Source organism: Juglans microcarpa x Juglans regia, chromosome 8D, assembly GCF_004785595.1.
Source record: "Juglans microcarpa x Juglans regia isolate MS1-56 chromosome 8D, Jm3101_v1.0, whole genome shotgun sequence".
NCBI lineage: Eukaryota > Viridiplantae > Streptophyta > Magnoliopsida > Fagales > Juglandaceae > Juglans > Juglans microcarpa x Juglans regia.
This window is the reverse complement of record NC_054608.1, coordinates 18,502,789-18,565,619: the sequence shown is the minus strand read 5'-3', so window position 1 is coordinate 18,565,619 and position 62,831 is coordinate 18,502,789. Positions and strand designations below refer to the sequence as shown.

The following is a 62,831-nucleotide window of genomic DNA, read 5'->3' as shown; positions in this document are numbered from 1 at the left end:
AACAACTAAAATCTATGATAAAACGACGTTGTTATGGTATAGGTGGGTTGTTTTAAAAAACCCCCAGCGATAAAACAACATGATTGGAGTTTTTTTTTGAATATATATATATATTATAGCGGGGCGGGGGAAAACCAAGGTGGGGTTGGGCTCAGTCTATCCCCGCCTCCGCTAGGGGGCCACATATGATAGGGGCCACTCGCCCCCCATATCTGGCGGCAGGGACTAGGCATCCTCTAGCCTCTGCTAGCCAGCAGAGAGGCAACACAATCAACTTGAGAGCATTATCGTCTCACCTGAGCCTGTTGCCGCCCCGCGACATCCTAAGGGACTTCACTCAGTTTTATGCGCTCCTGAATGACCAGAGGAGCTCCACTGTGATAATGTTCCATCTTGGTTTGGCCTCATGATATGCACATACCCACAAAATTATTTGACGCAAAAACCAACCGTTTTCCAATTCCAGTTTACACATAACGAGAGCACATTTATAGGAATATTAATGACAAGTAACAAATATAATGTAGACTAACATGCAACAGTTAATTAGTGGATGACATAGCAACAACGTCAAACATATGATAAAACCAAACACATTATTTAACATTAAACAATTTTCAACATCACAACCAACTACATGTTTCATTCCCACCGCTCCATAGGGCCCTCGACCACTTCAGAAATTCATAGCCATTGCATAAATAATTCGATCACAATTCACAGCTAGACTGCATAAAACTCAGTTTCACAATTTTTATAACTAAAATTATTTTAAATGCTAGTCTGAGAACCACTTACAATGTGGATAGGAAATTCCGGATGATCAAGGTGTGTTATCGTGGTTGTTCCTCTTGGATTGAGAGAGACAATGTGTGAAAGTGTTGCAAGAGAGAACGACTGCGGCATATCTAGGTGACTGAGTCGACGAAGGTGTGAATGGAGATGGCCTTAATCGATGTGCTGTGAAGGTGCATGGGTGATTTCTTATGGGGTGGCTTGATTTTGGGCGTGGTCGCGAAACACAGTGGAAGATCTATTAGCTGTGATACAATGGGGAAAAATCTGTGTTAGATTGGCGTGATTACTATAAGGAGGGAGGGCGGATCTAAGGGGTGGTGGTGGAAATCGGGATGGAAGAGAAACACCATAGATCTAGATGGATCTGGGTAAGAGGTCCGATTGTGGTGGTTCTCTGGGCCAAATGTCAGAAACAAACTGTGGGGGCAAAGACAATGGATGATTGGCTTAGGGTGAGGCATTTCGACTTGTTTTTCATGGATGGTGGGGAGTGGTGTTCAACCCAAGGGGGCTCAGTATGATGGAGGTGGGAAGGGTCTGGCCTCATCGTCAAACGACATGGAGGATGGCATCAAGGGAGAGACACTTAGCTGTGGCTTGTGGTGGTCGGAGTTGTGTAGAGCGATGCAACACGAAAGACGTGGGGTTGGGCATGACGACGAGTAGTAGACATGAAGAAGAAAGGGAACGACGGCTTGGTGGTGTGCATCGACGTAGTGGTGTCAGAGAGGTGAGGTAGAAGGCGGCGACATAGGAGAGGGTTTGAGGGTGAAGAGCAAGGAGGTGTTTAGCGCTGGTGGAGAGAGAGAGAGAGAAGGACAAAAGAAAGGAAAAAAAGCCCTAAGGATCAAAACAATGTGTTTAACACTTAGATGGGTTGTGCTTAAGGGTTTTGGGTTGGGCCTCACGTCCTCCCCTAATAAGAATTTCGTTCTCGAAATTTTCTTCAAGTGATTATAACTAATTCCCAAGGACTTATGACGTCGATAATCCCCACCTCCGTAGATTCTTCCATTATGACCACAATTGTTGGCCATGCAATCCAAAAATCTCAAGTTCCACCAAGGCATAACCTACAACGCCCTTGGATCTTAATGATTATTACGTCATAACCTTGATTTATGCTACCCATTGTTGGCGCCTAAACTTCAACTTCCAAGCCTCTATTGCACTCACTTGGGCACTTGCCAGTCCCTTCTAACCTCAACCTTTAATGGCCATAAATGTATACTACAACCTAATCAACCTTTATTGGAATGTATAGTCTCAAATTTTTAAATTCCTATGAGATCTCAGGTCACAATTAATTCCTCAAGATCATTACAAAAACTTACTCTCAATCATCATATTACTAAGTATCATGTTTCTGCTGCGCATTATGATAGCTCCCACAATCGGTCTAAAGATGAGATCTCTGAGATGTATCACCATCGAGTCTAATCCAGTCCTACACCTATTGGGAGAACTCTTACCACACTTTGATAGAATAGTAGGCTCATCTCCCAAAACAGGCTCTCACACTTACTTCCTAAATTGCTCGTTGCATCCTTAGTCATAATCAATACTCCTTGAAAATACATCCGCGATCGATGACAACACACTAGTACCAATCAACCTAACCACATTATGCTGCATAAAACAAAAATCTCCATATCAATGGGTAAGGCTTGGCGCTAAAAATGGGTGATCTAAAAGTGTCTACCCAGAAAATCCTTTCCATCAATTTACTTAGGAGTGATCTAAGCACTTAGAAACTCATGCACCCAGTCAAGCCTATGCCGTGGCTAAGGTTGAGTAGTCAAACTAAAGGGATCAATAGTCAAACAAGAAGTGGTGGAAGTTGGCTTTTACTCGAATGCATCCAATTAGTGAGAGAAAACAAATATAAAGGATGAAGTCACATTTAGGCTCCAAATGTGTGCTCCACCAAGTGACTTAAGTACTAGATTGATTCGCAACGAAAGTGGTAAAGTCATTACGAAGTAGTTGGTCCAAGATTGGTCATTACATTGAAAGGTTTTTTTTTTTAAATAAAATTTGAACAATTTTTCAAAAATTGCTCTAAACTACTTGTCAAAGCACTAAGTTGCCAAGAAAATTTCGTTAAGTTGGACAAAAAGGTTGCCTCCAAGTCCAAATTTAAAACATTTACAAAAAGATGGTTTTCCTTCATAACATATTCCCAAAAGAATTTCAAGAAGGATGACTTAGATAGTTTTGTTTTAGAACCATAACTTAAGACAAAGCTAAATCACGCCAATAGGACCATTGTGCAAGCATTCATGGAAGGATTTCTTTGAAGGTGTAATAAGTATGAATGTAAGAAGGTCTGAGTAATTGGGAAGAGTGAAGTTCATAACACTTAGAGCAAATTCCATGGGTAACGATACTGCATACGCGGCGAAGGAAGTTTCGATTATTTCGTCAACTCCTACACATGCCAGCAAATGTACTAACGATAAGCTCTAAGGCGATGGTATCCTCACACCTAGCCTTCATTTCGGATGTATCTATCAAATCAAAGGTCCATGCCTCCCATCTAAAATAAGCAATGTGCTCTGAAAGGTCTAAAACCATCTTTGCCAGTCGATAAAGAGCATTTATGCACCTATAAACTTTCACCCGACAACATATACTTATAAGCTTATCACCTTTATACAAACTAGCATCTATTCTAATGGTACTAAGCACAATATCAATTGCCGCTAAAGTCCATCAATTCATAACTGGAGTTTACCTCCGTTATAATTAGCCCACCCAATCATACTCTCAACCTAACTTGATCACATTCTACCCCATCACATGAAAATATCATTTCCAGTTCGCTAGACTTATATCCTTAGAACCAACAAGGATCATTTCCTAAAATTTGCATCATCCGAAACCTTAAACCTGATAGGAATTGTTTCCTAAAAATATGTCAACCCTATAATTTCAAACCTGATAGTAATCATTTTCCAAACCATGCACATTCTATTACTTTAAATAGGAAATAATCATTTTTGAAAGCCCGCATAATTGGTACCTTTAAGGCTCCGTTTGGATAGTGAAAATGTTTCGTTTCATCTCATCTTATCATTACAAATTTTCTAAATTTCTACACAAAATATAATAAACAATTCCACTTTTTCAAATCTAAAAATAATAATAATATTAAAAAATAATATTCTAATAATATTTTATTCAACTTTCATTTCAACTCACTATTCAAACAGCACCTAAATCTCACAAAGAAAAATTTGCTTAAAGTCTCTAAATCTACTTGAACAAAACTCACATCGTCATGATTGCAGACGCAATAACGTTAGACTAGATCAAACTTTCATGCTAAATCTGTAGAACCTAAAACCTCAAATATTTTTTGAAGTCATTCTTAAAATCTACAACTTTAAAACCTTAAATCAGATAAGAATAATTTTCTGAAGATTTCTAAATCGATAGCCTGAAATATAATAAAAGTGATCTCTCTAAGCTTGCAGATTCTAAAACCATTTTTTTTTTATAAAGAGATGAGGTCACATGTCCAAGAGTGTCCCCGGCCCACATTAATTTGAAAACATAATCTCACTTATGGTGGAGGAATACCATGGCAACATCCAAACTTCACAGGATTTACAAATATAACCCATCCCATGAGTCAAAAACCCAAAAACACAGAAAAATAACCAATACCCAAACTAAAGCAAAAGAATCTGTATAATGACTCACGAAAGACAGATCACCGTGAACCATTTCCTGCACCAACATGAAACCAACACCAGACATACGTAAATGCGCAACACCAACTCCAACGCCAATGTCAAACTCGAGCATTAACTCCAAATGTAAACTCCAGATGGAAATTCTGCCTCAATCGACCCAGTTGACCCTTTTCGACCTCTTTCTACAAGGCTCATTTCTATCTAATAAAAGGAATTCCCAAACGATCCATATGCAACAATCCTCGCAAACGAGGTTGTAAGATTTGTGCACCAATAAAATCTTTGATGACTCCATGCGAACCTTCTTTCGCCAAAAAATCCGCTGCCATATTTGCTTCTTGAAAGATATGCCTAAACCGTGCATTGAGCTCTAGAGCAAGCTCCTTGATCTCCTCCCAAAAATCCCACAGGAACCAAAGTCAACACAATCCAGATGCAAGCCAATTCATGATTACCATCGAATCCGATTCTACTATGACATCCCGTAGCTTTAACATTTTGCATAAGCGAAGACCATCAAGTAACGCTCGACATTCTGCAACAGTATTTGATGTAACGCCAAAGGAGTGTGCAAAACTTGCTATTACTCTACTAGTCGAATCTCGGATGATCCCTCCACCCACTGCATCTCCCAGATTATTGCACGCACCATCATCTACATTAAGCTTCATCCTCCCTGTCGGGACAAGTTCCATTTAATAGCCGTAGCTCTTTTCTTATGAATAGGAACAATCGGGATCTTTAAACTCTCGACCACCGACCTCTCATTCTTTCTCATATACTGAAAATTTTCCAGATTGCAAGAAGCATCAGTAAGTACAAACTTGACATTTCTAATAACATCTTCTATCTTAAACACCTCACTTTCCATTCTAGCTGCACACCTAGACTTCCATAAAGCCCAAGAAATAAAAATGGGAAGAGCTCCATGGATCCACCCAACTTGAGAGTGTGTCGTTGCTTGCTGCCACCAAAAAGACATCATACCCTCCGCAGTTTCGGATCAGTGGCAATCTTATTTGACAAAGGTTTGCCAAAAACTTCCATACCTTTTGAGCATTTGCCCCCTCACATAAAATATGATTCATTGTTTCCACTTGAGGCGTGGTACAACAATGGCATTTAGAGGCCAAAGGGATGTGCAGGCGTTGAATAGAATCATTAGTAGGCACAACTCCATGCTTCGCCCTCTAAACAAAGAATGACATTTTCTTGGGTATTTCAGCTTGCCAAAGCCACTTTTTCCATTCACAAACTTGTCCACGTTGCCTAGAAATATTCTAGGCAGATTTAGTGGTGAAGTCTCCATCCAAAGAATGCTTCCATATCAGCACATCCCTCCCCTGTCGAAGCCTCACACCAGATTCTGAAATTTTCTGCAATACCTCAGGCGTGACCAGGCTCTGAATTTGTTCAATTTTCGGCCCCCTTTCATCGATCACTTCATCAACTAACAAATTACAGCTACCTACCACCGTACAAAGATTTCTTAAGGGACCACACCCCACCCAATTATCCATCCAAAAATTTAACTGTCCATTCCTCACAAGCCATGAGAGTTTAGCATCACCTTTGGCATTACCGCTGTAATTCCCTTCCAGAGCCGAGATCCTTTGTTCTCCTGACTAACATTATAAATATGCACCCTCCCAAGGTACTTTTTCTGGAAAAATTCCGCCCACATAGAATCCCTCTTTAGTAATTTCCAACCAAATTTCAAAAGGAAAGAATCTTGCACCTCCATAAGATCTCTAATACCAAGACCTCCCTCCTCCACTGGCTTACACACACTCCTCCATGAAATCCATTTGCGCTTTCTAATCTCCATTGAAGAGCCCCAAAGGAAATTAGAAAAAATTCTTTTAAGATTTGCAAACACAGCTTTCGGCACCTTCAAAATAGATAACATGTGGATTGACATGCTGTTCAACACATGTTTAATAAGAATGATCTTCTTCCCAAAAGATAAAAGCTTACTTTTCCAACCCGCTAACTTTTTCTAAATTTTTGCCAACAAAAAAAATCAAATAATCTAATCTTCATCCACCCCAAATAAAGTGGAATTCCCAAATATAAACAAGGCCATGATCCCTCTTCAAAACCGAAAATCAGCTTGAGACTATTTCTCCTATCTGTAGAGATGGAAGAAGAGAAAAAAAATAGTAGACTTACTCGGGCTAATCAGCTGTCCTGACAAAGATTCATATCGGTGCAACGTTGACATGAGATTTCAGATGGACACCTTTCCACCATTCGCAAAAATCAGAATATCATTTGCGTACAACAAATGAGAAATAAGGGTACCCCCACTAGGATGGTAAGGTTTAATACGACCCACACTAAATTGTTGATGTAGCATGCGAGAGAGAATCTCATGCGATAAAATAAAAATGTAAGGTGATAGAGGATTACCTTGCCGTAGCCCACGCGATGCCTAAAAAAAACCTTTTGTGAAACCATTCTACATCACCGAATAATACAGAAAAGCAATCGCATTGTAAACTAGATTTCTCCAATTATCAGAGAAACCCAATCTACGTAAAACTTCTATAAGGAACCTCCAATTCACACGGTCGTATGTCTTGGCCATATGAATCATCATCATCACATTACCCCCTCGCACCTTTCGATTTATTCCCTGAGACAATTCCTGAGGCAAAGACATATTATAAAAAATGCTTCGTCCTGGGATAAATGCTGCTTGCTTTTTTGAAATAATTCTTTCAAGTATAGGTGCCAATCTCACAACCATAATCTTCGTCATAATTTTGTACACCACCGAACAAAGGCTAATAGGCCAAACTTGTCCAAATCCCATAGGTTCCTCCACCTTAGGAGTCAAGACCAAATTTGTCGCCCCATAAAAAGTAGAAAAAGGTTGTCCAGCAAAAAAATCCTTCGCCATCTCTACAAGATCATCTTTAATAATATCCCAAGCAAGAGAAAAGAAAGAAGCTGAATACCCATCAGGTCTTGGGTTCTTGTCCGTAGGAATTGACCAAAGAGCATGCTTTACTTCTTCAACATATGGCTTCGCACACAATAATTCATTCTCTGCCATTATAACAGACGGAATGAGCAAGTCCAATTCAGGGGTGTATAGTATGGCAGATGAGGGAAATAACCTCTGAAAAAATCCCATAGCCTCATCATGCACTTTGTCTGCTGAATCTAATACACTTCCATTATCAAGAGACATTTTCTCAATTTTTATGTTCTTCCTCTTCACTTTCAAAGCATCAAGAAAAAAACTTGTATTAGCAATCATCAAGAGCCTCCTCACCAACAGCAAGGTTGGAATCGCAGTGTACTCCTCGATCCGCCTCCACTTCTGCCCCCATGGCAGATCCAGCAACCTCGCCCTTAACAACGCCGCCATGAGGGCGTTTGGGTGAAGAACCGTCAATTTGGGAAGCCCTCATTTTCCCCCCATGCTGGGGAGTACGTCTCTTCACCAGAGGCATAACAGCCTTGAGTTTTCGACCCCTGACATGGGCCCGACGTGGTGTCACCTAGAATATGCCAATATTGGTGGTGGAGAGCAAGTCCTCCATCGCCAAAAACTCAACTCACAATGAATAAATTTATCAAATTTCATAAAACTCTTAAAATGAAGCTACAAAAAGTATTTAAACCTAAACCTAATTAAAACTTTAGCTAAAATAAAGCCCGTTTTACCCAAAATGCCCCTGGATGAACAGTGTCGCGGCTACAATAACGCTATAGTAACCTCTAGAAATCTTAGTTCAATAAAATAATAACTTTTCCAACATGCCTTTGCATAGGCCCCCCATAAGTCATTCTTATAATAAACTCAATTATTTTAAACTAATAAAATAAGTCATTTAAATGAATTAAATAAGTTGAAAGCATTCAAGTGTCCAAAGCCTTTAAGTCATGTTGTTACTCTCTTCCATAGCTTATCAAATGAATCAAAACTGGATCTTCATCCTTCAAGCCCATCTTGAATGTTGGGCACTTGTTAAACTCGTCCCAAGTGGATTGCATCAATTCTTGCATTGCCTCTTTGATCTTCTTGGCTCTTGACCTTGTAATTGGCCTATCTAAAACTTGCAAATGATCTTTAAGATTAGGTCCATGTTGGTGCCCATCACGTTGTCCTTAAACAACCAACGATTATCAAGAGACCCCCTTCAGATTAGGGTTTCAGCACATAATGAATACAAACAATCAAAATCAAAGCAAAAATACAAAGAGAGAGACATATCGATGGTGACTGAACCACGATGAAGACAATGCTTCGAGGAGGCAGAATTGACTTGCATACTGAGGAGTGAACGACAACAATGAAACGAGGAGGGAGGGGTTAGGGTTACGCTTCGATAGTCTAGAAGCTACAGGGGGAATGGGGAAGAAGGAAAAGGGTGAGACGTGTGACTTAGTGAAGAATGAAATGCACCATTTCATTTAGGGTTGTTTGAAGCTTAATCCCAAAATGCACCGTTTCAATAAAGGCATCTTCCCGCATTTTGTTGTTTCAATTTCGTCTACCGCCCACTGCATTGCGCATCGTTTTATTAACCCAGCCCCATGCCATGTCATCTTCGTGCGTAAGAGGTGCATGAAGTCGACTTCATGTAAAGTTTTTGTAAAAAATTATATTTTAACAATATTATATTTAATTTTTAACTTTTAATCCAATTCAACTCAACTCAACTCAACTAACTCATTATCTAAACCTCTTTATCTAAATCCTAAATAAATGATGAAGGGAAAACAAAAATCCTAAATAAATGACGAAGGAAAAATAAAAAATTTTAAACGAACTCGGGATAGAAAAAATGCAAGAAAAAGAAACGGAGAATAGAACTAGTGCACATGATCCGAGCACATGGGCACGTGTAAGTTCTTCAGCAATTTCACCCAGTTTCCGGTGCCATTTCCCAAAGCTCCCGCTCTCTCCAATCGCATCATCTCTGTAAAACCTTTCCGTCACTCTCTTGCTCTTTTTTCCCGTCTCTTCAATCTCCGATCCTTCAATTCCACCAGGATATAGATTTCTCCCGCTCCCTCACCCCTTTAAAAATCAATACAAACCGCATTGAATCTCGAAACTCAACTTCTTCGAGGTTCGATTGTTTGCAGGGTTCTTCTGATTTGATAATTGTGGATGAGAGAGAAGTAGGGGGACCAATTCTAATGAGTATGGAGATCGGGACAGATGCGGCGTTGTTCGACGCTGAAATTCTGCAGCTGCCGGAGGTGTCTCCTCTGACCCTCAAATCGAACCCGGCCTTCGTTGAGAAGCTCTTCGAGCTGTGGCTCTCGCTTCCCGACTCTAATCGGCAGGTATGTATGAGTAATGTTTTGATAATTTAATGTTTCGCTTGCATTGGTCGCTTGAAATACATAGCTTTAGGAATGTGGAATTTACTTTTCATTGCTTTACGAATGCAGTCTTTTATGTCTTGTTTATTAGAAGAAAAAAGAATGCGAGTAGGACTATACAATTTCAAGGAATGTAGGTATTTATTTGTGCGCATAGTGATTTATTTTTAATTTCTGGCACAAATGGTAGAGGTCTCTAAATGAGATTTCTATCTGGAAATGAAAATTTTATCGCTTGAATTTCGACTAGAAAATTTGGCTATTATCTAGTAAGATGAATCATCGTTTGTTGTATGGCCATAGTTAATATTTAGGTTCGTGGTTGTTGGGTTGTTAGTATTGTGGTATGCAAGTGTAACTAAGAAAAATGCTGAGGGTCTGTGCACCCCAAAATTAGTAACACCGGGAGCCAATAAAAAAGAAAAGAAAGAAAAAAAAAAGTGCAACTAAGAAAGGCTTCTGGTTGTGATAGTGGGTATTTTAACCTTCTAATTTCAGGAATTGCCCTATCTGTTTTTAGGTCCCTGACCTAAGATACGTCAGACTTTGTAATTAGATTGAGATCGTGTTGGTTATTACTATCTTAAATGGCTGCCATGAGAGTTTGCAAGAGAGTGGAGATTTGTTGATGTAATATCTGGCTGTCTTTGAAGTCAACTTCAATGTGTAAATTATTCAAGATGCAGTTGTTTTCTCAGATTACGAATTCAAAATTATCTTTATTTACTTTGGAGAAACAGCAATTGACTTTGATTTTACTCTCCAGACAATAGGAAGATTTTGCCCTTCAAAGAAATCTTGTCACCAAAAAAATATTCAAGGCTCATATATATAATAGTAGGGCTGGTGGGTAAGTGGCAAATATTTTTCTAATTTCTGTTGGCAGTAGTAGCTTGTTTGTGGTGGTGGTAGTTTGTGGATGCAGAGGGTCAGATGCAGGAGGCAATGGATCAATAGTGGCTGGCAAATTGCTGGTGGTGCCAACGTGGTGCTGGTTCCAGGGAGGGTCTTATGGCAGGACTTGGTTGCATGATACGTGTCGCGTAGTGTTAATTTCATAGGATGTAATTGTGTTGGTGGTTTTGTTAAGTTCTTCTAGCTACTAAGATAATAGGACTCGTGGTTCACTACATATAAATATAAGCTGGGTTTGGGGAATTTAATCATTGCAAAGTTTGAAATCTTGATGTGGGACTGTTCCAATTGGAGAAAGGAGCTTATCATAATTTCCAATTATAATGCATCTCCTCCTTCATAATTAAGGTGTGGGGAGGGCAAGTGAGTTGTGTGTCTACGTATCATTTAAGAAAAGAGATTTTCATGGCAGGTTATTTATTTGGATCTGTTGGGATATTGATTATCTATTTTATCTACTTATCTCTAATTAATGGTTAATAGAATGCAATTCATATTGTTTTCACATAGTTTTTTTCATTAGCATGTTTTCTGATCAATAATTTCATAAAACTTGCCGCCTTCTCATTGTATAAGGGTAAGTGGTATCCTTAGCAGATAACCAAGTTAAATTGTCAACAAGTACTTTGATATATCCTTTCTTGCTTGCCGAATTAGCTTATGTGAGCTTTCCCTTGATGCCAATGTAAGGAGTGTTTTTTTTAATTTCCTTGTTTATCTTGCTTCAGGTGACATCATTGGTTAACGAAGTAAAGGCAGGTGGTCCCTTGAGTGTCCCTGGAAACTCTTCCAGTCCACATGCTTCCTCCAATATTTTGCCTTCTATGTTTCCTGCCGGAAGTGGCCCCCCGTTGTCACCGAGAAGTATATCTGGTTCTCCTCGGATAATGAAACAGAGGGCTGGTCCCTCAAATTTAGCTTCACCCCTGAAAGTGGTTAGTGAGCCAGTTAAAGAATTGATACCTCAGGTTTGACAGAACTTCAATAATCATTTTTCAAAATAGAATTTGATTGCATTAGTTGCTATTCTCATTCTCTAGATGGCTATTTCCCTTTGTACTCAACTTGCTAGACTGGTTTTTTTGGGGTTTGATGGTGATAATTTTTAACTTGGATGTACCTGTCAAGGTGCAGTCTAGTGGTCAAATGACTGATTTGGAATGAGTTGTAGACTTAGACATCTTGGGTTCAGTTCTGCACTAGTGGTTCCCATGGATTACTTGATACATTCTTTTTATGGGTGTGATGTTGTATTTGGGATTTACACCTTAGATGAGTCCGAAGGGCCTGCTTTGGTGAGGTTCCATTTCATAAAAAAAATTTACATGGATACTTTCAATGCTTGCAGTTTTACTTTCAAAATGGGCGTCCACCTCCAAATGAACTAAAAGAGCAATGTTTACTTAGAGCTAATCAGTTTTTCTGTGGCCAGTTGGATGGGCTTCAGATGCATGGTGAGATATAACCATCGATGTAAGTAATACTTCTAGAACTATATACTAATTCCCTGTTTTGTATGTCAGAATTTAAATCAGTTACTAAGGATGTGTGCAAGCTACCATCATTCTTCTCTATGCCGCTTTTCAGAAAGATTGATATTAATAGCTCTGGTTTTGTGACAAGGTATGTGCACTTGCCATTGTAGGAGAAAGGAGTGGTTATTGTCTAATCTTAACTTTTTACCACATATCGTGTATTCTTAATGTTTGATGTCTGCCTCAAATTCAATGGGATTTTCTTTTTCATATTTGACAAAAACTCAAATATCTGAATGTTTTCTGTGCTATACTAGAAGTTCTACCCCGGACGTGCTCCTTTGCCCACTGAACTGAACAATTATTAAAGTCCTCACCCCTTCCCCAAAGAATGGTTTTGAGCATATTTCGGTCCGATGTTCCTGTTTGGTATGGCTGCTTTTAATTAGAGTAACATCACTTTTATGATAGGCTTAACAGTGCCATTCATAACAAGCTTACATGTTGAGGGTTTCTTGATGTCTCTCTTCATAAGTTTTAGATTATGCCAAATTGAGTGCCTGCAAATTTATGAAGAAACTTCTGTGGTATTTACATTTTGACCAGGATGAAGAAGGAATATCATAGCTCTCGCACAATCCTTGGCAGTATGATATACAATCAGGTCTGACAAACATGGATTAGCTAGTCATACTTCAAGGTTCTGACACCAGATTTTGAGCTGACTGGAGTGTTTAAGTGAATGTAGTGCATTTTATGGTTAGACAATTATCAAAGCATGTATTGTGCAGAAAAGAGCAGTGTAGAACCCTCTTTGGCTGAAGTGGAAGTACTCATGGTAGTTTTGCAAATTATGATGGCAAGTCTCTGTCACGAGTAGTATTCAATGTGTGTAACACCCCTTCCCATAGGTGGAAAATGTTATGTGCATACGTAACTTTAGGGCCGGTATAGAGATTCGACATCATAGAAATTTTACATCTTATTGATAAAACTAAATGTAATAACAAAATGGTGTAAACATAAATTAGTTCTATGTGGCAATAACACCTATTGTAAGGTCTAAGACACCGGTAAAATAAATCTATTCTTGGCCTCTTACTTGGTGTTCACATCATCATCACCTAAGACATTAAAACATAAAATATATTTCAAATAGCGAGTTGAAGACTCAGTGAAGAGCACATTATACTGTTAATATGACCTTGAAAATGTCCATGCATAATCATACTTATATATATAGAATATGGATCATTCAACAGTAACATATACAGAATTTAAGATGAAATTATGGCAATTCATGTAACATGGATGAGTGAATGATCGACTCTGTGCATCTAATATATTCCATGCATGACGTTAATCTTGTCTTTCACTGGCATAATGGTCATCATAACATATGTATATCAGTATAACATAACATATGGTGGACCACACTTAGGTTTGTGGCTTGCACATCCATGCATAACTTAAGACCAAGCATTAAAGTTTACTTATCACTCACATGAGTTCTTTCTTATCTTATCATGATGCATGTGAACGTGTTGACTTCATGATGTTCATAGCATGTCATATTCATATGCATGGCATAGTACTAAACATGGCATATTAGCATGATTGTCGTGACATGGCATCCATTTATGATAATCAATAAGCATAACATAACAGAAGAATGATTTTCATAACATATCATCCATGCTAGACAAACAACAAATTCAGCACATAACAGTGATTAAGGCATATAGTTCGAATTTCAATGGAATGATAAAGCTGAATTTGACTAGTACTTAACCAGGTTGCAGCAGGCTGTGTAGGGAGTTTCTAACACTTCCCTTCAAGCTTTTGATGGAGAAAAACCACTGATGAGGCCAATGAAGGGCGGCACAATGAGGTAGCAGCCTTGAGAATCCTTTGACATTTTGATGATACGAAACTTAGTGGAGGGCAGCAAGTGTATAGAGTTACTCTAAGGTAGAAAGGTGGCACAAGGTATGCATGGAGGCTGTTGTGGCTTCTGTGGCAGTGGGTTAAAAATAGAGGAACAAGAAGTCCCTAGAGTCTGGTGCCACAAGTAGGAACTAGGGTTTCACTTGGGTAGAAGCTAATTTTAGGGTTTCTGGACCTAAGGGTTGAGATATGGGCATAGGGGGCTGCTGGCATAATTATGGCAGTCCCTTATTTCGAATTTTGTGAGAGATAGATTAGGGTTTTCTTGGGCATAGGTGCAGCCTTGATTTGCATTAAAGAGAGTTGAATAGTTCATGATTTTCACAGAGGAGACAGCCTTGGAGTTATGAGGAAAATCTGAAAATTGACATGGTAGTCAAGCTGGAGGGGGTGACAGCTCTAGACTGGGACAAGAATAAGGGGTCTTCAGCATGATTCTAGGAAGGTTCCTTATTGATTTTGTCTGAAAACTTTCCTAAAACATATATGGGAAGTTGGCAGACTTTAATGGGAAATTTCCATATTGTGACAGCTTGCCATTCAACAACTCCCATAAAAGAAAATAGATCTTTCCTAATCTATTCCTATCTCTCAGTAAGAATAAAAATCTTGCCTAATGTATTCAGAAAATTCGAAATCCTGCTGCCCAACAGATTAGGAAACCTCCCAAGTCCTATTTCCAGCAATTAAATGGCATAATTCCTTCCTTATTTAATTAAGGAAAGTCTCAGAGCTCTGGGCTGTTAGCAGCCCTGTGAATCTGCACAAACTTGATTTTTGGGTGGGGAGGGATTCCATATATATACAAGTCAACTATTCTAAATTACTTGGGAACCGAGCTAACGCAACAAACAGCCCAGTGGGCTAGGCGATATCAAAACCCACTTACTACCATGTGAAATAGAAGCCCAAAATCCATACAATCAAACAATAATAAAATATAAAAAATCAAATCATAGAATCTTAATTCAATAAGACAAATCTCGCAGTTGGAGTTCAACCCAAACTTATTTACTAGGACTTGGGGGTGACAATGTGACGAGTTCACTTTCAGCTTATTTTACTTGTAACAGCCCCTTCCTCCTGGACTAGAGATGCTACTATTCCGTGAGCCAGATTATAAGAGAATTCCATAAACATCAAAAGCATAATGAAGATTTATTAATAAACTCAAATAGTCGTAGTTTTTACAGAATTCATAAGTATATAAGTTTCGTGAAAATTTCCAATAGCGTGAAAATATTAGCAATTTTCCAATAGCCCCTTCCTCTTGAATGCCTGGAACGTTTGAGACATAAAAGCAAATAGTGAGTCAAATACTCGGTAAGCAAATACATTATACAGTAAACAATTTAATAAATAAAATTTCACTTTTAAATAAAATGCATAACTTAACATCGTTCATATATTTAACATGCATTTCCTTTAATCTTTGGGTGGCCAACCCAAAATTATGCCATTTGGTCTTAGTGTTGGTCTTCATCCTCTCATGTACATGTGTTTGGTGGATTGAGGGAGTTTTGAGGCAAGAAAAATGAAACAAATGGGGCTGCTGTGTGAGTGGGATGCCTGGCCAAGGAGGTGCAAGTCCTCTTGAGGTGGTTGATCCTCTTTGGTCCTCCATCCCTTAATGTGTGACATTTTTCCAAAAGTTTCTTGTGCTTGACTAAGGGTGGTTTGAGATTGAATTTGTGGGTGGTTAGGTCTATGACCTGTTACTGTTCATGTTGAGGTGGAGGGTGACATGGCAAGGCCATAGTGAGGTTGCGGCTCCCCATTGGTCCATGTGAATGCCACATGTCAAGCATCCAAGTGATGAGTCTTAAACTCTTGAGGAGGTGGGTCCTAGTCTTTTCCACTAGAGGTGTTCTATGTTGCCACTTGGAACTCTGGGATTTGCCACGTAGGTGACACATGGCTCTCATGTGGCACTATTTTTTTTTTGAAACCGAGAGTCTTAAATGTGTTAAATGCATTCTTCCCTCGAGTTTAAATGATCTCAAGTGGAAGTTATGAATTTCGCTGGTCATCACTAAGTGATGTATTCTTCTAGGGTTGCCTTTGCAGTTCTCACACCCAAGGCCATTCCAAGGCAGTAAAAGCAAATGAGTCTTTTTCACCGTCTTTGGGCACCCCTGTGATTGTGGAGAGATCCGGGCCCAAATTGGATTTGCCACGGGTTGAAGATGATAAGCACAAGCCTATTACATAAGTCTATAAAATCTAGGTCATTTTAGTTTTCTTTCTTGGTCCAAGCCCCCTATGGCCTTAAGGCATGATTTAGCCTGCCATATCACATTAGACCAGTCCCTTTTCTTTCCTTAACACTAGCCCACCACACCTTTTATTGTTTTAGTAATTTGACGATTTGTTGTCAAGCTCATCTTATCTTTCATCATTGGCCTATGGAATGACATCTTGAGGTGGGTTGGAATGGTTTGGGTCATGCCTAGAAGAATTGAGGAGATCCTGGAGAAAGACTGTGGCAGCTCACAAAAATTTCAGGAATATGGAAGATGTCCCCTATTTACTTCATTTTGTTGTATTTTGAATGAGAGAGAAATAATAGAACCTTCAAGGACCGTGAGTGGACACCTATTTTTTCATACTCTACTCCATTGGTCGATTCTAATAGACTTTAATGGCATGAACGTACATGATTTCCTTGTATCTCTAGACACTCATGCATAGGTGTCACTCTTGTATATGTCCCGTGTACTTATCTTTGCCTATTTTAATACAGTTCGTATTTACTGATTAAAAAAAAGAAAGAAAGAACCTTCAAGGACCGTGAGTGGACGATGGAGGAACTCAAGAATTTCTTTATCAACACTCCCTTTCTCTGGACTGTATCTATATGCTTTAATGGATTCGAGTTACATGAGTTTAGTATCTTTTTCATCTTCTAGATAGGTGTCTCTCTTGTATACCCCTATGTACTTGAGTTGCGGCTTTACGGTGGTTTTGGGCCCTAATATAGTCAAGTAGATTCTCTCATCTAAGGGAAAGTGTTAATTTTTTTAATTTCATTATTGTTATTATTTTAGCCATTTAATAGATTAATATTGGAAGTAGGACAATAGCATACTTAATTCCACAGGTCATAATTCATGAAATTGTAACATGGTGCACTTCTAGCACTTTAGTGGTGAACTAAATAAGCTTTGTTATATTATAGGTTCCTTCCTAGGTCTTGACCATTGATGGGAATTAGGTAAGGCTCATAGCTGTTGAGCTTTTCATATATATTTTTTACATGTTTAGAAGTTAATTATACCACTCAAAACTCATGTTAGAGTTTCTAGTTCTGTTGATGTGATACCACATAATTGAGTATAAGTGGTAGATGAGATCGCACATTGCTTGGGAGAGAATTTTTGCTTTCGATAATGATTCAAGGGGTTTTAATTGTACCATTGACTAGTCCTTTCGGAGTATGGGCCTAGATGTGTCTCGAGTGTGCTTTGGGTGTTACAAATGATATTAGAGCCAATTCTAACTAGAAATGTATGATTTATGCAATCTATGATGCAATGGCCAAACCGGGATGTTGGACATTTAAGGGGGGAGACTGTGATACCTTGTAGTGAGTATAAGTGGTGAATGTGATCCCACATTGCTTGAGGGAGAAGTTATTGCTCTTTATAATGATTTTAAGGGGCTCCAATTGTACCATTGACTAGTCCTTTTGAAGTATGAGCCTATATGTGGTTTTGGCCTTCTTTGGGGTGTTGCATTTGATCTTTATAAGTGGTGAATGTGATCCCACATTGCTTGTGGGAGAAGCCATTGCTCTTTATAATTATTTTAAAGGGATCTTTTTTATTTTTATTTTTAAATAGACAAGGTCACATGTCCATGAGTGACTCATTCCTAATTTTATTAAAAAACCTTCACTTGTGGCAAAGGAATACCGTGGAAACAAAACAAATAACACCAGAGAATTTACAAAAAATAACCATAAGAACAAAACTCAGTTGCCAAAAACCTAGATTAGACCAAAAAGACACAAAGAAACCAAGCCACCAAACCAATAATCCATTAACGTCTAATATAAGGAATGCCGAGCTTGTCCATGCGAATAATTTCCCAAATAGAACTTTGTATGGAATTCTTGCCACAAAACTCAAAATTATAACCTTGACTCCCCCTGCTTCGCCCAAAAATCTGTGACCATATTAGCTTCTCTAAAAATATGACGAAAACGAACATTAAGTTCACAAACAATATCTTTAACTTCCTCCCAAAAATCCCATAGAAACCAATACTTGCATATCCCCGAAGCCAACCATCTAACTATAACCGTTGAGTCAGACTACCAATATATCCCTCAAGCCTAAATGGCTGCACAGCCGCAAACCATCTAGAAGAGCTCTACATTCGGCAATGGTATTAGTAGCATGACCATATGAGTGAGCAAAACCCACCACTACTCTGCCTTTATAATTCCAAATAATACCACCCCCACCTGACTCCCCCGGGTTACCACAAGAACCTCCATCCACATTTAGTTTAACCTCCCTCTCTCCAGCGGTTTCCAAGCAATTAATTTTATTTTCTTTGTAGAAACATGAATAATCGGGCATGTTAAGCTCTCCATTACCGCCCTATCATTTTCAGCCAGAAATCGATTTTTTTTTTTATCTTACTCGATATATCTCTAATTAATACTTTAACAGAACGGATAACATTATCAGGAATGAATTTAGCACCTTCCATTCTTGCCGCACATCTTGCTCTCCATTACGCCCATGAAATTGCAATAGGAAGAACCCCCCGAAGCCACCCAACCTGAGTAGACACAGAAGCTCTCTGCCACCAAAAACTCATCATCCCCTCCCAATTCCGGATCTGAGAAATTCTCATACGATAGGCGTCAGCAAAAAACTTCCAAACCTTTTGAGGTCCTCTGCCCTCACATAATATATGATGCAAAGTTTCCATTTGAGGTTGGACACAACACTCGCATTTAGAAACTAAAGGAATGCCTAAATTCTGAATAATATCATCAACCGGGATAGCCCTTCTTTTTGCTCTCCACACAAAAAACGACATCTTCTTTGGTAACCAATTCTGCCAAAGCCATTGCTTCCAGGTACATAAATCACCACGTTGATGAATCAATTACCAGGCTGATTTTGTATTAAACTCTCCATCAATTGATGGCTTCCCCACACACAAATCAGAACCCTGCCATAACCTTATGCCAGAGTCGCAGATCTTCCTGAGCACATCATCTGGAACCAGCTCCTGCAATGTAGGTAAGTTGGGACCCGAATCAGTAAAAACTTCCACTACACTCAGATTCACACTTCCTGTTACAGGTATAGAAGCAATCAACGGCCCATCTCCTAGCCAATTATCCAACCAAAACTTGGATTGACCTCCATGTACGAGCCATTTCGAATTACCAAGAACCTTCGGCATGAGAGCCATGATTCCCTTCCAAAACCGGGTCCCTTTCCTGAGATGCATCACTGAATAAATGTGAGAGTTACCAACATATTTATGGGTAAAAAAATTCGACCACATTGAGCTGCTTTTAATTAACTTCCAAGCAAATTTCATAAACAAGGAGTCTTGAACCTCATGAAGGTCCTGGATTCCAAGTCCCCCCTCTTCCACTGGCAAACAAAATTTCCTCCAAGATATCCACTTTCTTTTTTTATTCTCCATCGAAGAACCCCATAGGAAATCTGAAAAAATTTTCTTAAGCTCCGATGTCACTCCTTTTGGTAAGTTTAAAACAGAGAGTATGTGAATAGGCATACTATTCAAGACATGTTTAACTAAAACAATTTTTCCTCCAAAAGATAAGAGCTTACGCTTCCACCCCGACAACTTCTTTTGAACTTAAGCCAAGAAAGAATCAAACATTCGGATTTTCATTCGCCCCACAAAGAGAGGGACGCCCAAGTACGTGCACGGCCATCGACCTTCCTCAAAATCCAAAATCATCTTCAATCCATTTTTGCGATCACCTGAAATAGAGGAAGAAAAAAACATGGATGACTTACTTGGATTAATCATCTGCCCAGACAACGTTTCATACCTTCTCAACACCTCCATAAGATTTCGAATAGATGACTTCTCATCATTGGCAAAAATCAGAAGATCATCCGCATAAAGCAAATGAGAAATGAGAGTACCTCCACCAATATGGAAAGGTTTAATGCACCCCAAACTGAAATCTTTATTAAGCATCCGAGAAAGAACCTCCTCGGGCAAAATAAATAAATAGGAGGAAAGAGGGCCACCTTGCTGTAATCCACGCGAGGCCTTGAAAAATCCTTTTGTGCACCCATTTAACATCACCGAGTAAAAAGGGGATGAGATAGCATTAAAAACAATATTTTGCCAATTTCCAGAAAATCCCAAACAACGTAGAATCTCTAGCAAAATATCGCCAATTAACACGATCATAAGCATTGGCCATATCAATTTTCAACATCACATTTCCACCTCTTACTTTCCTGTTAATGCCTTGTACCAATTCTTGGGCCAACGACATATTTTCAAAAATACTTCTTCCCCAAATAAACGCTGCCTGCTTAGGGGATATAATTTTTTCCAAAATTGGCGCCAATCGAAAAACCATCATCTTCAACATAATTTTATAAACAACCGAACAAAGACTAATAGGGAAAAATTGACCGAAACCCAATGGCTCATCCATCTTTGGAATCAAAACCAAATTTGAAGCCCCAAAGAAAGCAGAAATCGGTTGGCCCTCAAAAAAATCTTTAGCCATCTCCAAAAGATCATCTTTAACAATATCTGAGGTCAGCATGAAAAAACTAGCAGAAAATCCATCCGGACCCAGGCTACTATCTGCAGGAATAGACCATAAAGAATTCTTGACCTCATCCAAAGAAGGGGCAGCACACAAATTCTCATTATCTGCCGTGGAAACCGATTCAGCAAATCCAAATCAGCCAAACTCATTTCTACAGGTGACGCCGAAAGAAGCTGCTGGAAGAAAGACACTGCACCCTCATGCACCTCATCCCCCGAATTTAGAGTTCTGCCTTCATCAAGAGTCATCTTCTCTATTCTTTTATTTTTCTTCTTGAGCCTCATGGAAGCACGGAAGAAGCTCGTATTAGAATCTCCTTCGGCAAGCCACTTAGTCCGAGATTTTTGACATGCCAAAATTTCCTCTCGATGAACCCACATCAAATGATCTTGCTTATAGTTCAACAACTCATTTTCAGCCTAAACTGAGTAAGCATTAGACATATCTATTTCCAACCCAATAATACGATCTTCCAATCTTTTTAATTCCACATCTACTCGACCAAAGACTTCCTTGTTCCAAGTCTTCAAAGCGCTTTTGAGTAGTTTTAATTTCTTACTAATTCGCACCATAGCACACCCATCCACTATTATTCCATACTGCCTGAACTAATGGAATAAACCCCTCATGAGAACCCCACATCCGATGAAATCTGAATGGCCGAACAATTTCCTCTCGATCTCTAATAATCTGAACAAGCATTGGAGCGTGATCCGAAGAGGTCTGAGGCAAATAATTAACTGTAATGTCCCAAAAGCGGTTTGAAAATGGCATATTCACTAGTACTCTATCCAACTGTGCCTAAATTCTTCTACCCCCTAAGCTTCCATTCAATGTTCCGAGCATCACCAATATTCCGAGTCTCACCAATATTCCGAGTAGACTGATCCGCATTGTTCTGCGCATTAGAAAGACCATCTCTAAATTCACCCAGACATGAGTCATATATCTCCCCCACGGACGAAACAAACCACACTCTCTTAGAATCTCCGTAATTCACTTCTCTGCGAGCCCGAATAGACTCCAAAATGATTGCACGTCTGGACTTCGAGGATTCCCAACAATCGTTTCCACGATTGGAATGGAGATCTCAATCTCATGACTACCCACTACCTTCCAAACATTTTTCAAAGAATTCTTTTTTCCGTTAGCCTGCACAACCACCTTCTTTTCTTTTTTACCTTATTCAGTGTGTTCACACCTTAAACACTTAGCCACCATATGTCCCTGCTTTCTATAGAATACACAAAAAGTGGGGATAGAATAACAAACAACCTCTTGATAATGGCTTGTCGCAAGCCCCGGAGGGCCCAACCAAAAAGAATTACGCAAAGGTTGAGACACATCTAATTCCACACATATGTGCACGGCCTTAGGATGAGTCATGCATGCTGTTGCATTGTCTCTCTTCAGGTATTGGCCAAAATCATTCCCAATACTACGTAACATTGATTCCTGGAAATAATTAGGAGGCAAACCCAGCAGAGTGAGCCATACAGGAGCCCAAGGAGAATCCTCGTCTTCCACATATTCCGGAGTCCAAGGAAACACCCGAAAAGGAATTCCATAGACCTCTGAATTTTCTCTCGCCATTATGTTAATAAAATCCTCCTCCTTTGCCATCCGGACCAACACATTACGCGGGTTGCGCAATTGACCAATCACGGGTAACGATTTCATTCCCCATCGATTTTTTATGAATCCACGGATATGATCTAGTGAAGGCCGACGACGAAGGAATTTAAGAACCATTGAGAATTGAAAAGGCTTTGCAGATTGATGAATCTCAGCCTTTGAAAACGAAAAAAACATCGCTCCATCCTGAAATCGAGGTTCACACAAAGGTATGTCAACCTCTGAGAGAAGTTCCGGTTTCGCAGCAACGACATCCGCAAAAATGACCACAGAAGACACTCCTACAAGGCGCAAAGGCAACATCGTCAATCTCCCATGCTCCGCACGATCCAACTTCAAATCTCCAGCACCCTGTCCTGTCATCGGAGGCAGGGGCCGGCGGCTTCTGCCATAGTGTAGCCCTAGTCGCCCCTCAAAGTTGAGAGAATTTTTACCCATGCCACGTCAGCTGTTACACTCTTTATCGATGCTCCCAGTTTTTTTAAGGGGATCTAATTGTACCATTGACTAGTCATTTTGGAGTATGGGCCCATATGTGGCTTGGGCCTCCTTTGGGGTGTTACATTTGATCTTTTGCTTATAATGGGATGATAGTTTAGAAACACCGGCAAACAAAGGCATAGATAGAGATTTCACTAATGTTTATTGAAGTTTTTCATGTAGAAGCTGTTGAGTCTATTGTCCTTGCATTATTTTTGTCCTTTCTGTTTGCTTAAGTTTTTAACATGTTTCGTAGGGATGCATTTCTTGATTATTGGGTTAATGGAAACATGTTGACAATGGATATAGCAACCCAAATATATACCATTTTGAAGCAACCAGATGTCAAATTTCTTACCCAGGTATTTTGTGTTGTTTTATATCTCTTGTTCTTCTCCTTATTCTTTAGCTCAAAATGTGAGATATCTTTGCAGCCGAAGCCACATTTATTGAATCAAATGTGTGGTATTAATTGATTGTCAAAGTTAGTTCCTATGTCAATCTCTATTTCTCTTGTGTTGAGAATGTCCTACTTGGCAACAGGATGACTTCAAACCTGTGCTTCAAGAACTTTTGGCAGCTCATCCAGGGTTGGAGTTCTTGCAGAGCACACCAGAGTTTCAAGAAAGATATGGTTTGTTCTCAACCTGTTAATTTGTTTTAAATGTTTTGTGACTAGCGGGGATTTCGTTTCTTTCATTTTTGTTTGAAGAATAGTTTCATCCCCTTTTACAATGTGTTGGCCATTGGGACAAATTATTGTTTTGGTTCATCTGATTGCTTCTGGATTAAAGGAACTTAACTGTCTGAATCTTCAAACCCTATGTCTATTTTACTCTTTGTATATGTATTTGGTTCAGCGTATTTTCTCTCCAATGATGGTTGTATAATTTATTGTCTTCTTATTAGAACTGTAACTTGGCTCACAAATGAAGACTGCTATCTGCATCAACACCCTTCTTTTCTCTCTTACTCAAAAACAAAAACCAAATTGAACTTTTCAACCAGCTTTTTTTGGCAAAACCCCAAAAGTTTACATTGCTATGGGTAGGAAACCTTCTATGAAAGGAAACCCTTTATGGAAGGAAAATTTCGAAATTCCATAGAAATCTCCAACAATTAGCTGCTATAACTGAAAAATGAGCTCCAAGACTAGCTGCCACCCCATGTATATATCATAGGATCTTGCTTTAATCTTCTATACAAACATAGTAGAGGCTACCAAGAAACAACACTACCCAGCCATTGTGCCACCCACCCAATGGCACCCTTCCTTGTGTTTTTCTTGCTAAACCATTAGAAGAAACTCAAGAAGTTACTGCCTCTTGAGAAATTGGGAAACGAGCTACAACGTTCATTAGTTTTGCCTCTAGCAACACGAAGTTGCTAACAAAAAGTTGTTCTTGTGCAAGATAAGGAGATGAGCATGCTGATGAGCAGGCTTGGCAGATCTAGACGATACCTAGTCCATTTAATAAGTGTTTCACATGTAGGATGATTTTGGTATTTGATTATTCATGGTGTTTACTAATCATTTGTTATTTTCAGACATTATAACTCTTATCATGTTATGTTTTCTTTATGGATTTTTTTCTTTTTTTTTTTTTAAAGAGTCGAGGTCATATGTCCAAGAGTGACCTCTACCCAAATTTATTAAAAAAACCATCACTTATGGCAGAGGAATACCGTGAAACAGAAAGTAAATCCAAGCTACTTAGTGAAAAAAACTCCTCAAAAAACAAATAAAATTGCCCAACCACCAGAAAAACAACAATCCAAATAGGTGCCCCACCCACAACAGGAGACTCTTAGCAACGAAGTTAAGGGATGCCAAATCTATCCATGTGAATCAAACCCCGAATCGGGCCTTGAATGAGATCAACGCACAAAAATCCGAGTTAATACCTCGAGTTCCTTGCTTAGCCAAACAATCAGCCACCATATTAGCTTCTCTAAAAATATGCTGAAAGCGAACATTTGGTTCACGAGCCAGAACTTTTATTTCCTTCCAGAAATCCCAAAGGAACCAATATTTGCACACCCCCGAAGCTAACCAACCGACTAAGATCAATGAGTCTGTCTCTACTAATACATCCCGCAATCCCATATCTATGCACAACCGAAGGCCATCAAGAAGTGTTCTACATTCGGCGATATTGTGGCATGCCCATAAGAGTGCATGAACCCCGCCACAACTCCCCCCTGGTGGTCCCGAATGATAACACCTCCACTGGCATCACCCGGGTTACCAGAAGATCCTCCATCTACATTCAGTTTTACTCGCCCCCGCTCAGGAGGTTGCCACGCAATTAGCCTCACTCGCCTAACAACAAGAGGGACAATCGGACATGCTAACAGCTCAATAATGGCCCGTTCATGAGTTCCCATCCCCCGAAAAGCTTTAATCTTACTAGAGAGGTCTCTAATTAAAGTTTTAACAGCACGAATAATATTTTGGGTTAAAACTAATACCTTCCATTCGTGCTGCGCAACGAGCTCTCCATAATGCCCAAGAAATCACAATGGGGAGAACCCCCTGGAGCCACCCAACCTATGTTGATAATGAAGCTCTTTGCCACCAAAAACTCATCATTCCCTCCCAGTTCTGGATCTGAGGCATTCGCATACTGCAAGCCTCTGCAAAATATTGCCAAACTTTTTTTTGCTCCTCCGCCCTCATATTAAATGTGCCGAAAAGATTCCTGCTATGGTTGAACACAACACTCACACTTCGAAACAAGAAGAATACCTAACTGCTGGATAATGTCATCAACCGGAATTGCCCTCCTCTTAGCTTGCCAAACAAAAAATGATAATTTCTTTGGCAACCAATTCTTCCAAGGACAAACATCCCCATGTTTTCGAATTAAATTCCAAGCTGACTTGGTACTGAATTCTCCATCAATTGATGGCTGCCAAACACAACTATCCACTCCTTGCCGTAGACGAACTCCAGAGTCCCGAATTTTACTGCACACGTCTTATGGAATTAACTCCCGTAATAGAGGCATGTTCGGTCCAGCTGCTGTGAAGACTTTCGCTACCTGCATATTAATATTGCCAACCACAGGAAGAGATGCAATCAATGGCCCTCCCCTAGCCAATTATCCAACCAGAACTTAGTCATCCCGTCCCGAATGATCCACCTTGAATGCTCTAGGATTTTCGGCACTCTCTGCATGAGCCCCTTCCAGAACCTAGAACCTTTTCGGATCTGCAGAACAGAAAAAAGGTGAGAGTTTCCCACATATTTGGCAGAAAAAAAATTCGACCACATCGATTTTTCTTTAATTAATTTCCACGCAAATTTCATAAGCAAGGATTCTTGGACTTCATGAAGATCCCGAATACCAAGCCCACCCTCTTCAATTGGCAAGCAAATCTTCCGCCAAGATACCCACTTCCTTTTTTTAATCTCCATCGAAGATCCCCATAGGAAATCAGAAAAAAATTTCTTGATTGCCGATAACACACCTTTTGGCAAATTCAAGATTGAGAGCATATGAATAGGCATATTGTTCTAGACATGTTTAATAAGCACAATTTTACTACCAAAGGAAAGAAGTTTACTCTTCCACCCAGCTAACTTTTTCTGAATTTTAGCCAAGAGAGGGTCAAACATTCGGATTTTCATACGGCCCACAATTAAAGGAACACCCAAATACGTACAAGGCCAATGACCCTCCTCAAAAACCGACATTAACTTCAAACCATTTTTTGCGACCAGCCGAAATAGAAGAAGATAAGAACATCAAAGACTTACTTGGATTAATCAATTGTTCGGGCATCAACTCATACCGATTCAAGACTCTCATAAGGTTCCGAATAGATGCTTTTCCTCCATTAGCAAAGATCAGGATATCATCCGCATAAAACAAATGTGAAATCAAAGTGCCTCCACCAGGATGAAAAGGCTTGATACGACCCATATTAAATTCTTTGTGAAGCATACGAGAGAGAATCTCCACAGATAAAATAAATAAATAAGGAGAAAGGGGGTCACCTTGTCGGAGTCCACGCAACGCCTTGAAAAATCCTTTGGTACATCCATTAAGCATCACCAAATAAAAAGGGGATGAAACAACATTAAAAATAATACTCCTCCACTTTTCTGAAAAACCCAATCTACGCAGGATCTCTAGGAGAAAGTTCTGGTTAACACATTCATATGCTTTGAGCATATCTATTTTCAACATAACGTTTCCCCCTTGCACTTTCCTATTGATGCCTTGAACCAACTCCTGAGCCAAAGAAATGTTCTCAAAAATATTTCTACTTAGAATAAACACAGCCTGTTCCAAAGATATAATTTCATTCAATATTGGTACCAAACGACGAGCCATAATCTTCGACATTATTTTATAAACAATTGAACAAAGACTGATGGGATGAAACTGATCAAACCCTACAGGTTCATCCACCTTTGGAATTAAGACCAAGTTGGTAGCCCCAAAAAAAAGTAGAAATGGGTTGCCCTTCAAACAAATCCGTAGCCATCGCCAAAAGATCATCTTTAATAATATCCCAAGCCAGCATATTTCTATCTGCAGGAATAGACCATAAAGATTGCATGACCTCCTCCAAAGAGGGGGCTGCACATAAGGCCTCATTCTCCTCCATAGAAACCACCGGTTGGATTAGCTCCATTTCACCCATATTTCTTTCAATCTGCATCACTGAGAGGAGCTCCTGAAAAAATGACACTGCCCCTCATGTACCGCATCACTCGACTCCAACATGCTGCCATTATCTAGCCGCATCCTCTGAATTGGTTTGCTCTTTCTCTTGATCCGTAAGGAGGCATGAAAAAAATTTGTATTGGAATCCCCTTTAGCAAGCCATTTAACTCTAGATTTTTTACAAGCTAAAACTTCCTCTCGATGCACGCATTGAATGTGTTCTTGTTTACAAGACAACAACTCTAGTTCCGCCTGAGACGAAAAATTACTAGCAAGACTTACCTCCAAATCAACAATACGGTCCTCTAGCATTTTTAGTTCCACCTCAACTTGACCAATCACCCCCTGGTTCCACGACCTCAACGCCCGTTTGATTAACTTCAACTTCTTACTAATTCGGAACATAGCACACCCTTCAATTTTGGAACTCCAACCCAACTGCACTAGAGGAATAAATTCCTCATGGGAGCCCCACGTACAAAGAAACATGAAGGGTCGGGCAACTGACACCACATCTCTACCCAGCTTCACCAACATCGGAGCATGATCTGAGGAGGTTCGCGGCAAATACGACATCGACACATCCCCAAAACAGTTCAAAAATTGCAAATTCACTATGATACGATCCAACCGAGCCCAAATTCGTCTGCCCCCTAGCCTCCCATTACACCAAGACAACCGATTACTGTCGTACGGAAGATCAACCAAAGCACACTCATGAATGCAATCATTAAACTCCCTCTTCGCACAAGAGGCTTGCAACAGCCCACCCACCTTTTCGCTATCATCTCGGATTATATTGAAATCCCCCCCAATGAACCAAGGGAGTCCACAAGAATTTTGTCCCTTCAAAAAATCCCAAAGCTCCAATCTTTTGGCTCGAAAACAGCTAGCATAAACAAAGGTAGCAAGCACCCGACAACTTCCATGAACAAACCACCCACGCATAGCTTGATCCGACATTGAAAGCAGCTCAAACTCTAATTCTTCCGCCCAAAAAAGTCAAATTTTTCCACCCACTTCAGCATTTAAAACGGCATCTTCATCCATCGTGCCCATTTACTACATTTATTTGAATCGAAAAACGGTTCTAGTATGGCCACCACGGAAGGGCGACTTCTATTCAAAATACACCAAAGTCTATTTTTTGATGAAAGAATGTCCCTAATATTCCAGGTAAGGATATACATCAAAAAAGTTAACGATAGATTTTTCTTTTCTTACCCCTTTCACTTTTTTCAATGGAACATGCATATTGGGATTAGAATCAAAGGACTTTGCAGCTAATTCATTCAATTCCTCCTCAGACTTGCCCTCTGACCCAGTCTTGCACCCAGCGCCCACATTTTTCAGATCCTCCCCCTCTAAAAAATCTCTGTCGCCCAAACCCCCTAATTCAAACTCCAACGCTTCATCCACTAATCGCAATGAGCTCCGAGGTTCTGAATTTTCAATCAATTCCTGGCCCTCCTCATCCGAGTCCGCCTCTGTTACCTCAAACCAATTTGCATGCTTATTTGAAGGTGATTGTTGCGCAGTATCGTGGCAATCCACACCCGCTACAAACACATCCGTCCAAACGCACCAGACCGCCGAAGGCTCTGTTCTGCACTCTTCCATACATGTATCAAAATCCACCCCTTCCTTCGAAACAAACCAAATACCGTGAGGATCCCCATTAACTTCTGCCCGTTGCTCCCGTATAGAGTCCAAAATAACCTCTCGGCGAGATTTCGAAGACTCCCCAACAGCCTTAGTAGTAACTGGAATGGCAGGATCACTCTCACGGTGCCCTACCTCCTTCCACGTATTTTTCACATTAGTTTTCTTCCCCTCACCCTGACCGAAAACCGTCTTCTCTTTTTTCTTTGGTCCTATACGCTCTCGTCTAGAACACCTAGCCTCTAGGTGACCTTGCTTCCTACAGAAAGCACAGAAGGATGGAGTGGAATCAAAGATAACCTCTTGAAAATGGCTCGTCACAAGCCCTAGTGGACCCAACCAGAAATAATTCCTCAAAGGTTGGGAAACATCAACCTCCACACATATGCACGCAGCCTCAGGACGAGTCACACACGCCGTAGCATTATCGCGCATCAAGAATTGACCAAATCCATTCCCAATATAACATCGACTCCTGAAAATAATTAGGAGGCAAACCTGGCAATGTTAGCCAGATAGGAACCCATGGAGAATCATCGTCTTCCACATACTTCGGAGTCCAATGAAAAACTCGAAAGGGACTGCCATGTATTTCAGAATTTCCTCGAGCCATTATGCTGATAAAGTCCTCCTTGGCCATCCGAACCAATACATTATGTGGGTTATGCAATTGTCCAATCACCGAAATTGACTGGAGCCCCCACTGATTTTTAATATAAGCACAAATATGATCCAGTGAAGGTTGACAACGAAGGAACTTTAGAACCACTGAGAATCAAAACGGCTCAATGGATTGTTGGATCTCCGCTTTCGAAAACATAAAAAACATCTTGCCATCCTAAAACCGAGGTTCACGCAGAGGAAGAGCAACGTCTGGCAATAGCTGCGGTTTCGCAGCCACTACGTCCACAAAGCCTTGCCCAACCTGTCCCACTAAAGGGAAACGTGTGTCCCGTCCGCCCAGATCAGTCCCCCTCCCCTCATCCGTGATCCCTCCACCGCCCTGCCCTACCAACGGCGGCATAGGGCTGGCGGCTAACACCATGCAGAACCTTACTCGCTCCTCAACGCTAGAGAGCAAAAATTCTCCTTTCCACGTCAGCCCTTTCTCCTGTTATGTATTCTTTAGTATTCAATAAAATGAGTTAAAGTTTTATATTGGATCTCTTACCTGGTGCTAGTCAATGCATTAGTAGGACTCCTAACCCTATGGGAAGGTGTTGTTGCAATTAGACTGTCCTTAATGAACTGTGCTGGAATCTGAGGCATGGGTGGGGGAATTACGAGTCTTAATTTTATAAGGCCCAATTGCTTTGACAGCGTTTGAGTGGATTGACTTAAGTTTCTTAAAGGTCATTTTCTGTTCGTTATTAGCATATGCTCAGACTACTGCCGATAACAACCAAACTTTTTATTGTACATGGCTTATATAATTTCCAGAAAAAGCTTCTCATTTGGTGTTTCCTATTCTATGTCAACTGTGGTTAATCCTGATTTTCTATGCAACTTTGTAAGAAAATGATGAATTTAAATCTTTGCTCAACATTGCACTTATTTTTTTTCCCAAGTCTAGGTGTTTGTTGGCTCTTGTTGGATGGACCCTTCAAAACTAAAACCAAAATCTTCAAAATAGAGAAGGGCGGGCAGGGCATTTGCAAGGGCCTACCTGTCTTCCCAATCCAAATGGATGTGAAAGGGCCCTATCAAGCAAAGTCCATAATAAGCATCTTTATTATGTATATATGTATGCCTTGATTCAGGGTGGGGCTGCCCTTCCTCTTGCTAATCTGGTCATTTCCGAACGAGTGTTTCCCGCCCACATTCAATTCAATGGAGGACTTCTTGACTCTTGCAATCCTCTGCCCCTTTAGCAATTATAGCCCCCTTTCTCTAATAATAAAGGCTATGAAGAAAGGCTTCCATTTTCATCCTTGGTTGGGAGCTTTCAGGCCCCTCTCAATCTTGCTAATAGTTGAGAAGGGGGGAAGAACTGGGTTGCAGAGAGCGGGGAACCAGCCCTATGCCAATGCAGTTGCTTGAGGTTCTTGCAAGTAAAATTTCTTGTACCCGGTAGATTCAAATTTCTGAATCCTTTTTGCTTTTTTTCTTGCCCCCTATTCGCTTACAGACCAAGCGGGCTGGCCTCAACAAGAGAAGCTGTATCCCCATGAGGAAAGAGTCCCATAGGCTCAAACTCTGTTAAATTAAAATTCTGATTCCTCCAGTTGAGCTGTAAAATTCTATTTTGAACCACTCGAGTGCAGCTGTCAACTTGCCATTTTCCAAATCAGTGTATCTGGATGAACCTGCAACTCTGGTGGAAAAGTTCCACCTTAGTTCTTTAGTAAATCAGCTATGACTATACACTAAAGGTAAAGTACATTTTCATGAAAAGTTGAACAAGTAACGACAATGAGAAGTGAATAAAAAAATACTGGATTGACTATAATGGGCAGGGCAGCTACTGCCATTTCTACCTAGAATGATTATTTTTTAGATGACATTTTTTTTATATAATATAATTTTACTAGTGAGCAAAAGGTGCAACCAAGAACACCAGAAATAGAAACACCTATGTAGACATTGTAGAGAGAGTAATAAAAAAAAAAAAAAAAAACTGGAATGATTCATGACTCCTGTCATCCAAAGACAAAATGATCTGGTGAAGAAATCCTTTAGCTCCTCATATCCTTCTCACTATTCTTGAAGCTACGGGCAGTCCTCTACCTCCATATGCACCACACCAAGCAAATTGGGACCCCCTTTCACAATGTTTTCTATGATAGTTGCCAAACTAACCGTTTCATTAACAAACAGGTCCCCTACCTGTCTCGACATTACTCAATTTGACCTGAGTGGGCAGAGAACAGTTGTATAATGTATAATTTTCCCAAGAAATTATGGCTATCTATTTTATGTAGATATTAGCTTTATTATTTGTTGGCTTTCATATTTAGTACAAATTAATGTGCTTTCGTGTACAATGCAGTACAAATTAATGTGATTTCGTGTACAATATTATAAGTTAGAAGTACTGCTTTTGAACCAGAGGCTATTCTTGAATTTGTTGTACTTCTGATTCATACAAGAAGTATGTGCACCATCTTCTGTTATGCTTGGTTCATGGTTAAGCTGTTGATGTATAATTAGCATGTAATTGATATTAACCACTCATCCTTTGACATGCATCCTTTTTTCCCTTATTTGTGTCAGAAGATGGAATTGTTTCTTATCTGGTTCAACTTGTTAACATAAAATATTATTGCATTGGTACAGCTGAAACTGTAATATACAGAATATTTTACTACGTAAATAGAGCTGGGAATGGTCATCTTAGCCTCAGGGAGTTGAAACGTGGAAACTTAATTGATGCAATGCAACATGCAGATGAAGAAGAGGACATCAACAAAGTTTGGAGGTATAAAAAATGAAGGCCACCTTCAAATAAAGATAACTAGTGGCTAAATAGGGAACTGATGTTTATTACATTTCACACACCCAGGAATTTGTTTTTGGAACCATGCTGAGTGAATCTATTGTCAAAATTTTAACACTCTTATCCTCTGTATATCACACTTCTCAGGTACTTCTCTTATGAACATTTCTATGTTATATACTGCAAGTTTTGGGAGCTGGATACGGATCATGATTTTTTGATCGACAAGGAGAACCTTATCAGATATGGTAACCATGCGCTTACCTACCGGATTGTTGATAGAATATTTTCTCAGGTTTGTATCAGTTGGGTGTTACTTTAGATCAGTTTACCTGCCGTTCAGAGGAAGAAATTTCTTCCATTGAATGATTCTAATTATGATTTCACTCTCTTTTATATTATCTATCCAATTGCTCTCTCTCTCTCTCTATCGATATTATATGTATGTGTAAATTGATTATATGAACACTCACTTTTGCTGTTCTTTAATACTTCTCAGGTTGCAAGGAAGTTCACTAGTAAGGTTGAGGGTAAGATGGGGTATGAAGATTTTGTGTACTTCATACTGTCTGAGGAAGATAAATCATCTGAACCTAGTCTTGAGTATTGGTATGTCTGGACATCTTATTTGTGTTATACATCACTTTCGTTGCTTCTCATAATTTCGATATGTTTGATACGACTATTACACTTTTGTAATGTCCACCCTAAACTATCTAATTTGACATGTTGCATCCTCAAGCTACCTAAAAGTTATTATGTTCACCTTTTTATGACCAGTTAGATGAGCTAAAACCATAGGCCAGATGGCACCATCTTAATGGCAGGTTGTAATTGAAGGTGCTCATTACTACTTTCTAGTAATTTGAGAATGCAATGTATCAAAATTGCAAGTTTTGGATGCACATAGAAAAATGGTGATAGTTTTGGGGGGCAAAGTGAAATATGGTCAATCTCATTTTCTTTTAGAGATGAGGGGGAAAATATATCTTACATTCTTAAATGGCCATCCCTTTTTGCAATGTGGACCCAAACTTTGTCTTTTTAGGCATTGCATCTTTAAGCTATCACTTATCATCAACTAGTACCTTGATGAGGACATCTCCTATTAATGTTTTATTTATTTTATTAATGTCTTGTCTATTTTATTTAGGGTTGTATTACTTTACTATTTAAAGACATCTTCTATTTTGTTATTTTATGAATGTGTTATTTTATTTCATTTAGGGTTTGTATTGCCCTACTACTTAAAAGACTTGTAAGGAACATTGGAAGGTAATTTTTTGAATGAAGAGAAAAGAGTAGCGCCACAGCCGCCTCCTTCCAACCCCTCTCTTGCTTTCTTCTTCTTGCTTTCTTCTCTTCTGGTTCCTTTTCTTCTCTATTTCTTATTACTCTGCTTCTATCTCTTGTTCTCACTTCTATTCTACATCATATTGGTATCAAGAGCCGGTTCTATTGTTTTCTCAAACAATAGATTAATTTCCAAACCCATCCACCTGAGTTCCCTTCGATCCAAGCCAAAACAAAACCCATTGACCTTCGCTCAGACCTTGCTGAAAACCACCAAGTGAGACTGCTGAAAATCTTCAGAAACCACCGCACCTTCTTGAGCAGACCATCCCGATAAAGCAAACCACACCCTGTTTCGGTCCCTCCCTCCGACTTCCTTCCCATCGTTACCCAGTTCTATAATTTTTCCTTGTGATTTTTCGGCCCTTGCCGAGTCGGCAGTGACCTTCAACCACAGCTCAGCTCCCCTTCGAGACAGACCTCACCGAAACTACCAAATCAGAGACAGACGACGCCGGAAACATGAAATCTCAACTCCGATCCTTCTCCCTCCAGCAGACGTCTCTCCCTCTTTCGGTCTCTCCTCTCGCTCGCGAGTTTATTTTTCTCCCAGTGTAGAAATAGCCAGAACAACAAGTGCAGCAAAACGAAAGAAAGGGTCGGGTACACCATTAAGGGGTTTCATCGACTGTGTACAGTTCTCAACGAGTAAAGGGAGTTTTACTATCTCTTTTTTTTGGTTTTACACTATCGGCTTGTTTTGAAAATGTATTAATTGTTTCTATGTGCTGCTGTTACCATAGTGAATTTAGCCAAACCCGCATTTGCTACGGCCAAATTTATTCAACACTTAGATTTTGTTTTACTTCCTATTTCTTGTGTTCCCATTCTCACTCCCATAGCCCGAACCTTTACTTTTCATCTTTGCATTGATTGTCCTTCCAAAAAAAAAAAAAAAAAAAAATCTTCTTAAAACAAAAATATCAGCATTGCTATGTGATTGGATTTGTTCGATTAGCATTTGACCATTGCTTTGTTATTTTAAACATCAGCATTATTTGTTTGCTGTATCTTGGATTTACTTAATCCCAAAAAAAAAAAAAAAATAATTATTATTTTGCTTAGTTGATATTTTCATGGCTTGCACTTATTGTTCATTGATCTCTTCGTTGCACCTCATTTAGCTAGTGTTGTGTTGCATGCAATTGCGTAGTGGTCGTCTTGTCACCTCTAGTTCTAGTACCTTTACCATGGATCCGTCCCAATTTGATGCCCTCACTCGACAATTAGCTCAACTAGCCAGTGACCAACAATATGTACAAACTCAATTAGCAGCTGTCCAAACTGAGATGGCTACTACTCGTGAGGAGAATAGGGTCCTAGCTGCTAGGTTGAACAATTTTGAGGAACCCCCTCATTCGTCTGACAACTCTGAAGTGCCCCATAATAGACATTATCGTCGTCGACGAGGTAATCGACAACATGTCAGACATGATTGTGGGGGTAGGGATTATGATCGTGAGCGAGAACGAGACCATTAAGGTACTCAGTCTCCTACTCGCCATGAAGAGCGCTTATTCAGAAATATTAAGCTAGAGGCCCCTACTTTTGATGGTTGCCTAGATCCTCGAGATTTTACTCAATGGATTAGGGATATGGATCGTTTCTTTACCTGGTATAGAGTCCCTGAGGATCGGAGAGTTCAATTTGCTAGTCTGAAATTAACTGGCACTGCCCAACTCTTTTGGGAAAGTGTAGAGGATTTCCTTGAGAGGCGTCATGCGCCTCTTGTTGGGAGTTGGGAAGAAATGAAACATTGTCTTCAAGAGAAGTACTTGCCCCAATCTTACAGGGGTAATTTGCTAGACCAATGGAATGCCCTTACACAGGTCAATCGGCCAGTGACTGAGTATGTCACTCAATTTGATGAATTCCGAATGCGATGTCATATTGTTGAGGATGAGGCCATGACTTTGAGTAGGTTTAGACAAGGCCTAAAAGATGATCTTAGGCGCGAGCTTGTCCTTCGGGGTGTCGCTACACTTGACCACGCATACTCTTTAGTCCGAGACTATGAGTCGGTTATGAGGACTCCGTATGGAAGGCATGGTGACCACCGCCCTCCCATCACCCCAGCACCCACTCTTTCCCCTAAGTCTCTCTTAGGGCCTCCACCATCTAATGTTTCCCCCGCCTGGGAAAATAAGGATAAAGGCCCTGAAATTCCCAGGACTTCCTCCCGCTTGCAGTGCTTCAAATGTAAGGGTTTTGGCCACATTTCTTCCAATTGTCCTAGTCGAACCCTAGTCATTGAGGAACTTGAGGGTATAGTTGATGAACCGTTAGAAGATCAAGTCTATGAGCCTAAACTTGAGGAGTTTGATGATTTAGGTGATGATGAGGATACCTTCTTAGGTTGTATCCGAACCCTTCCTGTGGATCTAGGTTCTGTACCCCTTGCTCCCGACACACCCCGATTAAGTGTTGTACGTTGTACCCTTACTCAACCCAAAGGTGCTGATGATTGGCGTCGTCATGCCATCTTTCATACTTATATCAAAATCAATGATAAGGGTTGTAAAATCATTGTGGATAGTGGGAGTTGCATTAACGTGGTTTCTATGGCTACTGTGTCCCGTCTTGAGTTGCAACCAGTGCCTCACCCTCAGCCGTATAGTGTCTCTTGGGTTGATACTTCTTCCATAGCTGTGAAAGAGCGTTGTCTGGTGCCTATCCAGTTCCTAGAATATAAGGATCGTATATGGTGTGACGTCATTCCTATGGATGTCGGTCATGTCATTCTTGGCAGGCCTTGGTTATTCGACTTAGATGTGACCATCCATGGTCGATCCAATTCATGTTCGTTTTTGTTTAATGGAAAGAAGATTCATCTTAACCCTTTATCCCCAAAACTTGTTGGCTCACAGCAAACAAAGAAAATTGTGGAACGAAAAGGGCTAAATATCATTAACTCTACAGAGTTTGAGCGTGCACTCATGGGTGCTTCTGTTGTGTTTGCTGTGGTTATTATGGAGGTTCCATTGGAGTCTCCAATAGTGGCCCCTGATGAGAGGCCCAGTCATTTTTTCAGGAGTTTCGGGATGTCTTTCTTGAAGACCTCCCTGACCACTTACCCCCTCTACGAGATATTCAACCTGCCATAGATCTTGTCCTAGGAGCGTCCCTTCCAAACTTGCCTCATTATAGGATGAATCCCACTGAGCATGCTGAACTCCAAAGGCAAGTGGGTGATCTTCTTCACAAAGGCTTTATCCGTGAGAGTTTAAGTCCTTGTGTAGTTCCTGCTCTTTTGACTCTTAAGAAAGATGGTTCTTAGAGGATGTGTATTGATAGTCGTGCCATTAATAGGATCACAGTGAAATATCGATTTCCCATCCCTAGGCTTGATGATGTGTTGGATATGATGGTTGGTGCCACGATATTTTCTAAGATTGATTTAAAGAGTGGGTATCACCAAATTAGGATTCGCCAGGGTGATGAGTGGAAAACTGCCTTCAAGACGAAGGATGGCCTTAATGAGTGGTTGGTCATGCCTTTTGGACTAACCAATGCCCCAAGTACTTTTATGAGAGTGATGACACAAGCCCTTCGGCCTTTCATGGGCAAGTTCCTCGTCATCTACTTTGATGACATTCTCGTTTACAGTAAGACTAAGGAACAACATCTAGATCATCTCACACAGGTTTGTTCCACCCTTCGTGAAACAAATCTGTATGCTAATGTGGAGAAATGCTCTTTCTTCACCAATCGAGTTGTCTTCCTAGGATTCATTGTGTCTTCTACTGGAGTATCTGCTGACCCCACAAAGATTTAGGCCATTGTTGGTTGGCCTGAGCCCAAGACTATACATGATATCAGGAGTTTTCATGGTCTGGCTACCTTTTATCGTTGTTTTATTAAGGGGTTTAGCACAATCATAGCTCCTATCACGGAGTGCATGAAGAGGGGAGAATTTCAGTGGACATCGGAAGCGGCTAAGGCTTTTAAGTTAGTCAAGAAGCGAATGACGGAAGCTCTTGTCATGCGACTTCCTAATTTCTTCAAGGTTTTTGAGGTCGAGTGTGATGCCTCAGGGGTAGGAATAGGTGGAGTTCTTAGCCAGGAACGCCACCCTGTTGCTTATTTCAGTGAGAAGTTAAATGATGCCAAACAACGGTACTCTACCTATGATAAGGAACTGTACGCGGTTGTGCAAGCTTTGCGCTATTGGCGCCATTATTTGTTACCTCAGGAGTTTGTTCTTTATTCAGACCATGAGGCCCTCCGCTACCTTAATTCCCAGAAAAGATTGAATTCTAGGCATGGCCGTTGGGTTGAATATTTGCAGGCTTATTCTTTTGCTTTAAAGCATAGGAAGGGTGTCGAGAACCAAGCAGCTGATGCCTTGAGCCGCCGCATCTCCCTTTTGTCTATCATGAATGTCAAGGTCATAGGTTTTGAAAGACTTAAGGAAGAGTATGAGTCTTGTCCTGATTTTAGGGATACTTTTCTTGCTTTGCAAAGCGGGCAGTCGGATGCCACTGATGGTTTCTGTCTGGAGGCTGGTTATCTTTTTAAAACCAATAAGTTGTGCATCCCTCGAACTTCAGTTAGGGACTTTATAGTTTGGGAAGTTCATGCCAGAGGCTTGGCTGGACATTTTGGACGTGATAAGACCATAGAAGAGATTGAACGTCAATTCTATTGGCCCAGCTTGAAGAGAGATGTGGCTAAGATAGTTAGCACTTGTAACACTTGTCAATTAGCCAAACAAAAGCGACAGAATACTGGTCTCTACACACCCCTTCCTGTCCCTAGTTGTCCTTGGCAAGACGTTAGTATGGATTTTGTGTTGGAACTTCCACGCACTCTGAAGAAGTATGATTCTATTTTTGTTGTAGTGGACCGTTTCTCGAAAATGGCTCACTTTATCCCTTGTAGCAAAACTTCAGATGCATCTAAGGTCGCTAGGTTGTACTTTAATGAGATTGTCAAGTTGTATGGTCTTCCTAAGACTATTGTTTCAGATAGGGATGTTCGTTTCACAAGTCATTTTTGGAGAACCTTATGGCATATGGTTGGCACTAAATTGAAATTCTCCACTGTTTCCCACCCCCAGACAGATGGTCAAATTGAAGTTGTTAACCGCAGTCTCGGCAACTTATTAAGATGTCTGGTCTAGGAAAATCTTAGGAATTGGGATTTGATCCTCCCTACAGCTCAGATTGCATATAACAGTTCTGTGAATCGGTCTATAGGTATGAGTCCCTTTGAAGTTGTTCATGGCTACAAACCTAGGAAGCCTTTAGACCTTATTCCCACGTCTCCTCATGCTAATGTGTTTGTGTCAGCTGAGGCATTTGTTCAACATCTTCATGACTTGCATATTGAGATCAATAAACAACTTGAGGCCAGTAATGCATCATATAAACTTCGAGCTGATTTGCATAAACGACATGTTGAATTTAAGGTTGGAGATTATGTTATGATCCGAATTAGACCGAAACGGCGTCCACCTGGATCCGCCTCCAAATTGCAAGCACGTAGTGCTGGTTCTTTTAAAATTTTAAAGCGTGTTGGTCCAAATGCATATATTATTGATCTTCCATCACATTTTGGTTACCACTCTACTTTCAATGTTGAGGACTTAGTTGCTTACAAAGGTCATTTCAATCCCTCCAGTGATCCTTTTATGCCTCCATCTGTGAACCCTGACCCTGAACCTTTTGTCACTCCTAATCCACTACCATCTATCACAACACACAAAGATAAAATTGATACTATTCTAGATGAACAGATTGTGTTGACCAATGATGGAGAGGTTCAGCATTTCCTTGTTCGTTGGGTCGATCGACCAGATTTTGACTGTACATGGATTCCGAGAGAGACACTCCAGCAGCTTGATCCAGATTTATTGGAGCTTTATCGGAGCCAGCAGGATCTTCCTTTGCCCGGGTCACCAGCCACCTGTTCTAGAGAAGTGGGTAGGGACACCAGACTTAGGCCTCTACTCACACGTGTTTATGGCCGTCAGAAGAAGCGTGCTCAACCACTTAGCTTATGGTTGGGTGATTGATTGCAGCCTTAGTGTGACTCGTCAACTCGACATAGTCGAGCTTTTCCACCCCGGGAGAGTTGATGAGGACATCTCCTATTAATGTTTTATTTATTTTATTAATGTCTTGTCTATTTTATTTAGGGTTGTATTACTTTACTATTTAAAGACATCTTCTATTTTGTTATTTTATGAATGTGTTATTTATTTCATTTAGGGTTTGTATTGCCCTACTACTTAAAGACTTGTAAAGAACATTGGAAGGTAATTTTTTGAATGAAGAGAAAAGAGTAGCGCCACAGCCGCCTTCTTCCAACCCCTCTCTTGCTTTCTTCTCTTCTGGTTCCTTTTCTTCTCTTCCGGTTCCTTTTCTTCTCTATTTCTTATTACTCTGCTTCTATCTCTTGTTCTCACTTCTATTCTACATCATACCCTCTATCCAATTTTGTATCAAAGTAACAGAAAATGGCATATATGGTTGGCATGGGCCGTATTTAAGGTAGGGATGTAATCAGTTGGGTTTGGTTGGGGTTTCTCATTCTTTTAGAATTGAACCAATTTGATCAGTTCACAAATATTGTGCCCAGATGTCGAGAGGTAACTCCTTCAAACCGACTCAATTCGGTTTGATTCAGGATGGTATGGTTCGGTTTTTCAGGTTATTTGGTTTAATGATTTTTGTATTGGGTCTTAATGGATTGGGTTGGTTTTTGGCCTAAATTATATAGTAGACATAACAAATATATATATATATATATTTTTTTTTTTATAATTAAACGATTATGTTAATAAGAATAGGCATAGCCCAAGTACACAAGATGGTATACAAGAGGTAACACTTATCTAGGAGGGGGAAATGGAAATAAGAAAATCATGAAGATCGAGGCCATTAAAATCAACAGCTTTGGCCCATAAAAGCAAAGTTCTAACAAAAAATAATCTCAGCTCCTCTAATGTGCGCTCCTTGTCTTCAAACGTTCATGCATTACGCTCCATACACACCACAGAATACAAATAGGTACCATCTTCCATGTAGCTATAATTTGTGGAAGACCGCCTAGATTTGTCCTACTAGCCAAAAACTGAACCACTGTAGCATGCATAACCCAAGCTAGCTCTACCCGTCAGAATATATCGTCCCATAAAGCTCTGGCAACCTGACAATGCAAGAGGAGATGATCCACAGTCTCGCTACTATTCTTACACATACAACACCAGTCCATTATAATCACCCTGAGTTTCCGCAAGTTAGCCATCATCAAAATCTTGCCCAGGGAAGCTGTTTAAGCAAAAAATGCCGCTTTGGGAGGTGTTTTATTTCTCCAAATCATTCTCCATGAAAAGTGGTTGTTCGGCAATTGTATGAGAGGCTTATAGAAAGAGCAAATTGAGAATAGACCTTTACCTACGGGTACCCACCACAATGTGTCAACTCTTTGAGAGCTCGAGTTTATGGAGGACAAAGAGTCTAAAAAAGCCCTCAAAGTTGTCAACTTCCCAATCTTGGGTCGCCCTAGTAAAGCTCACATTCCATTGGAATAGTCCCTAGATATCTCCATGAGTTTCGCCATTGAAGCTTTTTTCTCACCTGCAATCCGAAAGACTGAAGGAAATGAGTCCTTAAGGGCATTTTCACCACACCATAAGTTGTGCCAGAATTTTATTCATGAGCCATCCCCCGACACAAGTCGAGTGTAACGGGCAAACACCCCCCATCCTTGTCTAATATGCCTTCACACTCCCACTCCATGCGCCCCTTGTACCTCTCTAGTGCTCCACCTCCCCCACATACCTCCATATTTACATTCAATCATTGACTTCCATAAAACTTCCGGTTCATGATTATATTGCTACAACCATTTCCCAAGAAGGGCCCGATTGACGACCTTTAGATTTCTAATGCCCAACCCACCAGAAGAAATTAGGGAAAATACCTTATCCCACTTAACCAAGTTGAATTTGAATTCATCCCCTTGACCACCCCAGAGGAAATCTAGATGAAGTTTCTCAATATGGGTTGCCACACTCACTGGAATTGGGAATAACGATAAAAAGTAAGTTGGTAAATTTGACAGAGTGCTCTTGATTAAAGTGATCTTGCCGCCTTTCGACAAGTACAATCTCTTCCAGCTTGCCAATCTACGTTCAATCTTCTCAATTACTGTATCCCAGATGGTTATAGCCCTTGAGGCGGCCCCTAGAAGAAGACCAAGGTAATTCATGGGGAGAGAGGAAACCTTACATCAAAGAGTGTCGGCTAGCTGCCAGATGTTGCGAACATTACCAACTATAACCAACTCTGACTTGGCTAAGTTCACTTTCAAACCAGAGACAACCTCAAAACAGAGAAGAAGTGCCCGATCCTGGCTTTGTTCTGCCTCACAAAATATTAGAGTATCATCTGCGAAGTGGGAAATGTTAAGAGAATCACCGACTGAAAAACCAGCCACATGGCCTCCATTCACCAAGGCCGAGATCATTTTACTGAGCGCCTCCATGACAATGACAAACAGGAGTGGGGATAAAGGATCTCTTTGTCTTAACCCACAGGAGCTGTTGAAAAAACCCGCCGGACTATCATTCACCAAAACTGAGAACATCGCTGTTGATATGCACCATTTGATGCATGAGCTTCATCTCTCCCCAAAGCCACACCTCTAAAGCAAGTAAAGTAGGAACTCCCAATTAACATGATCGTATACCTTCTCCATATCCAGCTTACATAAGACACTCGAGTTGCCTGATTTGAATCTACTATCTAGGCATTCGTTGGCAATGAGAACTGAATCTAGAATTTGCCAGCCCCTTACACATGTATTTTGGGGTTTCATAATGATCCGCCCCAAAACCTCCCCAAGGCGATTTTGAAGCACCTTGGAAAGAATCTTATACACCCCATTTACAAGCCTAATGGGTTGATAGTCCTTCACCTCCAATGCCCCAATCTTCTTGGAAATGAGCGCAATGAAAGTGGCGCTGAGACTTCTCAATTTTTCCAACTGAGTAAAATTCCTAGAACTGCATGAGGTCATCCTTCACCACATCCCAACATGATTAAAAAAATCCCATAGAAAAACTATCTGGACCAGATGCTTTGTCTTTGACCATCCTTCTCACCACCCCATGAACCTCTGTCTCCTTGAACAGCCTCTCCAACCAAGAAACATGCTGGTGGTCTATGGATTCAAAGGCTAGTCCATGAAGCTTGGGGCCTCCACTCCACTTGTTTGGAAAGCAAATGTTCAATGAAACCAGCTATATGTTCTTGAATCACAGGGGCCTCTATGCGGACATCACCATCTATGTTCAACACGGGCGGAACTATGTTGTAGGTAGCCCCCCCAAAAATTTTAAAAATTAGTCTTAAATATTATATAATTATAATTTTAAGTGTAAATATTCTTAAAATATTTAAGATTGCCCCTTCAACACTCAAACACACAGTATATCACTCAAATATCTTTAAGTCCATTAACATAATAGTCTTGATTTGACATCTCTATCTCTCTTTATTTGCCTTTGGTGTTCATTGTGCGGTTTGTTTAGTTTCATATCAATAATATTATATAAGATTTTCTTGTCTTTCTGAGCTTACATATATAGTTACACGATTTTTTTTTTTTTTCATTTGGGTCATTCTCGACTTCATTAAATTTCTTGCCTATCACTTGTACATAATCTTCCTTTACAACCTTTGAGATGTTTTTAACCACATATTAATCAGTTAACTAGCTAGAAGTTTTAAGAGAGTTTATCTAATAGTTAAAACAAATCTAGAAGATTCTTGCATATGAGATGTAGCAAATTTATCTAGCTAGATGATTGATGAGACGTTTCTAGAGAGATAGAGAGTATGTGAAGAATTCATTTTCTTTTGTGAAGAATTTATTAGTTATTCACATGTTTTTTTTTTGTTCACTTATTAATAGTAATACAATTATACAATACAAAATCTAACGACTTTTATATTATTAAATACTTTTTTAGGTTTATTCTTAATCTATAATTTTTTCTTAAAACTTAGAAAAATATGAGTAAATCGAGAAAAATTGTATAATTTTATGACGTATGATTATTTTTTTATATAGTCACGTGTAAAAAGTACATATTATTTATGCTGACACATACCGCACACTTTACCGATCGCCTCCCTAGACACCAAATCCTAGTTCCCCCCTGGTTCAACATCTCTATGGTATTAGTTCTCTCCTATGAGAATTGGCCACTCTATGAAAGAACTTTGTGTTTCGATCTCCTTTCAACAACAATGCTTGTGATTTTTGGCGTCAAGAGATCTCCTCCAACAAGGTAACCCTCTCTAATTCTAATGTCAACTCAGTCTTTTGAGAGCTTTTTTCCATAGGGAGAACCCGACCCTCCTGTACCCACTCTACCTCTTATAACTCCGCCACCATGGACTTCTTACGTTCAGCTATATCACCAAAGGATTGGGCATTCCAAAGGTTTAAATCTTTTAGTTTGCCCGTAAAAATGAAACTAGGGGTGCCATGAATTTGGTATGAGGACCACCATTGTCTGACCCTCTCGACAAAACCTTCTGTTTTCAACCACATTTCCAAATTTAAAATACCGAGTCCCTCCTTGAATACCACCACAATCCAACAAGATGAGAAAATGATCTTAATAGAGGCGAGGAAGTCTCTTTTGGCATAGCTCCAGATAATGCGTTTCCCACTCTGAGGAGACTAAAAATATGTCTAGTCGAGACCACGTTTGATTGTTAGACCACGGTGAAGTTCTTCCCATAAGAGGAATGTCCACATGGCCCAGCTCGAACATACACTCTGAGAATTCCATCATTGCTGGCTGCAACCTGCTTTCTCCCGAACGTTCATTTGGGAATCTTATAAAGTTGAAATCTCTTCCGATGCACCATGGCAGGTCACACCACCTATGAACACCAGCTAATTCATCCCATAAATACAAGCAAAAGCCCACCTGAAATTATCTTTTACACTCTTAAAGGAGCATGCCACTGTATTCCCCGATGTACTACTCCATTTTCTCCACCATCCTTCAATCCCACATAACTAATACTCCTCCGGAGGCTCCCACTGATGCAAGGTAAGTCCAATCCACATATGGACAACTCCTTAAGTTATGAGCAATACTTCTTGAAAGGACTTTCAATATAGTTTCTTGTAGGCACACAATGTTCGCCTTCTACCCACGAAGCAAGTTTTTTATCCAAAGTCGCTTATTGGCCTCATTAAGCCCTCGAACATTCCAGGATATGATTTTGGGCTTCATAAAGAGAATGCTGGCCCCTTCCCTTTTGATCTTTCTCTACTTGAGCTTCCCTCGTAGTTAATAGACCAAGTTAACCTCTTTAGCGCTCTCTATTTTTTTTTTATCCTGATTTCTGAATCCGATCGCATCTCGCTTCCGTGGCAGTACACAAAGCCATGAACTGCTACTAAAACCTAATTATTCAAGCCCCACACAGTGTTGGATTTCCAACACATTATGTAAAACCCAATCAGAAGCTCGAAACTGACCTAGTAGCAGCAGATAATTTAGGGGTGTGGGCGCCCCTACCATGTCAATCACATCCCAACTCGCCCCCTGCTACTCCTCCAACTCTCACATCTCCCCTTAGCAAAGGGGGACCTACAATCCTCCTGAAGGAAACCTTGCGTCTGCGAAGGACATGCAATGCTCTTGAGGGCCCTACATCGTCACCCCCAACACTTCCAACCTTTGTACACAACTCTCAAGTCCCCTCATCCTGTTGAAAATCCTTCGCCGGCATGGGTACCATCCGAAAACCCACCGTCGGCGTTGACTATCCATGTTGTGTCGGAGATCCTACACTTGGCGGTGAGGGGACATTGGATAACATTCCTGGTTCAGCTGTTGTTAGCCTCTGTCCACACCTTGGCACACAAAATGCGTGAGAAACCCCTTGAGAGCCCTTTGCTGGTGAGCGAACCACATGAAGATCTACTATCGGCATTGTCTATCCATTTTGTGCCGGAGATCTAACACTCAGTGGTGAAGGAACGTCGGAAACCATTTCTGGTTATGTTGCCTTCTACGCCTCCACCGTCGACTTCACGACCAGCCTCCGCCAGCGGTTTCTTGGTCGGACCCAAGTTTGTCGAAGCTTTCTTTGGCGAGTTTGTTTGGTTCCTGCCGGTGGAAGGCCCTGCATCACATGGGTTGGGCTCATTCCCAACCCCTTTTTTTCTCCACATGACCTGGGTCCCGAGTGTGTCCTTGCCGATGTTTTGCCCCATGGGCTAAGGCTCAAATGGGCGGCCCAGTCTTTGTCCAGCCTTCAATTGCCCTTCAGCTTGCAGCAACCCTGTGGATCCATTTGCCTCCAAGCCCATACGATTAGCACTATATTTATTAGGCCAATTGCCTCCAAGCCTAGGTGCAAGTCATATTGCTCCTCAACACACCGTATTAATAAATCTGCCTTCTCCTGCAATGCATTCAGATGGGATTTTACGTCCAAAAGTGTTTTGTGCATGCCATCCTCTGCCAAACCAGCAGGTTGCCTGCCACCACCTCCTTTCCATTTTGTACTTGTTGTACCCACTATATGGGGAAGTTTTCCAGTCCCATAGCCGTTGTTGGGTCTTACGGTGTCTCCTCTCAGAGCTGCCATAGCACCCCTAACTCCATCCTTGTTCCGCTCACAAGACTGCAATGGCGCCACTATTTGCACCAAGGCCTCCTTGTATGATCGCGTTTGTTGTTGATCCACCACTACCATTGGCCTTAGAGCTACCCCATCTCTGGGACCCCTCTTATTTCCTCCTTGTTCTGCAAACTCCCACAGCGCCTCCGCCATCCTCCTCCATTCCTGACCCTCCCTCCCTTCTGATATAAAAATAAAGCTATGTATACGACCACCACCGTACTCCACTAAAACCATGTATCGGCCACGGGCATTGGAATACCTCTGTGCAATGAAACTTCTGTTCCCCTCCCTTGCCGTGGTGTAAAAATCCTTCTTTTCGCTGTTCAGACAAACCTCCATTGTTTTGGCAAGCCACTGCACTGTGGTCATCCCCAGCCTCATCTCTTGCACTACCTTCCAGCTCCTCTCAATGATAAACATGGAGCTTCCATCCTTCGTCAACAAAAAACTTTTGGTTCTATGACTTTCCATGCAAATCACACCTAAATCTCGAATAGTCGAACCTTAATCTCGCCGTTAATACCTCCATTCATCGTTGAAAAGTATCTCGGTTGTATGGAGAGAAAAAATAGTAGAGAGAGAGAGAGATGTTTTAAGCTAACAAATAAATTTAAAGTCCAACTATTTTTTTGTCTTGGTTTTTTTATCACCCAAATATCATTTTCAACCAAATATGCAAGTATCAATGATTTATTTTGTAGTGCACAAATCACAAGAAACCTGCCAAGAAAAAAAAAGATAACAACCGATATAATATTTCTATTTGATGCATCATGCATAACAAGGAAACTAAGTATGTTTCATAACCAACATACCATTCCAAGATGTTTGTCCCACGATTAAAATTACAAACATACTTAAATGAACAAATCTAGCTACTACAATACAACCGGTGCACAAAACACCTTTCAATCATTAAATGAACTTTGTTGCACAATATGACTCTCAACAGGACCACAATTGACAGAAACAAGAGATATCATCTAAATTACATGAAATTTAAAATTTTAAATGATTGTACATTTTTCGGATGGTTAAAATTAATTTAAAGTGTACAAATTTGGCTCACCTCAATCATCTCTAGCTTCAAAAATTAGATTGGGTTCCAAATAAGCCTAAATGAAGCTTTCTACCATAATTGTGGACAACCTACGACGGAGAGGATCAAGAACGCCAAACCAGACTGTGAAAGACTGGTTAGTTTGATTTTGCTGATTTTCTTTACAAACCTATTCAGAGGTGAAATGATGAAAATAACATACCATTTAAACAGCTAAAATAATTTTAAAACTTTGAAGAATAGAAAAATAAAAACAAGGTAGCGCAGATCCACTCTTCCCTGCAGCCTCCCAATATTATGCAGCTCGTCTTTAGTTTGTCATGAACATATTTTATTTTTTATTTTTTGGTCCAAACTCAACTAGAAGCAAGACAATAGAGATTGAATTCATTTCTTTTTGAACTTGTCATTAATATGCGTATCAGACATTTCTGCCATGGATGACTTTAATCTGCTATTCTTTGATATCCATACAGACTATTTATGTGATCCGGAATGCTCTAGTTTTGACATTATATTGTCTTTTCCAGGTTCAAATGCATTGATCTGGATGGAAATGGGATTCTCACACGGAATGAACTGCAATTCTTTTATGAGGAGCAGTTGCATCGAATGGAATGCATGGCCCAGGAGCCTGTGCTCTTTGAGGATATATTGTGCCAAATAATTGACATGATTGGACCTGAGGTTCACCTTCTCTTTTGTGCTTCTGGCTGTTTTTGTTTCCTTTACTCAATTCTTTTTAGAAAAAGGTACTTTTAATGGTAATTGATGTATCATATAAATTGGTAACTTACTTTTTTCGAGTGAATTGATGTTGGATGTCCAGAAAACATTTTTTTTTTCTTTTTTCTGGTAAATTCCTAAAGGATAAAAATAAAACTCATAAACTACAACCCTAGTCTTAAACACGCTTTCAAACCTTAACTTGTAACATCTCACCCCTAAAATTGAACATTTTATTGCGAAGTTTCCCCCAAGTCAAATTGGGTGCTTATTGTTCTCCACTAAGAGGTTGGTGACCATGGGAGCAAGGACAATGACTCCCAAGGCAAGCCATTGATTTTTTTTTTTTTTTTTTCAAAAGATTTTTTCTTGAGATAATTTTTATGGTATATGGGAGTAATTTCATCATTTGACCCCCATTTGATGCCCCAATCTGGCCGAAAGGGCAACACGTAACAAATGGTTGGTTTGGAGATGAGTTATAATGATTCATTGTTTGAAGGTGTGTTTGAGACTGAATAATAGTTTGTTGGGATCTTTTGTAATTTACCCTTTTGTTTTCATTTCTTTTCTTTTGGACTAAATAAGGAGTCTAGAAGCATAGTTTACCCTTTTGTATGAAACGTCGAAACTGGTCCTTTGACAAGGTTATTAATAGCAAATGTTAGTATGAAACTGGTCCTTTGATGAGATTACTTTCCAACTCAGTTGGCTAATAGTAGCAAATATTTCTTGAATCTTCCTACAAAGACATCATCAATTAAAGATTAGTCTGTTGTTTTTTACTCCGAGTTTTCGTGCTTGCAGAATGAGAGCTATATCACACTACGTGACCTGAAAGGGTGTAAACTTTCAGGAAGTGTATTCAATATCCTTTTTAACCTTAATAAGTTTATGGCCTTTGAAACTCGTGATCCATTTCTCATTCGCCAGGTACTTGAAATGCTTCTATTTCTTAATCATTGTTTGATGACATTACATGGGAAAAAAAAGTGGTATGCTGCTGCTTGCCATTGTTGGTGACAGAATGATGTTGTGCTTTGAGCAGGAACGTGAAAATCCAACATTGACAGAATGGGATCGCTTTGCACATAGAGAATATATTAGACTTTCGATGGAGGAAGATGTTGAAGATGCCTCCAATGGGAGTGCAGAAGTCTGGGATGAATCACTTGAGGCTCCTTTCTGAGTTAAGTTTGGTAGCCTACTTCAGTGTCTGTGATTATAGTTCCTATTCTTTTCTTCTTCGTTGGCCATTTTCTTTTCTAATATATATCTTGTGATGCCCCCTACTCCTAGTTGGTTATTAGACGGGCTGTCAAGATGTCGGGATACGTAACACTGGGGTTACACATCCATTGTAATAAATGCATGCATGCATGCATGCAACCTAGCATGTTACTAAGCAATATGAAACTCGCAGCAGATAGATAAGTCTTTAGCTTGTTCATATACCAGAAATTTTAAAGCACCATAATGTCAGGAGAATACCATAAGTCACCATAACGCAGCAGAGAGATCAGGCCCCGTTTGAATTCAGAGATAAGTTGAGATGAGTTGAGATGGTTTTAGATGAGTTGAATAAAATGTTGTTAGAATATTATTTTTTAATATTATTATTGTTTTGGAATTTGGAAAAGTTGTAATGATGAGATGAGTTGACAATCCAAACCGGGGCGAAGTCTTTAGCTTGTTCAGAATGCCTTTCACTGCACAAAGATCATTCATCAACTCAGATATTATATAAAGCTTTTACTCATTGTGTAGGTCAACCTGAGTTGACTGAATGAACCTAGCATGGATTGGAGGATCATATCCACCTGAGATTCTGCATTGATCTTTGCACCCAAGATCTCCAATTCATTTAGGTGAGAAAATCATTTTTAAAAACAATTCTGAATGAAAATGGAGTCTGTTTGCACAATATGGTGACACGTCAGTGAAGGTTTTTATCCCACAAGTTGGTGATGGATAGAGGGATTCCAAGTGTATGATTTGTGCACAAATGGTCTCTATTTATAGACCAGAATGCACTATGTGGCGCCTCGTTCCTTAGCAAGGGACCTGGCAAGGATCCGTGGTGCCAAGGGTGCCAACCAAACGGTCAACACTAGGGTTTGGTCGAGTTAGGTGTGCCTCATCTAGTTGGAAGTGCACGTGTGAGGTTAGAGATGTAGAATCGCAGCGGAAAAGATAAAGGTCTAGTCGGTAAACTAAGACCTTGTATTTCCAGAACTCCATCACATCATAGAACAAATAATGTCATTCCTCATTAATTCCATCCTTATAAATATACATGCATCCCAAATACTTTGTTCATTGCCTAAAGGGTGGCAGACCAAATACAAGCAGTCGCCCATTTTGATAGAAATAAGTACCATTACCTTTGCAATGCCACTACCGTCTTTACTGTTGTCAATCTTCACCACCCTAGCCGTCATCTCCACCAGCCCCAGCACCATAACCTAATACAACCACCCGACCACCACTGCAATGATCTTCAGTTCCATTGTCCCTCACTGCTATGAACTACATAACACCACATGGCCACTATTACATTATCATTGACATCATGATTACTACTATAATCTTTTAATTTTCATTCAAAACAGTAGAAGAGTGATGAAAATCTTAATTCCATCAATTTAAATGCTTCTCTTCAATATATTATATTTGTTGTTTCTCAGTACAGGTCTTGCCAAGGAAGCTCCGGATTCTTGTAAATTGGCCATCCGTCAAACTGTTGAATTCATGTATCAGTTCTTGAATGGGCTGTGCAGATACTATCGACCACATCAGGCAGAAATTGTTTGCGTGGATTTATGGAATGGGTTTTTGATGCGCCAGAAGTGAGTGTTCAGATCCCACTGCATTGAATTGACATACAATGAGAGTTACAAAGGAACCTCCCTTTACACCATTCAAAACTCTCTCCTGGAGGTGTGAGTATATAATGCCAGATTGAAGTAATTCGGAGCATTTAGTATATTTGATTATTTTTCCTTTTTCGATTATCTTTGTAAGATATAATTTTATGTCTTCCTTGTCTATTTAATCCCTTTTTGAGTTACTGAATCGTTATTATAATTTATGTGCTTTTGGAAATTTTGGCTTAAATTCTCCTCATTTGTCAATTTGATTCTAGTTTCTGTTCCTTGATATGAATAAGATGTCATCAATGTCTTCATTAACGCCCTATGTCTCTGAATAAACTAGCTTCTGCTCGAAAATGAACCAATGGCATTGTTGCGTTTTTTTGTTCTGGTGGATGACATGACTTTTGCGACAGCTTGGCAAGTAGCAAGCCACTAGCCTCAATACTCTTTTTATCTTTTTTCTTTTTTCATTTCACTTCTAGCCATTTTCATAGAGTTGAAGAGGGATGGGAAAAAAAAAAAAAAAAAATTACCTCCGAAGGTGTAATGAACCCTCCAGTGAAGGAAACATTAATATAGAAGATAAAGGAGATCAAGAACAAGGGAGAGATAATACTAGATGACTAACAATTATGCAAGAGATAACAATAAAGAAGATGATGATATTGGTTATGCCTTCGGGTAATCGAGTTCTCCAATTCCTTCCAAAGAAAATACAAACTGTTTCAGCAATAATTTTCCAGATCCCCAAACAAGAACCCTCTTTCCTCTTCGGAAGATTGATGACTTAATTTGGCAGCAACTAAGGGCATGAGCCAATTTTAACTCACATTAACTGGGTCCATAGGCACTAAACTACTTTAACAACTCAAAATAAAAATAAAAGATAACAATTCAGTAGGAGCCCATCAAGTCCAGTCCAATTTAATTGGATTCATAACAGAAGGGTCTTAGGTTTCTAGCTCCAAAATCATAATTGCACTAAAAATTTTATTTCATGACGAAAGCTCCATTGACTAAATATTGCAATTGACTCCGTAAAATATCTATAAAGAATGACATATAATATATACAGTTTACTTTCTCCAACTTAATTTCCTTGTGTATCAAATTTAATATTTTGATTATTTTTTTACTCAGAGAATCACATTCTATAGAATAATTAATTTTATTAACTCCTTGCTAAAACACTTAGAGCTGAGATTCAGCATAATCAATGCCCATTAAATTTATCTTAAGGGGATATTGTATTATACCTCAAAAGATATTATGGATTTCGTCTTGAAGATCAATGTTCCTACAATGCTAAATGTAATATTATCCACGTGCTAAGATATTGACCCAATAGAATCTCACCCCTAAATACATCAAAGTCATATTTGAGCTCACAACCTTATCCGAAATGAGTTAAGATGGTTTCTAAACAGTAGTGAGATTTGTGAGTTAAAATTTGTGAATAGTAGTGAGATCTCCCAATCCAAATTGACTCTAAGACAGTAATAGAAAACTTACTTTCAATTGACAACATAATAAATTTCTGTGGTCTATTTCAATATACTCTTAAGTATATTATTAGCATGTTAATTAGAAGTCAACACTTCCATGATTAAGATAAATTATCATAATTCACATGTTATGATCTTTTTAGACAAAATGTCCAATTTTATTACTGTCTACAAAACATAATTTAAAAGTTACAAAGACTTGTGCTTTATATTTTATATATCTTAATCTCATTAATATGTATAAATCAAATACAATATTATTTATTGACTAAATAAATGCAATGCCCAATATTCATGTAATTTTCAAACAAATAGTTATTATTATTATTATTATTATTATTAAACAGGGGAGGGGCCATACCTCTTGCCCGTACACTCATAGGGCCATATGCATATGTATGAACTAATTCTAGTAAATCTTTGAGTATATATCCCTTAGCAACAAAGGGCCTTTGGGTCATTTTACCCTCCAAATAAGATTTGCGAATTGAGAACTGTTCATGTTCCAATGTGTAGCGCCTCCCGCCCCCACTTAAAATTTGGTAGAAGGCTAAACTGTGGAGATGTACACCACACGGGCAAACACTCCTTGTGTTTTGTTGAACAATGTGTGCTTGTATGCCCAACATACATGTATAAAGTAATTGCAGCGAAAAAAATGTTAAAAAAACACGTCACAACTATACCATGAGTATGTGAGAATTATACTTAACTCGCCAAGGAATAATATTATCCATAAGTCACATCCATACCATTGTTAGAAATATTACAAACCATAACTTATTCATCACCCAAATCAAGTAACAAGGGACAATTATAAATATTACCATTTATCGAGGATAGGACCCCAAACTATTCCTCAGGTTGCATTGGCTCTTCCTCCTCATATTCCACCTCATTTCCTATATTTGCATCAAAGCCTATAGTTTCAAGGAGCAAGATTATATTGAGACTACCATAGTGAGATTGCGATAAAATCTTAATAAGTTATAACCCATTACAGCAACTATAAATCCAAGACATGGCGATAAATATGAAATTATGAAACTTCAAGTAAGTAAAAGAAAGAATCATACATACCGAGGCGTCAGCCTCAAAGAAGTTTAAAATAAACATAGTTCGCCATAATAATTAATAGCAAGCACCCAGTGCCCAAAGCATCACAAAACTTAGAGTCCTTGGACTCGAGGTCCAAAACTCAGTGTGAAAACCATCTTGCCAACTATTTTTGTTTATTAACGTGTGTGCTATGGTCTCCCCTTTGTCATGGTTGTACGCATACCTTGGCTTCTTCACTGCATACGACCACTCATACAACTTTATAACAAGCAACTCCTAGCTTTGCATGCTGTAGAGTAACCAGAGAACCTCCACCGAGAAATTTCCCCATCTCAACTTGTGGTCGTGATCCATTCACACATGCAAAACTCTTCTTAAGACATAATTATAAGAACTTTTTTACCAAATAGCATCAACCATTTAACAAAACAACCAATAACTATAGTAGAGCATTATGCATGTTGAAAACATCAAATTATGGGGACAAGATGCAGTAGATTGTAATCCGACATACTCATCATCATTATCCGATATTTTTAGCTTTTTCATGGGAAATAACTCCATCGTCAATATGTATCACTTAAATGTATGTTGATAATCTAGTTTTCCTTGGTTCGTTGTAGATTTTGACATCTGAAATGTGAGAGTGCGAGCACTGCCAATGGAGGTAGCGCCTTCACTTTCCCTCGAGGATTAGAGCAGACTAGAGAGAGAGAGAGAGTTTCATTTTAAGTTTTTTAAAAATCCCAAAGCGTGAAGGAACTGTTCGGTGAGGCGAGGCCTTTTTACAGAGCGTTTAGCCTATCACGAGTCTTACAGTTCTTGACATAGGTTGGTCAGCAAATCAATGAGTCCTCTACTGTCTTGGTGTATGGCAGATGGAGGGATGACAACAACGAAAAGGACACGCTTTGCGTGTCTCAAAATCTCATCAAAGGGCAAAGAGCACTCATGGGGTTGAAAGTTCCTGTGTCTAGCGAGCGTATGTGAATCCGTGATTCTCCTTTCCCATGTGTGCTCTAGTGAAAACGTCTTCATTAAAGAATAGTCTTGTGAGGTTACATCTTTTGAGCACTCTTGGACTATTTTTGTGGCACTCCAATTGTTGTACCATGATGCCTGTCGCTCGCTCCGAAATGTGTTCACGCTACACATTGCTTGCCCGCATTGTTACTCGCCCAAATACCTTCACTTGCTTTTGAATTTGCTCTACTTGTGCTTCGCCTATCTATCTTTTATTCACCCAAAAAAGAACTCGAATTGTGATATCCCATATGATATGGATAAAGTTAGGTGGTGTATGGGATCCCACATTGCTTGGGAAGAAGAAGTTCTTGCTCTTTATAAGGATCCAATAGGCTCCAATTGTATCATTGACTAGTCCTTTTGGAGTATAGGCCATGTGGTTTGGGCCTTCTATTGGAATGCTACAAATAGTATTAGAGCCTATCCCAACCAGAAATGTGAAACTTGAGCCATGTCACCTACAATGGATAGGCCCGACGAGGACGTCGGGAATTTAAAGGGGTAGATTATGATACCCCATATGATATGGATAAGGGTAGGTGGTGTATGGGATCCCACATTGCTTGGGAATGAGAAGTTCTTGCTTTTTATAAGGTTCCAATGGGCTCCAATTGTATCATTGACAAGTCTTTTTGGAGTATAGGCCATGTGATTTGGACCTTCTATTGGAATGTTACACGAATCCTTTTAATCGCCTGTCTTTGCTTGCCCAAAATGTTGCTTACTTCATTTGTTAGTTACTTTTTTCCTGATTCTTTGTCTGAGTATTGTCCTCCTGAGGCTTTTGCTCGTCTTGTCGATTTGACTGGACTTTCCCTTGCACTTGAGATGATGAATCTCTTAACCTTGTATGTGGAATGTTCCTTCCTTCGAAGTGTGCAGTTCTCACACAATGGACCTAAAAACCCATCTTAGCCAATCTTTGTATCCTGTTTGGATTAATATGACCAAATCTCAAGTGCTGAAGGCATGCATCATTAGCAGAAGGAGACTTTCTATTTAATGGTAAAACATGTGAACTTATATTAAGTTCAGAATCAAATAATGCATATGAATCAAGAGTAATAATATACAAACCAACAATTATAGTTCCAGAACAAATAAAATATTTATCCTTCTTAATAATATTGTCTTTAAAAATAGTAGTATAACCATATTGACCCAAAAACCTTACAAAAATGGAACTCATGCAAATGTTTGGTACATAAGGATAGTCTTCAATAATAAAACTCTAGATTCAAAATGGAAAGAAACAAGGCCTATGGCTAGAACAGAAACCCTAGTCCCATCTCCAAGTTACTTTTACATCTCCCTATTATTCTATTTTTTGGTCTCGTAGAACCCATTTAACGTATTGCAGATATGATTAGTGGAAACTGAATCTATGCACCAAGATCCCGTAGGATTCAGTAGTAAACATGTTTCAACCACAAGTGATATAAATGTACCTTGGCGCTTGTTAACCAAGAGCTTAGGGCAATTCCTTTTATAGTACCCAACCTCGCCACAGTGGAAGCACTTTCCCTATGCCTTGCCTTTCTTCCTTGAGTTCCATTTTAACAACATATGGGACAACTTGCTAGCTTGCCTACTTGGCATTCATCTTCTTGTAAGCCTTGCCTCTTAGCTTAAACCACAAAGAAGCCTGAGCAATATTCACGCTTGTCTTGGCTTTCAGAATGCCTTTCACTGCACAAAGATCATTCATCAACTCAGGTATTGTATAAAGCTTTTACTCATTGTGTAGGTCAACCTGAGTTGACTGAATGAACCTAGCATGGATTGGAGGATCATATCCACCTGATATGATACATTGATCTTTGCATAGATCTCCAATTCATTTAGGTGAGAAAATCATTTTTAAAAACAATTCTAAATGAAAATGGAGTCTGTTTGCACAATATGGTCACACTTCAGTGAGGATATTTATTCCACAAGTTGGTGATGGATAGAAGGATTCCAAGTGTATGATATGTACACAAATTGTCTCTATTTATAGACCAAAATGCACTGTGTGGTGCCCCGTTCCTCAGTAAGGGACCTGGCAAGGATCCGTGGTGCCAAAGGTGCCAACCAAATGGACAACACTAGGGTTTGGTAGAGTTAGGTGTGCCTCATCTAGTTGGAAGTGCACGTGTGAGGTTAGAGAAGTAGAATCGTGGCGAAAAAAATAAATGCCTAGTCGGTAAGCTAAGACTTTGTAGTACTAGAAGTCTATATCACATCATTGAACAAATAATATCATTCCTCATTAATTCCATCCTTATAAATATACATGCATCCCAAATACTTTGTTCATTGCCTAAAGGGCGGCAGACCGAATACAAGCGGTCACCCATTTTGAAAGAAATAAATACAATTCAAAATGTCACATGATTCCAAGTCTATGGTTTCACATAGTCTATGATTCCAAGTCTCGGGCATCACCCTTGGGTCTAATTCAGCATCAAAGTCTATGGTTTGAAGGATGAAATCATAGATAGGCTAGACAGTTATGACAAAACCTCTAATGAGACATAATGCTCCTAAAAATACAATGAAGAGCTTCATGTAAAAAGGAAAAGGACACATATATGTATGCATGGCGGCATAGACACATGGATTCGTAAACATGGTAAGGAATCGTCGTCTTTGTAAAACACATATCTAAGCATGACAAGGTATCACCATTTGAGAAGTTACCCTACATGCAATGTACTTTAAAACATAAGTATTACCAAGGTGAGGAATCTACCTCTGCTCCAATAAGTACAATTTGTTAACATCGTGTTTTATACGCTTGAGTTAGGTTCCATCAACCCGGGTCGAGGTCCTTTTGTCTCTGCACACAAGAGAAAGTAGGGGTGGCTCGATGGAGTTCGGGGAGCCTCCGATGCCAATGTCAGTCAATCGTTGTTGTGTTTAGATGTTGAGACAAGTTGAGTTGAGTTGTGCATAGTAGTATTTTATGCGTCCCATTGAGATGGGTTTAACTTTTTTAGGTTGAAATCGGTTTAACTTTTTAGGTTGAAATGTATGAAGTAGGTTAAGATGGATTTAACTTTTTTATAGAAAATTAAAAAAGTAGTGGGTCCCATTAATGATTAGTTTGATATGAGTTGAGATAAGTTGAATTTGTTTCAACAACCAAACATAGTGTCATGAGGGAATCCAAGAGTCCAGAGAGAGAAATTTTTACTGGAGGATGACTTTTATACGAGGTTCCTGGGAGACATCCCATACTCTATGTTAGGGGTTTCACGTCACCCCCCACAGTAGCCCAGTCAGAGCCTTTTAATGCGGCATGGAGTCTAGGGTCGCACCATTAGTGCAACATGGCTTCCCAAGTGGCGCATCGCCAGTAGACGATCAACACCGTAATTCTTCATACCCTTCATCAGAGAATGAAGAGCTACCCACGTTTCCCACCCGCTTGCCAGTATAGATCCTTTCTTGCTATGTGTCATACGGGGTGTTAGGGGTGGCGAGTCTCGTCTGTCCCTATCAATTTGTTTTCCCGCACAACGCTGCTTTCTCTAGCTGGTGTAATTTGAGGGTTGGGCTCCTTAAGTGACTCTAGGGCCATTTGAAGGATGAGGCCTAGGCCGGGATGGGCCCTTGATGTCTTGCACATTCTCGACTAACAGACCGGTAGGGAAATTCTCCTTCAAGTTATCTCGTCAATTTCTATCGGATGAGTCTGGTAGGAATTTCTTTGTTTTTTAAATGTCTCGTCGGCATGCTCCTGACAGGTCACTAGGCATAGGGGTGAGAATCGGGCGATCCGGACCGAAAAAACCGACTGGACCAAACTAGGAATGGTTCCGGTCCAATCCGGTCTGAATTTCAGAGGACGGAATTCATTCGTCCAGTCCACGGTCTAGGAGTTTTTTGGACCAAACCGAATGAAAATTAAAAAATATATATATAATTTATATATATTAATTATATAACCTAATCCTATCACTAACTCACCATTAAGTAATTATAAACTAATACTAATATTTATAATTTTATACTAATACTAAATTTTATACTAATACAAGTATTATATTAATAGTTTAGACTCTATTTCTAGACTCTAATATGGTATAAAAAAAATACTAATAGTCTAATATAGACTAAGACTATAGTTAATAGTTATACTTATACTAATATAGTTATAACCGATACTAAATCACCATAACTAATATTAGTATATTACTAATATATAGCTATGCTATATTACTAATAGTCTAATACTAATACTATTAGTCTATTATATAGTTATAACTTATACTAATCATGATTCCTAATAACTAATCACTATAAGATAGTATTAATGTATTATTATATATAATATATAGTATTGCTATCACTATATCATTATAATATATATATATATATATACACACACTATAAGTCTATATGCAGTAGTAACAGTAACACTATAATAGTATTAATATATATTAATATATTATGAGAGTTATAGCATAATACAGTATATAGTATTAGTAATAATTTAGTATCAATGTATTATTATATAATATATATTCCACGATTAGTATATATTAATATATTATAAGAATTATATCATAATATATATGTATAATAGACTAATAGTATAGTTAACTTAATATGTTAGTATTAAGTTCACTACAAGTCTACAACTATGTATAATATGCATATCACTATTAATATTGGTATAATCTATTGTTATTTAGTATAAAGCAAATTAAGCAATTAAAAATATTAATGTAATTAACTAAATGTAATAAAAGCTAAAAATTTTAATATATTGACAATTAACATAGATTCATAGTATTAATACATTGACATACTCTAAGTTAGTAACAAATTAGCAATTAACATCATAAATATAATTATAATTAGTTATTTTTTTAATCACTTAATTAAACAATACACATTGAATAGTTTACTTAATTTTAATTTTAGTAATTTAAATAATTTTTTTAATTAAATTATGTGCCAAAAAGATAAAAGAATAACACTATAACTCATCTGCCAACAAGCCAAAACAGCGCCATTTAGTATAAAACAGGACCTAAACGGCACCGTTTAAGTCCAGTAGGGGGAGAATTTTGAAATTGAGTTGTGTGAAACGACGGTTCCACGCAACTCAGTTTTTTTTTTTTTTTAAATAAACCGTCTGTTGAAACGGTATCGTTTGGGTCCAATTTCAATCCAAACGGCGCCGTTTCAACGTTAGTTTTCAGCCCCAACACCCAAAATCCCTCGTTCAGGTCCCCAGTTCGCCCCCCTCCCCCGAAAGGTGAAAACCCTAGCCCTCCCTCCGTCGCATCCCCCTCTCCTCCAGCCCCTCGGACGCCTCCGTGACTCCGTCAAAGTTCTCTTCATCCCCTCCATCGCGTCTTTTCGCTTAATTTTGATTGGTATTCTCTCTCTCTCTCTCTCTCTCTTTGGTTTTTAATCTTTAGATGGTGTTGATTTTGGTTTTGAATCGCTGTTGTTTGTTGGTCCTTTTGTGGTTTCTGTTGTATTTTGGAATTGGGATGTGGCCTAGTGGGTATGAGGATGAAGAGCAGGGATGTGTAGTCAATGTAGTTAGGTCCTTGTTTTGTCCCTTTTATTCATGTAATTGAGTACCCGAGCCATGCTCATTTATTTGGAAAATGAACCTCCATTTGGCTTCATCTTTGAAAATGAAGCTTCACTGCACCTTACTTGTTCCTGGCATTCCTGTTTTATAAATATTCAGAATCTATATTTGTTTCGGTTACATTGTATTGGTTATTTTTGCTATCTTGCTTTGATGGTTGTTAAGAGGCATTTTAATGGGGATAAAGATGGTTCTGAACCGTCTAAGCGCAGACAAGAATTCCAGATGCAGTGGGTTTGGTGGTTTAGTTATGATTTGGTTGTTGTTGTCAGTGTTTGATGCCTTCTTTTAATGATTTATGTGTTTCTAAATGGGGGTTTTGTGTTTTTTTTGCAGGGCTTTTCTACATGTGGTTTCAGAGCTTCAGTTTCAACAATTCTGGGAACCTTTTTTTTAGAAGAGTGGTAATTAAGCTGATTCTCTGTCCACCTATTTCTGTCTTCCATCTCTACTCTTTGTTATCTAAACTCGATTTGAGGACTTCACTCTTAGAGAACATAAGAGCTTGACCTTTATTTATTTTTGTTTTGTTTTTTTCTTTTCTTATTAATGTTCTAATGGTGTATGGTTTCTCCATTTGTTGATATGTATTTGTTGTGTGACTATGTCAAATTATTGTGGTGGGATTAACCTTTTTAGTTTCAAAAAGACAGCACTTTGGTCTGTTTTGCTCAATATGGTGGGTACAATTATGCTACATTAATATTTATATACATAGAGTGGCAAACTTGAAACCGCATGCTGGAATACTCTGATATATAGTGGTATTTGTCATTCCAATAAGCAAATGGAATGATGAATAGAACACAATGAATGGATTTGATTCAAGCCTTTTGTCCTTTATTACACGATTCAGTTAAACCGCATGCTTGTACATGAATTAATGTTTGTTTTCTAATTCTTTTGTTTTTTTGTCTTTTTTGTCCTTTTTACAGATGGAATCTTCTACAAATGATGTGCAAGAGTTAGTACCAAACATGCCTCCACCCCCACCCCCATCCAATGTAAGTGATCAATCAGTTGGTGGGTCCAAAGAGGTAGAGTTAGGTCTTTTGTTTGAGATCACTTTACAAAAATACTAAAAGGTGATCCAAGTAAACCTAAGGCTGCATGTAATTATTGTGGTGCTTCGTATGCATGTGATATGAAAACCAATGGTACGAAAAACATGAAGTATCACATTAAGCATCAATGTAAGAAATGTTCGTTTAAGAAGACGGATAAATCCGAGATGACTCTAGATTGGAAGGTGGAGGGAGGAAGTGGTAGTGGTAGTGGGGGGACTTATGCCTATTGCATTTAATGTTGAGGCTTGTGGACAAGCCTTAGTAGAGATGATTATACTTGATGAGTTGCCCTTTAGGAATGCTGAAGGGGAGGGTTTCAAGAAATTTATGCTTGCGGTTTGCCCTAAGTGGGTAGGGATTCCATCCCATATGACAGTTGTCAAGGATTGCTTTAATTTGTTTTTGAAAGAAAAAAAAAAAGTTGAGAAATGCTCTTTGAGGGCAGCGAATTTCCCTCACCACGGATACATGGACATCTGTGTAAAACCTAAGCTATATGTGTCTCACAGCACACTTTATTGATGATGACTGGAAGTTACACAAGAGGATTCTTTCCTTTTGTTTGGTTGAAAATCACCCTTCTTGAGGGCATAGAGATGAGTTTGCATGATTTGAGGCGACCAAAAATACTTGCACTCACACTTGATAATGCAAGTTCTAATAATGAGGTTGTTTCTTATTTGAAAAAAAAATAAAGTATAGGAGAGACATGATCTTGGAACACGAATTCTTGCATGTTCGATATTGTGCCTACATTTTGAACTTAATCGTTCGTGAGGGGTTAAAAGAGTATGATGAGTCTATTGCGAAGGTGATGGGTGTTGTGAAGTATGTTAAATCATCCCTTCAAAGGTGGAGTACATTTAAGAAATGTGTAGGGTTGGAAGAGATTCAATCCAAAAGTCAAGTTTGCTTAGATGTACCGATTAGGTGGAACTCCACCTATCTTATGTTGGAGAAGGCTTCAAAATTTAAAAGGGCTTTTTAGTTGGAGGAAGAAAATCCGTGCTTTCTTAGTA

The 62,831-nt window shown here is 39.4% G+C and overlaps 1 protein-coding gene across 7 annotated transcripts; it reads left to right on the top strand.

Annotated features, from left to right (window-relative positions):
* Positions 1-9,315: 9,315 nt before the first annotated feature.
* Positions 9,316-51,839, top strand: LOC121241865 (serine/threonine protein phosphatase 2A regulatory subunit B''beta-like). 7 transcript variants are annotated; one of them, XR_005935826.1, is made up of 14 exons: positions 9,316-9,809; positions 11,492-11,698; positions 12,112-12,217; positions 12,287-12,386; positions 23,353-23,458; positions 23,640-23,730; positions 32,714-32,855; positions 33,021-33,168; positions 33,373-33,482; positions 48,485-48,641; positions 49,488-49,613; positions 49,729-49,869; positions 50,448-50,548; positions 51,373-51,839. XR_005935826.1 is itself a non-coding variant. In XM_041139720.1 (13 exons), exons 1-12 carry the CDS (start codon positions 9,660-9,662, stop codon positions 49,867-49,869), a joined length of 1,584 nt encoding a protein of 527 aa, XP_040995654.1. In that variant the 5' UTR covers positions 9,317-9,659; the 3' UTR covers positions 51,373-51,839. The 7 variants fall into 7 exon arrangements, 4 of the variants coding, with proteins under 4 accessions (XP_040995654.1, XP_040995653.1, XP_040995652.1 ...); XR_005935825.1 differs by having other exon boundaries at positions 9,317-9,809; positions 11,492-11,731; XR_005935824.1 differs by having other exon boundaries at positions 9,318-9,809; positions 11,492-11,731; positions 51,368-51,839.
* Positions 51,840-62,831: the final 10,992 nt, after the last annotated feature.

Coding starts and splice junctions, on each gene's coding strand:
- LOC121241865 (XM_041139719.1), top strand. CDS start 9,660: ATGAGTATGGAGATCGGGACAGATGCGGCGTTGTTCGACGCTGAAATT. Junction 9,810..11,491: donor TTCCCGACTCTAATCGGCAG/GTATGTATGAGT, acceptor ATCTTGCTTCAG/GTGACATCATTGGTTAACGA. Junction 11,732..12,111: donor TTAAAGAATTGATACCTCAG/GTTTGACAGAAC, acceptor CAATGCTTGCAG/TTTTACTTTCAAAATGGGCG.